We start from the raw sequence: 72,089 nt of genomic DNA, 5'->3' as shown, positions 1-72,089 counted from the left end.
AAAATGTCCTTCCATTTATTTAGGTCTTTGATTTATTTTAGCATGTTTTGTAGTTTTCTGTGTACCTTTACATCTCCTTAATTTATTCCTATATATTTCATTCTTTTATTTGCAGTTACAAGTGGAAATTTTTTCTTGATTTCCCCAGATTGCTCGTCACTAGTGTATAGATAGAAACACTACTGATTTTTACATGTTGATTTTGTATCCTGCCACTTTGCTGAACTTGTTTATTAGCTCAATTAACTTTGTTGTCAATTTTGGGATACTTTATATATAGGATCATGTCGTGCAAATAGTGAGTTTTACTTCTTCCTCTCCGATTTGAATGCCTTTTCTTTCTTTTTCTTACCTAATCACTGGCTAGGACTTCTAGCACAATGTTGTATAGCAGTGGCAACAGTAGGCATCCTTATCTTGTTTCAAATCTTGGAAAGCTTTCAGTTTTTCATCTTTTGACTACAATGTTAGTTGTGGGTTTTTCATATGTGCCCTTTATCATGTTGAGGAAGTTTTCTTCTATTCCTGTCTTTTGAAGTGTTTTATCAGTAAAGGATGCTGGATTTTGTCAAATGCCTTTTCTACATCAATCAAAATGATCATGTGGATTTTCCCCATCAGTTTGTTGATGTGTGGTGTATTACCTTAATTGGTTTTCTTGTATTGACCCACCCTTGCATACCTGGGATAAAACCCACTTGATCTTGGTATATAATTCTTTTAATGTGTTGTTGGATTTATTTGCAAGTATTTTGTTGAGGATTTTTGCATCTATATTCATTAGATTGGTCTGAAGTTTTCTTGTATCTTTTTCCAGTTTTAGTATTAGGGTACTGTTGGCCTCATATAATACATTTAGGTAGTATTCCCTCTTCAGTTTTTGGAAGAGTTTGAGCAGGATTGATAATTATTTGAATGATTGGTAGAATTCATCTGTGAAACCATCTGATTCTGGGTTTTTCTTTATTGGAAGGTTATTGATGACTGATTCTATCCCTTGTAATTGGTTTGTTCTGGTCTTCTGTTTATTCTAGAGTCAGTGTAGGTTGTTCATGTCTTTCTAAAAATCTGTCCATCTCATCTAAGTTGTCTGATTTTTGTCTTAGAGTTTCTTTTTATTTGTGGTTGGTAGTAATGTTTCCCCTCTCATTTCTGATTTTATTTAATTTCATCTTTTTTTTCTTTGTCTCTAACAAAGGACTTGTCGATTTTTTTATCTCAAAGAATCAACTTTTGGTTCTGCTCTATTTTGTTTTTTATTCTAAATTTCATTTATTTCTGCTCTAATCTTTGTTGTCTTTCCTTCTGCTTGCTTTGGGATTACTTTGCTGTTCTTTTTCTAGTTCCTCCAGATGTGCAGTTAGGTCTTTGATTTTAGCTCTTTCTTTTTTTCTTTAATGTAAGTCTTTAGGGCTATAAGTTTCACTCTCAGCACTGGCTTTCTGCATCCCGTAAGTTTTGATGTTGTGTTCTTGTTTTCATTTGTAACAAGGCATTTACTGATAACCCTTGTAATTTCTTCTTTGACCCACTGATAGTTTGGGTTTGTTAACTTTCATATTTTTGTGAATTTTCCAGTTTTCTGTCTGCTGTTGATTTCCAGCTTCAGTCCACTGTGGTCAGAGAAAATACTTTGCATAATTTCAATGTTTAGAAATTTATTGAGACTTGTTTTGTGACCTAACATGTGGTCTATCCTGGAGAATGGCTCATGCACACTTGAGAAGAATGCAAATCCTGCTGTTTTGGGGGTGCAATGTTCTATATATGTCTGTTAGGTCTAGTTGAAATATTATTCAATTTTGCTATTTCCTTATTGATCCTGTGTAGATATTCTGTCTATTAATGAGAATGGTGTTATTGTAGAGACGTCTTTTTCTCCCTTCAGTTTCATTGCAGTTGCCTCATATGTTTTGTATCATCCTGGTTAGGTGCATAAATATTTATGATTGTTATTTCTTGGTATGATTGTTATTTCTTGGTGGATTCCCCCTCTTATTATATAATGTCCTTCTTTGCCTCTTATGTAACAGTTTTGCCTTTAAAGTCTATTTTGTCTGATATTAGTATAGCTAGTCCAGTTCCTTTTTCTTTACGGTTTGTGTGGTATATCTTTTCCAACCTTTCATGTTGAACCTATTTGTGTCCTTGGGTCTAACTTGTGTCTCTCATAGACGGCATATGGATGGATCATACTTTTTATCCATTCTGCCAATCTTTGTCTTTTGATTGAGGAATGTTTTGGTTTGCTAAAGCTGACAAAATACAGTGGACCGGCTTTTAACAAAGGGGATTTACTAGCTTACAAATTTACAGTTCTAAGTCCATAAAAATGTCCCAATTAAGACATTGACATGGCAATACCTTCTCTGAAGTCTGGTTACCAACAAGCTTGCACTCTGTCAGTAAGGCACATAGTGATGTCTGCCAGTCCTTCTCTCCCAGATTTCGTTGCTTCAGCTTCTGGCTTCTGTGGCTTCCTCTCTCAGCTTCTTTGGGTATGCCCTTGTCGCTTAGCTTCTCTGGGGGCTTTTTTCCATGAGCTTCTCTCAATTTCATCCCTTTGTGTTTTACCCTCTTATAAAGGATGCCAGAGAATTAAGACCCACCCTGGGGCAGGCCTCAGCTGAACCTAATAAAAAAGTCCCACCCACAATAGGTCCAACCCCTGTGGGAATGGATTTTAAACACATGAACTTTTCTGGTGTTCACACAGCTTCTAACTACCACAAGGAGTTTAACCCACCAGCATTCAATGTTATTACTGTAAAGGCAGTTCTTACTTCAACCATAAAAACCTTCGGTTTTTATATATCCTATCTTATTTTTGTCTCTCTTCTTACCCTTTTAGTTACCCTTGCTGATATTCATTTCTGCAGTCTTGTACAGGACTTTCTCTCCTGTCTTTCAGCCTGTAGAACTCCCTTTAGTATTTCTTTTAGGGCAGGTCTCTTGATGAACTCAGTTTCTGAGAATATTTTTCTGTGAATATTTTAAACTCACCCTCATTTTTGAAAAATGATATATTTAAGAAGCACAATGTACTCCAAAATGAAAAAACTTAATAGACCTACTCCAAGATACATACTAATAAGAATGTCAAAACACCAAAGTCAGAGAGAGAATCCTGAAAGCAGCAAGAGACAAGTGATTTGTCAGCATACAGGGGAGCCACAGTAAGGTTAAGTGCTTGTATCATCGGAAACCATAGAGGTGAGAAGGCTGTCATTCAAATCCATGAGACTCTGCTCAAATTTTTCCATTATTTTCTCTTTTTGTTCTTCTGTTTGTAAGGTTTTGATTGTTATGTCTTCTTGTTTGCTGATTCTTTTTTCTCCCTGTTCAAATCTATTGTATTTCTCTAGTATATTTTCAATATCTTCTATTGTGACTTTCGTCTCCATAATTTGCTTTGTTTCTTTTTATACTTTCAAATTCTTACTTATGTTCTCAGATTGTCTTCTTAATATCCTTTATCTCTTTAGCCATATTTTCCTGCGTCTCCTTGAAGAAATTTAGGAGCTTTGTTTGAACATCTTTGATTAGTTCAAATCTTGTGTCTTCTCTGAAGTTTTTATTTTTCACATGACTGGGCCATATCTTCCTGTTTCTTAATATGGCTTGTAATTTTTGCTGATTACAAAAATCGCATCTGATTATCTTGATGAATTTATTCTGAAGATCAGTTTCTCTTACCTAGAGTTTCATCGCTTATTGAATTTGTGTTACGGCTCTTCTTTGATACTTTGTTCAACTTATTCTAGACATTTAGAATAGTCTATTGGATCTTTACAGCTCTTCTTCATCTGCTTTTTTGTTCTGGATATACAGTACAGTTTATCCCTTCCACATTGCAGCGTCCCCCATCATGGTTTTGGGATATGATGTGTTGGCATAAGAAATTAAATGGGAAGTTGGGGGAGTTTTATGGAAGCCACAGACAGCATGGAAAGGCCAGTAGACAACACACAAAGGATAAAAGTGTGAGGATTGTTATAAAAAAAAAAGGCATCCCAATACACTGGCATCATATAAGAAAAGGCTATCTCCTTATACGAGTTCTTAAAAGAAAATGAAGGTGAAGGGTCTACCCCTATGGAATTTCAGGCCAGCAAAGACTGGTATGAAAAATTTTGTAAAAGGTTTAGCCTGTGCGATGTAATAGAAACAGGAGGAGCAGTGTCTACTGATCGAGGCAGTTATGGAGTTTCCTGAAACACTGAAAAAATATATATTATTATGCAGTTCCAGATTGCACAGTGCTGTGCCCCTAATCCCCATGATATGGAAAGGATAAATGCAGTTTATAAACTTGAACTTTTTGTGCAAAATTTCACCTCTAGGAGAAAACTTCCTTTGCTGTCTTCTCCAAGAATCTTGGTCTGTTCTTTTTATTTTTGTTTTAGCTCTATAATTCTTTATACTCATTTCATTGTCTCTAACTGCTTTTGCCTAAAGGGTAAATTCTGGGAAGAGTGTCACCCTGGAGAGAACTTTACTAAGCCAGTATTTTCCAGCCAAAACAGGGCCACGGACCCATGAAAGGGCACAGACCAACTCCAAAGTACCCTGGGGAGGGGATCAGAAGGAACACCAAATGCCCCTTTGGTGGCTTCCCAAAGCTGTGCTTTCCTTGCCTGCCCGGAAAATGCAGCCCTTCAGCTAGCTATCAGGGAAGTTCTGTGTCTTTAAATCTCCACCATCTCAGCCCCTGTCTGGGGTAGAGTTGAAATAATGGCTGCCTGCAACTATCAGGCAGGTTTAGTCTGAGCAATCCAACTTTGTTCATCAAAAGCCATGATCAGTTATCTGCCATGACCACCCATTTTCTTGGGAAAGAAGATTTTTATGTCCATTTCTGTCTCCAGCAAGCTAGCCAGGGACGGACCCCAAGGCAGCCCTCCGCGAAAGTGGGGGATGAGTGCCAGCAGCCGCCTTGAAGCCAGCAAGTCACCGTTCTCCACATTAGTTCATCATCCTCTTCCTCCAGCTATTCCCTGGAGGAAGTACAGTGTTGTTTTGGCCTCCAGAATCTGAGAAAAGTTGTCTCAGTTCCTGCCTGTTCAACAGCCACTTTGTTGGTGGAAGGACTGAGTCCTGGAGCTCCCTGTTCTGGCATCTCCCCCAGAAGTCCTAGCTGTATAAGACCTTTGGGTGAGGTAAATTAGTTAAAGTGTAGCCCAACTCAATCAGAATGGGACTTAATCCTATTACTGGAGTCTTTTATAAGTGAATGAAATTAGTCAAATAGAAAGTCACAGAGGCAGCAGCTAGAGGCTGAACGTCAACAGAACCCAGAAGAGAAGGAAGAGGCAGTCATGTGTATTTCAGGAGCACTGGACAAGGGATCACCAGCAGCCAGCCCCAGAGTGCCAGTCTTTGGGAAGAAAGCATCGTTTTGACGAAGGCTTGATTTGGACTTCTTACTTCAAAACCATGAGCCAGTAAATTCCCATTGCTTAAGCCAACCATTGTATGATATTTGCTTTGGCATCCAGGAAATGGAAACAGGTTCTGAATCAAGGGAATAAACACCAAAATAAGTGTTTAATCATTCAACAACTACTGTCTACTCATCTTAGGGCTGAAGGGATGCAATTGTGAACGAAACAAAAATGCCTGCTTCCACAACCTAAATTCTAGTGGGAGGAAGCTGATGAAGCAGATAATTCCCACCACTTAAGGCATATGAAGGAGAAGGTAAAACATCTTAGGAATTGTTGACATCAGAGAACTCTCTTTTAGCCTGGCCCAAATTGATTGTTCTGAGATAAAAGTTAATGTCAGAAACAGATCAAAATGGATCTCTACAAGCCTCCTTGTATTTGCTATCATGAAATATTTCAGACATTCACAACAGCACCTAAGCTCCTGAAATGAACATTCATCCATCCACCCAGATTTAACAAATATTTAACTTTTGCCTTATTTGCTTCAAGTGAGTGGTTGGAGTTTGGGTTTGTTTTTTTTTTTCCCTTTAATAAATGATAATTTGAAGCCCTCTTTATGCATCTTGCATTTTCATTCCCTTTTTACCCACTGTCTGAAGTTTGTGATTATCTTTTTCATTCATGTTTTATTCTTTTACAGCCAATCTGCCAGTAATTCATAAACCTGTAAAAATAGGAATAAGGGACTCAGTCCCTTCTTTGAGAGAACAGTGAAATATATTTAGTATTTGTTCAATATTTATATAAATGGCATTACACATATACATATTCTGTAACTTTTCCTATTTATAGTGTTTTATATATATATATATATGGTGTTATGGTTATTTGTACCTGATATGTATTATATTGCATTATAAGAATATACTAAAAGTATCCCTGTTTTTGATTGACTTTTAGGGTATTTCCTGGGTTGTTGTTCGTGTGTTTTTGGCAGTTTTTAACAATGCTGAAATCAACTCCTTGAGATATTTTTTTTCTTTTACAAACAGAAACATTTACATATAAAAGACAAACCCTCAGAATTATATAACACTAATAATGCAAATTCGCAAGGTTACTTGGTAAAAACAATGACCAGGAACTGTTGGTCAACAACAGAAAATTTCTTGGAAGAATGAGGATTTCTATTTACAATAAAAATTTCTAGAAATGAAAGCACAAAGAAGCTATGGTTCTCTTGTTTAGTGAAAAAGATACGGTAACAGTAGGATATCCAGAATAATACTCAGGGTAAAAGCGACATTTCAAATCAGTGAGGGAGATATGATTCTTTCATAAGTAGTACTGGGGTAATGGGTACACACAGAAAAACAACAGCCACCTTGTATGCCTTACCCCAGAAGAATGAGATTTAAATTGGAAAAGAAAAAATGAAAATGTAAGTGCTAAAAAACAGACTTTTTAGGTAATTGGAGTGAGGAAGGCTTTTCTATGTGTTACACCAAGCTCAAACTTTTAAGAGAAACATTTGATAAATTTGGGGACTTTTTTAAAAAAAGATTCTGTAAGTAAAAATCTTAAAGGCTAGGTTGAAAGAAAAATGGCAGTTTGGGGGTGTGAGGAAGGCAGTGAGCGCAGAAGCTGGGAACTCATCACAGTCAAAAGGTTAATTTTTCTAATATCTAGAAATTAGAGAAGTTTTTACAAATGAATGAAAGATATGAACAGTTACCTAATGGTTCTTAAATATGAAAAGATCTTAATTTAGGAAATGCAGATTAAAAACTATGGAGACTTCTTTTTAATGTATCACATTAAAGATAAAAAACAAAACAACTGTTGGCAAAAGTTTGAGGAAACCTGTATCTGATGGCAAAAGGTGTGTACATCAGTATCTCTTGAGATTAATATGACATTCTAATCAAAATTATAAATATCCTTTGATTCACAATTCCACGTTGAAAAATCTAACACATGTTCATGTGCAAAATGACTTTCAGAAGACTTCATTTTGCAACATTGCTTGGAATAAGGGATGGGTTAAATGATACATCCATGTAAAAGAATCCTATGCAGCCATAACAAGTATGAAATAATTATGATATGGAAAGATCTCCAATGTTCTGGAAAGATCTTCAAGGTATATCATTAAGTGAAAAGGAAAGTACAGAACAATATGTTGTAGTGATATATAACTTCTTCCTGATTAGAAAGATAAAAAATTCCTTGATTATACATATACATAGGAAAGATAATCGTGAAGCATTGGCTGCCTTCATGGGGATGAGAGGAGAACAGTCTTTGCACTACATACTTTGTGACATTTGAATGTTGGACCATGTGAATATTTTGCCTATGCAAAAGTTTTAATTTTTTTAAAAAAAGCAAGTGGACAATTTCTGGACCAAGGGACACCTTCCTTTTCTTTGTTGCAAATTAGCTCTGGAGATGGCTTGCAACCTCATGCAGTTCAGCGTTGTTGGGTCAAGAGTGACAATTAGATTTTCATTTCTTCCTAGAAGGAAGACTTGCCACGTGACTAAAAACCCCACTGCTGAAGGCAGAATTACATCAGGTTCACCTGAAAGAATTACGGGATTCTGACCGGTGGAAAGTAGCTTTTGGCTTCCATTAACAGTTTATTTTTTTTTAAATGACATTTTAAAACCACGACTTCATTCCCCTCCCCCATCCACCCTAGAAAAGGACAGTCCTTTAATTCATTTTATGAAGAAGTCTCTATGTCGTCCTTAACTTTTCTCATTTCCCCTGGCCATGGGTGAAAAGCTTGTTTGAAATAAGCCTTGATGCTATAAAGTGGTAACTTTTCTCATTTCCCCTGGCCATGGGTGAAAAGCTTGTTTGAAATAAGCCTTGATGCTATAAAGTGGTAACGCCTTTGCCCTTCGAACAAAGCAACTAGCTTTCTGCTGGTGGGAGATTTTTTTAACTTCTGACATTGACCTGTATACTCGCGTTCGTATGCCTTCGTTAGAAATACTGCTCAAGTTTCTGTGATGTCTGGGATTCACAAAATTTCTTATTTTATGTCGTGACCCAAACAACATGGGTTTCTGGGTTTTTAAATGAAAACTTTGATTTGCAGTACCCCACAAGTGGTAACTGTCTCAATAACTTAAGATCCCTTTTACTTTACTAGTAACCACAGTCTTGCGCAAGTTCATAACCTCTGTCAGTTGCTTCCTAATTGAAAAATGAAGAAAAAATTGTAATAGTTCCCACCTCACAGGGTGTCGTGAGGACTGAGTTAATACATAGATAATGCTGAGGAGATGTTAGCGATTATTATTTTTCCTGCTTGTGTAATGTCAGGTTCCATAAATGGAACCAAAATGGTACTGAGAAGAAATCTTAAATCTTCCGATGTTCTGGTCGACATTAAACGGGCTATATTGGAGCCTTTTGTTGCAATTTGATGCCTATTAATATCAAACTACTAGGGCACGGTGAGTAGAGAAGCAATCTTTTTTGAGACTTGATTTTCACAAGGAAGCTAGCAAAATTTGGAGGGAATTAATGCCCTAAAATAAAATTAAATTTGTCAAGAAAGTTAGTTGTGAGTGAACTATGGAAAAATTGAAGTCACTACATTAGTATTATGGCTCTTCAAATGAATAATTTTAACATGGCCAAGTGATGTTCAGAAGCACAGCATTTAGGAACTGCTCAGCAACTGCTGCGTTTCCCCCACCTCACCACAAGATGGCAGATAATCCATGGCTTAGGTGTCCCTATTATTTGTGCATTTTATCCTGTAGTCACTTGGTGGCCCATTTAACCAGCAAAGCAACAAATGTTAATAATTTTGAATGTAATATAGGATTTCAATGTATTTTAATTAAAATATAATTTGGCATACTGATTTCTATTTTTCTGGAAGTAGAACAATTATAACACTAATTCCTGAGCTTTATATCCCCAAAACAGAGTAGAGTATACCTCATAGTAATAGGTTACATGTGACTGTTCTAGTCAAAAGTAGAAAGAAAAAGAATATTCGGAAGGGTCAGAAAATTTTTCTAGTTTGGCTGGGGGTGGATTAATATGCACAATGGAAAAGGAGAAATTTTCTTCCAGGAAATGTAGGGTAGTAGAGTGGAGTTAATATCCAGGGGCTTTGGATTCTTATTCCACAATTTCTGGAACTGAACTAAGTACCTAACTAACCCTTTGAGCTCTGAACTTATACCACCTTACAGAGTTGTGATTAGAATTATTTGTAAGAATTCTTTTTCTGGTAGAGTAAGTTATAAGGGAGAGCAGATTCCTTTGTTAGATTCTATTTGTTTGTTTGTTTTAAATTTAACAATTTATTAATGTTTTTACAGGTAATAGGCCAAGGTCTTGTTCTCTTGCTGTTAAATACCCTCTTGAAATCTGCTAAGAACCCTTTAAAAGTAATTTATTTGGAAACCAAATGAATGCTTGAATATATGTTTAATTAAATGGTAAAGTATTGGGCCTTATCTTTTTTCATTTTGGCTTATCTTTTTTTAATGCAATTTTATGGACATTATATATTTGATATCATATAATCATCTAAATTGTACAATCAGTGTTTCACAGAATCATCATATAGCTGTGCATTCTTCATCACAGTAGATTTTTGAACATTTTTGTTACTCCAAAAAAATAAAAATAAGAATGAAAATAAAAGCAAAAAAGAAAACCCAAAACATCCTATACCCTCACCCGCCCGCTTTTATTTATTTATTGTCTTTATTTTCTTACTCACTGTCCATATTCCGGATAAAGGGAGTGTCAGTCACAAGGTTTTCACAATCACACGGTCACACCTTAAAAGTTCTTCAAGTTATTCAATCATCTTCAAGAATCAAGTCTATTGGAGCTTTCGCAATGTGACTGTGTGATTGTGAAAACCTTGTGTCTGATGCTCCTTTTATCACCTTTCGACAGACAAGTTAAACATACGGATTAAAATAAATAATAGGGGGAACAAATGTTACAATAAATTTAGTAGATTGAAATGCTAGTGATCAATGAAAGGGAGGGGTAAGGGGTATGGTATGTATGAATTTTTTTCTGTTTTCTTTTTATTTCTTTTTCTGAATTGATGCAAATGTTCTAAGAAATGATCATGATGATGAATATACAACTGTGTGATGATATTGTGAGTTACTTGATCATACATGAAGAATGGAATGATCATATGGTAAGAACGTTTGTGTTTGTTGCTATGTTTAAAATTTTTTTTTAATTAATAAAATAAAAAAAAGAATCAAGGCTATTGGAATACCATTTAACAGTTTCAGGTATTTCCCTCCAGCTACTTCAGTACACCAAAAACTCAAGGGGAGACAATATAATGCATAAAAATAACCTCCAGAATGACCTCTCGGCTCTATTTGAAATCTCTCAGCCACTGAATCTTTATTTTGTCTCATTTCTCTCTTCCCCCTTTTGGTCAAGAAGGCTTTCTCAACCCCACAATGCAGAAATAACAATTACAACTCCAGAACAGAGAACCTTTACAATAGGCCTTCACCTGATAACCCATGTTCTTGAATTCAGCTCTCAGAGTTTTCCTATTACAGTTAGTCCATATTACTGAGGCATAATAGTATTTATCTTTTCATTTCTGGCTTCTTTCATTCAACATTCTGTCCTCAAGATTCATTCCCTAATTGAGTGCCTTATGACTTCATTCCTTCTTTTAGTCGCGCAATAGTCCATTGCATGTTTATACCACAATTCCCCCCTTTTCCTCAGTTGATTACTCTTAGGTCACCTCTATCCATTGCAAATCAGAAATACTGCCACCATAAACACCAGACTGCAAATGTCCATTCGTTTCCCTGCTCTCAGTTCCTCCAAGTGTATACCTAGAAATAGAAATGGCATAACAGGATCATAAGGCAACCTCCCCACACTGCCCTTCATAGGGGCTGCTCCACTCTAGTTCCCTAAAAACAGTGAATAGAAACAGCTCTCTCTATACATTTTGTCCAGCACTTATATCTCTCTGTTCATTTTTAAAGTGTTTTGTTCACATATCATACAATCCAACCTAAGTAAAAAATCAAAGGTTCCCGATATAATCATATAGCCATACCTTCACCACCACAATCTATATGAGGACATTTGTATTGGGCTTTCTTAATTTGACTTTTCAAAAATCCTAATTCTAGAGTTAAGCAGAAAATTCTGTAAGTACATTTTATTTCACATCCACTTGTGGCTATGGTGGACATTAAATCTGATTTCCCAGATATGCATACCGGGATCCCAATAGTTAGGTTAGGTAAAAAGCCTCATCAAACTTGTTTGTGCCATCTTCTTATCCAGTCTCCTCAAAATGCCATCCTCTCAATATGTAAAGGAAAGTGGCTAGAAATTATAAATATGGATCTAGCCTCAACTTTCACATTCTATAGCTTGCTTTGCTTTGGGGAAGTCATTTAGATCTCTGTGTCTCAGTGTACTAATCTGTGAAAGTGGTTAAGTAACAGCTGGTACCCATGCTTTTTCCACACTTCCCTCTCTCTTACCTGTGGAAGACATCAGAAATTAATCATTGCTATCTGACCTTAAATCCTTCTCAATACAAATAGCCACTGCAATTCATAAGAGTTGGCTTATAGACTAAATGCCTTTGCCATCCCTGAACTGCAAAGTCAAAGAAATCTAAAAGCAATAGTGTACCTTTATGCCTACCCACAACAGGTGTGCAGTTTATTCCTTGGTTATTGAATATGATACACAGATCTTTCCTAATGTCAATCTTTTCCCCATATCAAAATGCTTACCCATAGAGATTCATAAACTTGTAAATCAGTTCATCATTCCAGAACTGCTACTGGAAAAATATTATAAATGTCATAGAGACCGGAGTTGCTCTGTATCAAGGTCCAATCAAAAGACATAACCATGAAAATTACACCAGGAAAAGTTTAATCTTTTATTAATTATAACAGGGAACTGGGGCAATAGTGAGGAATAATATAAGAATAGCAGATATAAGGAGCAGCCACTATCCCTAGATCTGAGATAGAGCAACCAAGAAAGAGGCCCATGTCTCACCAGGACTGACATGCCTCACTGGAGAGCAGAGAAATCACTGAGATGTCTTACAAGTGGAACCTGCTAGAAATCTGCCTTCTAAAGTGCCAGGGAACAACCAAATCAATCTTGGGGTTTGTTTATATGAAACTTATCCCCACAAAGGATAGGCTAAGCCTACTTAAAATTAGGCCTAAGAGTCACCCCCAAGAGAACCTCTTTCGTTGCTCAGATGTGGCCTATCTTTCTCTCAATCAAAACAGCAACAAACTCACCGCCCTGCCCCTCTCTACATGGGACATGAATTCCAGGGGGTGTAAACCTCCCTAGCAACATGGGACAGAAATCCTAGAATGAGCTGGGACTCAGCATCAAGGGATTGAAAAAACCTTCTCGACCAAAAAGGGGAAGAGAGAAATGAGACAAAATAAAGTGTCAATGGCTGAGAGATTTCAAACAGAGTCGGCAGGTTATCCTGGAGTTTATTCTTGCACATTATATAGATAACCCCTTTTTAGTTTAGGGTATATTAGAGAGGCTAGAGGGAAATGCTTGAAACTGTAGAGCTGTATTCCAGTAGCCATGTTTCTTAGAGATGAATGTATAATGATACAACTTTCACAATGTGACTATGTGATTGTGAAAATCTTGTGTCTGATGCTCCTGTTATCTGTGGTATAGACAGATGAGTAAAAAATATGAATTAAAAATAAATAAATAATAGGGGGAACAAATGTTAAAACAAATTTAGAAAAAATAGGGAGAAAAAAGTTTAAAACATAGTGGGTAGATGGAAATACTAGTGGTCAATGAGAAGGAGGGGTAAGGGATATGGTATGTGTGTTAGTTAGATTCAGTTGTCAACTTGGCCAGGTGAGCATACCTAGTCTTGTTGCTGCGGACATAAGCCAATGGTAGTGAACCTCATCTGTTGCTAATTACATCTGCAGTTGGCTAGGAGGTATGTCTGCTGCAATGAGTGACGTTTGACTTAATTGGTTGGTGCTTAAATGAGAGATCGCAACGTAGCACAGCTAAGCAGCTTGGCATTCCTCATCTCAGCACTTGCAGCTCAGCCCAGGCCTTTGGAGATGCAGAAAGAAGTCACCCCGGGGGAAAGTTGTTGGAACCCAGGGGTCTGGAAAGAAGACCAGCAGAGACCATCCTGTGCCTTCCACGTAAGAAAGAACCTCAGTGGAAAGTTAGCTGCCTTTCCTCTGAAGAACCAACAAAATAAATCCCCTTTTATTAAAAGCCAATCCGTCTCTGGTGTGTTGCATTCCAGCAGCTAGCAAACTAGAACAGTATGTATGAGTTTTTTTCTTTTTTCTTTTTGTTTCTCTTTCTAGAGTAATGCAAATGTTCTAAAAAATGATCATGGTGATGAATGTACTACCATGTGATGATATTGTGAGCCATTGATGGTACACCATATATGGAATGTTTGTATGTTAAGAATGTTTTTGTTGCATGTTGTTTATCAGTAAAAATACTAATAAATAAAGTGCCATGAAAAGCTGTTCATGGGAGGTGTCTCACTGGAGGCACTCTGCCATTAAACTGTCTGAGCAGGAGATGAGGGAAGCTGTTGGCCTCCAGGTTCCCCTGGCCATAATGCACTGCAGGGGCCAGGTATTATAGTCCAGTTCGTGATGCGGGACCCAGGCACTGGAGAAGCTACCTGTGCTTCTTTGAATGCGGTTCGATTCTGTTGTGTACCCCAAAAAGCCAAGTTCTTCAATCCTCATTCAATAATCCTGGGTGAGATATTTTTATTGTTTCCATGGAGATGTGACCCACCCAAATGTGGGTGATAATTTTGATTGGTGGGTTTCCATGGAGATATGTCTCCACCCCTTCAAGGTAGGGTTGCTTAGTGGTGCTCTTTTAAGAGGGAACCATTTTTTGAAAAAGCTTAAGAGCCCCCAGAACCTACAGAGCCTCCATAGCCAGAGATCTTTGGAGGTATAAAAAGAAAATGCCCCTAAGGAAGCGATTGAAGAAGCCTGGAGAGAAAGCTAGCAGATGTCACCATGTGCCTTTCCAGGTGAGAGAGAATGCCATTGACCTCCTTGAGCCAACTTATCTTTCCTGGATGCCTTAGTTTGGACATTTTTATAGGACTGCTTAATTTGAACACTTTCATGGTTTCAGAGCTGTAAACTTGCAACTGAATAAATTTCCCTTTTTAAAAGCCTTTCCATTTTCCACCAGCTTTTACAAACTAAAACACTATTTATGTTACAGGAGCCAGGTGCTAAAGAAGCCATGCATTCTACAAGGGTCTGCTGAGAAAAGAAGAATCAAGAAAAGAGAAGCCCCTTCTTCCTACAATGTCACTCTAACACTCCCTATCCACAAAGCTTATCATCATGCCATGTGTCAAAATAGAAATAGTTGAAGGGATCATCTTTATTTTAGATGCCTGCAAGACAGGCAATGAGGAATACATTTGGAGCTGCAGGAAATACACTGTTATCTGACTTATTCCTCTTTCCAAAGGGCTCTTCAGTGTTAAATGCTGTGTGCAATGGAGTCGTAAATTGTCAACAAGTCTCTCTATGGGATCAGTCTGAGTCACTCTTGCCACATCTTCCCTTCCATGGAAATAAATACACCCTTCCCACCTGCATAACCATTCAACATCTCTCTCAGCCACCATCACCTCTGTGGTAGTTTGGAGATTGTATGTATCCTAGAAAAGGCCATGATCTTTTAATCCATTCCTATGGGTGTAGACCTCTTGTGGATAGAACATTTTGATTAAGTTATTTCAGTTGAGATGTGACCTACCTTATTCAGAGCAGGTCTTGATCTTCTTGCTGGAGTCCTTTATAAGAGGGTAAAATATACACAGAAGCTAATAATTAAAATTTAGAGAACAAATAATAAACAAAATTAAGAGAAGCTCACAGAGAAGAGCACCAGAGAAGCTAAAAGAGGGAGCCAGTGAAGTCAGAAGCTGGAAGCAATGAAACCCAGGAGAGAAGGACAAGCAGACGTTGCCACATACCTTGCTATCTGACAGAGGAACCCAAGTCTGCTGGCAATGAGTCTTCAGAGAAGGTATCATCCTTTTGATGCCATAACTGGGACATTTTCAAGGTCTTAGAACTTAACTTGTAAGCAAATAAATCCCCATTGTAAAAGCCAACCCATTTCTGGTATGTTGTATTCCATGAGTTTTGGCAAACCAAAACAGCCACCATTTGGTTCCCTCTTTCGTTACCCTTTTGAATCTTTTCTGGCAATCACCTAACAGATTCTTGGGCCTCCAGGAGGATTGAGTTCAGGTGAGATGCAAACAAATAAACACTGTCTAGACCTCAGTATGAACACTAAGGAGTTGAACTTGTTGATTTTTACTATAGGGAACAGAGAGAACTCTAAAACAAAATTAACTTGCTTCAGGATGCTTCTTGATGCCAGATGACATAGGAGCAAATTGTATTTCCATAGCTTGGTGAAGTTTTGAAGTGGTATAAAGTCCATTGAAACCAGACTCCATCACCTAGTATCTTTATGACCTTGCACAAGTTTCTTAACTTCTCTGAGCTTCCAGTTTCCTTATTCATAAAATGGGGTAATATCAACTTCAGATATATATAAAGATAAAATGGGAGATATGAGTTTATCTCTGGTCCTTCCCAAACTCCATTAATATATATAATAGAATGCAAATGTTCTAAAAAATGATCATGGTAATGAATGCACAACTATGTGATGATATTGTGAGCCCTTGATTGTGCACCATGTATAGAAGGATTGTATATCAAGAATGTTTGTGCTTGTTGTGTACAATAGAAATATTTTTAAAAATCTTTTATGAACAGAGAGTGGTTAAAAAAAAGTGAATACCGAAAAAGAATGGAAGAAGAGGACACAACAGAATAAAATCATCATTTTGGAAAGTTGTTGTACACGTGGTAACTGAAACCTAGTCCTGCAAGGGTAAAAGCCAGGAAGGGAATCAGCTCCCACAGCAGAACTGCAGAAGGACCAAGGAATGGGAGGTTCCACTCAAAGCTGACATGCAGAGTGGAGTATAATGTGGGAAGATTGGTTAAAGTCTTGAAGAGGAGCAATTAGACCATTGTGTACTCTCCCCAGCTCTAAGAAGTCTAACAGCCACTCCTCCCCTAACCCAATAGAAAAGATTTGCACCCTGGACAAGTTAAGCCAGACTGGTTCTGGGCTCAGAAACATGGCAGGGGTGGGGGTGGGGTGGGGAGGGAGGCAGTGAGGTGACATCCTGAGAAAATGAAACTTTTGCTCTGAACTGTGAGATTCCAGCTCCCATTCGCTGCTTGGCTCACACAACATTATCATCCAGGTTTATCCTTCCCAGGCAAGAAACTGAAAGATGGTTTGAGCCCTTACACTGAGGCACTGAGGTCTACCAATTGACAAGTTTCCAATTAGCTTGTTAGTATCTCATTCTTAAATGTGAATGGAAAACCTAGTATCAATAGACTTTTGAGGAAATCATTTAAAATGAAAGAGCTCAAAACAGTGCAAGGAACAAATAAACACACACACACAAGAAAGGATTGCATCCATGTTAGAAGAACAGACATCTATAAAAAGGGAACGTTCAGAATAAAAAAGAGTTCATAGAAATTAAAAATGTGATAGCAAAAATTTTAAATAATTAACGGAAGGACTGGAAGATAAAACTGAGGAAATCTTCTAGAATATAGACAAAGAGATTGAGAGTGAAAAGATAAGAAAATGGGGAGATCCAATACAGAAAGGACAACTATTTCCAGAAAGTGCAAAAAGAGAATAAAAAATACATTTTTTAATCAACAAAAGAAAATAAGAGTTTGTCACAGAACTTGAAGGATATGAATTGTCAGAGGAAGAAAAACCTATTTACCAAGTGCCCAAAACAATCACAAAGACTTACAACACATCTTCTAGAATTTCAGAACATTGTGGATGCAGATAAGATTCCAATGCTTACAGAGGGAAAAATAACCTGTCATATGTAAGGACCGGGAACCAGGATGGTATCAGATGAGCAAAACTATACCCAATCAAGATATCGCTTTAATACAAGATAGGGTAAAGATGTTTTTAGACATGCAAACCATCACATTTTTTTCCTGCCAATGCACCCTTTCTACTGGATGATGAGCTGCCTCACTGAGCAAAGGAGTAAGCCAATAAAAGGAAGATGGAGGAATAGCAGACAGGGACTTCAGCACAGGAGATGGGCAAGGGCAATTCCCAGGATGACAGCTGTGCAGCTAACCCAGAAATAGCTACTCAAGAATGAAGCAGAAAGACAGAACTGCAAAAGGGAAGGTTCTGTGAAGAAAGTAAAATCGAGAGCTCTTCCAAGCTGAATTTATTCAGAGGAGAATATCAGTTCTATCAGAGACTTGGAAATAAGCGATTGCTACCAGGAAAATAAAGCGAAGCAAAATGAAGTAGGAATTACAACTCCAAGGATAAGAAAAGAATTGTTTAAACAAGGAAATACGATGAAAGTCTGACACATGGCTCAATTCTGAATAACTTATACTGGTCAAAGTAATATAAAGACTAAATATTGACATCTCAAAAATTATACTGTAACTGTGCTGAAAGAATAGAAGGTAGGAAAGTATCTATGTGTGTGTGTTCAAATAGTAAAAATAAATATATAGCAAAATAATCCTTTTACTTAGAACTGTGAAGGTAAATGCTAGGAAAAAAAAACAATGAAAAGAGTTGATAATGATAATATTTTATATCCAGGGGTTGAAGGAGTTAGGAGAGGGAAGGGTATAGCAAGGGACTGCTGCTTTCACCATAAGCCTAGTAGCAATGAAAATGAGTTTAAAATTGTGCATATTTTTACTTGGATGAAAAATGGGGTATGTATGTATGCATGGGTATGTATAAATTTGCTTGCAGCCTGATTGTGGCTGGGTCTGGAGTCATCTTGAAGCTCCTCACTCATATATGTGGTGGTTGATGTTGGCTGATGGCTGTTGGCTGGAACACTTTAAATATGTCCACTCCATGGGCTTTCTCAAAGCTTGGTGGCAGAGTTCCAAGAGCAAGCATCCTAAGAGAGAGATATAAGAGGAAGCCGCATGGTCTTTTGCAACCTAGCATTGAAAGTCATACAGCTTTTACTCCCATCATTCTATTGGTGGAAGCAGTTACTAAAGCCTACTCAGATGCTGAGGGAGAGGACCTGGATCCCACCTCTTAATGGGAGGAATATAAAAAAATTTGTGGAGTTATTTGAAAACCACAAACAGTAAGTAATATGAAAGCATATAATTAAGTCTTCATCAGTACCTTGCTTTGTTTCCTTCATGGCATTTTTTAATTTTAAAAATTACTCTATTTCTTTATTTTGATGTTGTCTGGTTTCTTTGATTGGTCTGAGAGGTCCATGAGGGCCACGACTTTGTCTTATCCTCCACTTCATCCCCAGTGTCTAGAACAATGTCTAGCTTGTAACAGGTCTCAATTATTATTTGTGGAATGCAATGGAATGGAACTATCCCAGGACTAGGAGCCAGGATAACTGAGTCTCATCCTAGCTCTGCCATTAACAAGTCCTTTTGGAAAGTCATTAATTCTCTGGACCTCAGTTTTATTAGTACTAAAATATGTGTTGTCACAATTTTTAATGTCCCTTATACTAAGGAGTTTCCATAAGGCAAGAGTAGTTTGCACAGGTTTGGGGGCTGCAGAGACTATAATATTTATTTTGTTTTATTTTATATGTGTCCATTTATTGATTGCTGGAAATACAGCCTATTAAGAATACATGACATGCATTTTTGAGGGGAAATTAATGAAATCTGAAAAGAAACATTCAATAAGCCTGCTGTGAGTTAATAAGGTAGCAAAGATTAGATCTCAGGGCAGGGTGAGGACAACCCAAACAGCCACTTACAGTTGTTATTAAGAATCCAGCTACAAATTCTTTTAGAACTCGTTTATTCTTAATTACTTAGGAAGATCAGTCTGTGTCTTTAGCATAAATCATGACTAGGAGAGATGTGAATCATTTAACTACTAAAAAAGGATCGTGCTCTTACTTTAAATTCTTCAAGACAATGCCATTTTTACAAATTCTTCAGTGCCACTTATATGCCTCGGAATTATAAGCAGCTATATAGGTTTAGAAAAGATGAATAACAGATGCAAAAGACTATTAATTTGATCTGAGGATCTACTGCCAAATTATGCCCAGTTCTAAAATTAGCAAATTTTCATGCCCATGTTGTCAATTTTCCCCCAAGATTTCTAACTCATTGGTAGAATAAAATGATATAAATTAAATTCCAATTACACTTAAAAGGACAGAAAGATTAAGTTACTAGGATGCCTCAGAACATCATTAAAAACTATTTAATCAAATACATGGTATATCTGTATACCAAGGTGCTGAAATGAACCCACATCCACAGGGTTATATACCAAAACTTCGTAATGTATTTTGTTTTCTTAAAATGACATCAGTGTTACTTGATGTTCAAGTACTTTGGACTATTTTTTACGGTAGTAGGGATAGAAAACAGAAAATTGTACCCTAATGAACAAAAAAAGGAAGATTTTGACTTTTTTTTTTTAAAGAGGTAGTCTGCTCCTTTCATGAACCTTGTTCTTTCCTAATGCTTCAGCAGGAGTCAGTTATGGCTCACAGTGCTGGGCAAATTGAGGGTAAAAGCATATAGCTTGGATGTGATACCTATTCAGAATCCAAGTTAAGGATCATTCCAAGCCCATCCTCCCTGAAGACATGTTTCATATCTTCTCTGATCTGTATACCAGTAATAGGGTGTAGAGTCAATCCCTTCTCTTTTATAGTCGGCTGGCATTTCTTTACTATCCCAGATACGCACTGAGCCTCCCACAATTTCACCAGCGTTAGGCATCAACACTTCAACAGGCTCGGTGAGACATCAGTCCTCAGGCCATCACTGCCTATAGAAGGGTTTGATCTCTACAGCAAATTGACACCATAAGATTGGTTCATTAATGGTGTCTGTCATCAATCTCTCAGGAGCTTCTGGGATATTGTCTCCAAATTCATAAAAAGTTCCATCTTCTTTCTTTATATTGTGTTCTTTTAGCACACAATGGTATCTGAATGGTTCACACATTTGAAAGGTCATTTGGGAGGCTTGAAGTTCGGGTTGAGCTCATATACTATGCGTGCTGCAGGTGATTTCAAGGCTCTATCACTTCACAAACCAAGTCCTCCAGTCCGTTCAGAAGTTCCTCAAAGGTCAGGAAAGGGCACTCTGCTTCAACATGAGTGTATTCTGCCAGGCGCCTGCATGTCCTAGATTATTCTGCCCTGTAGGACTGCACAATGCAGAACACATCACTCAGAGCTGGGATGCAGGTCTCCAGGTACAGCTAAGAGAACTGAGTCAAAAACGCCTCCTCCCTGAAATAGTCAAGCTTGAAGAGTGCAGCACCACCTTCCACTTGTGTGTGTACTAATTTCAGAGTCACTTCATAGTATCCCCTATCAAAGAAATGATCTCTAAAACACCTGGTGACCACAGACTGTACTTTTAAGATTTTGGACATGTTTTCTCCTCTGATCATCATGCATCTGTTGTTAAGCTGGACGTCAACATCAGCTCCTCCAGCAGGGACCAGCCCATTTAGTTCCCAGAAGTCACATTCAGCTCATGGCCCCCTGGAGCCTGTTTGCCCTTTGGCATGAGATTTAGAGTTTCATACTTGGCGACACTGCTCTGGGGAGATAGAACGACCCCGTTGTAACACTGACATAGCCCATCTGACAAGACACACTGCAGATAATCCGTACCATCCCACAATACCAAAAACATTAAATTCTTTCTTGCTCACCCAGCCAGTGGACACAGCCAAACACCTTTACTCTTTGACCTCTATGGGCTTCTAATGCATGAGTCTTCACATATTTTGGCTCTGGGAGACTTGGATCATTTTTAATGGTAATCTTCTTCACTTCTTTGACTTGGGAGCTGCATCATGTTGCGACTAGAATATTTTTAGGCACTGTTTGAAACAATCTCAAATTTATGCAAAGACTGCAAGTAAAGTACAAAGAACTTTATTCCCTGAACCATTTGAAAGTAAGTTGTCAATCTGATGGCCCATCTTCCCCAGAATTCCCTGAAGACTTTAGTATGTATTTCCTACAAACAAGGAAATTCTCCTACATAACCATAAAATAACCATCAAAATTAGGAAATTAACATTGGAACCCTCCAATCTTCAGACTCCAATCAACGCTTACTAGATGCTGTAATTATAGCAAAAGGATCCAGTTGAGAATCATATTTCACCTTCAGTTGTCATGTCTCTTTAGTCTCATTAACTCTGGAATGGTTCTTCAGCCTTTCTATTTTTTTTTTTTTTAGATGTTTTCTTTTGAAATAATTTTAAACTGGCAGGACAGTTGCAAAATTATACAAAACCAATACAGAAGATCCCAAAATATGCCCAACCCAGAATTTAAAAACTTTTAACATCTGGCCACATTAGGTGTATCATTCTCCTCTCCTCTAATCAATCCATCTATCTATTATCTATTGTTCTAGTTTGCTAGCTGCCAGAATGCAATATACCAGAAACAGAATGGTTTTTAAAAAGGGAAATTTAATAAGTTGCTAGTTTACAGTTCTAAGGCCAAGAAAATGTCCCAGTTAAAATAAGACTATAGAAATGTCCAATCTAAGGCATCCAGGCAAAGATACCTTGGTTCAAGAAGGCTGATAAAGTTCAGAGTTTCTCTCTCAAGTGGAAGGGCACATGGCGAACATAGTCAGAGTTTCTCTCTCATCTGGAAAGGCACACGGTGAACACGGTCAGGGTTCCTCTCTCATCTGGAAGGGCAAATGGCAGACACTGTGTCATCTGCTAGCCTCTTCTTCTGGCTTCCTGTTTCATGAGGTTCCCCAGGAAGCATTTTCCTTCTTCATCTCCAAAGGATGCTGGCTGGTGGACTCTGCTTCTTGTGGCAATGTCGTTCTGCTCTGCTCTCTCTGAATCTCCTGTCTCTAATCTCCTTCATACTCCAAAATGTTTCCTCTTTTATAGGACTTCAGAAACTAATCAAGACTCACCCAAATGGGTGGAGACATGCCTCTATCTAATCCAGTTTAACAACCACTCTTGACTAAATCACATCTCCAGGGAGATGATCTAATTACAGTTTCAAGCACACAATACTGAATAGGGATTAGAAGAAATGGCTGCCTTTCAAAATGGGATTAGGATTAAAACATGGCTTTTCTAGGGTACATACATCATTTCAAACCAGCACATCTATCTTTATTTTCTAAGATTTGAGAGTAGGTTACATATAACATGCCTCTTGAACACTTAAAACATCCATGAACTTTTCCTAAGATCAAAGAAAATCCTTTAATAATAATATTCTTTAATAATGAGAGTATTAAAGAAATTTAATATCATTATAAAGTTTGCAGTCTATATTCAAATCTTTTCATATGTCCCAATAGTGTCCTTGTGGGCATTTTATCCTCCATTATAGGTCCAGTCCAGGATCATGTGCTGCATTTAAATGTCATTGTCTTTTTAGTCTCTTTCCCTCTCTTTTTTTATGACTGTGGAAATACACACCACATACAGTTGTCCATATAAACCACTCTCAAGTGCACAATTCAGTGGGATCAAAACATCCACCTTATAGTGCCACCACCAATACCATCCATCACCAGAAATTTTCTATCACCCCAAACAAAAACCCTACATCCATTATACATTAACTTTCCATCTTCCCCGCCTTCACCACATACCTGGTAGCCTGTATTCTGTTTTTGATCTTTATGAATTTGCATAGTAAATACATATAGTATTTCATATAAGTGGAATCATGTAGTGTCTGTCCTTTGTGTCTGACTAATTTCACTCAACATGATAGTTTCATGGCTCATTCACTTTACAACATGTATCAGAGCTTCATTCCCTTTTACAACCAAGATATTCTATTGTATAGTGTTTTAGTTTGCTAATACTGCTGGAAAGCAATATACCAGAAATGGAATGGCTTTAAAAGGGAATTTATGGGCCACGGTGGCTCAGCAGGCAAGAATGCTCACCTGCCATGCCAGAGGACCCGGGTTCAATTCCCGGTTCCTGCCCACGTGAAAAAAAAAACGGGGGGGGGGGATGTATTAAGTTACAAGTCTACAGTTCTAAGGCCTTAAAAATGTCCAAACTAAGGCATCCAGATAAAGATACCTTGACTCTGAAGAAATGCCAAATGCATCTGGATTTCTCTGTCAGCCGGGAAGTCATGTGCCTGGCATCTGATGTCCTTGCTCCTGGTTTGTTGCTTTCAGCTCCTGGTTCCAGTGGCCTCCTCTCTGAGCTTCTGTCTGTCTCCAAGCATCTCCAAACATCCCTGTCTATGTCAACTCTGGGCACTTTCTTTCTCCATGAACTTTCTTAAAGATTGCAGTAAATTAATTAAGACCCACCTTGAATGGGTGGAGTCACATCTCCATCTAATCAGAAGGTAAAACCCACAGTTGGGTGTGTTGCATCTCCACAGAAACAACCTAAGCAAAAAGCCTTTGCCTTTTCAAATCATTTGCCTATTTTTAAATTGGATTGTTTGTGTTTTTGTTGTTGAATGTATGAGTTATTTATATATTCTGGATTCTAAGACTTTATCAGGTAGGGGTAGCTGGGGACTGTGGGAAGATGGCTGTGTTAGTTAGATTCAGTTGTTAACTTGACCAGGTGAGCATACCTAGTCTTGTTGCTGTGGACATAAGCCAATGGTACGTGAAACTCATCTGTTGCTGATTACATCTGCAGTTGGCTAAGAGGCATGTCTGCTGCCATGAGTGACATTTGACTTAATTGGCTGGTGCTTAAATGAGAGATAGCAACATAGCACAGCTAAGCAGCTCGGCATTCCTCATTTCAGCACTTGCAGCTCAGCCCAGGCCTTTGGAGATGCAGAAAGATGTCACCCCAGGGAAAGTTGTTGGAACCCAGGGGTCTAGAGAGAAGACCAACAGAGACCATCCTGTGCCTTCCACATAAGAAAGAACTTCAGTGGAAAGTTAGCTGCCTTTCCTCTGAAGAACTAACAAAATAAATCCCCTTTTATTAAAAGCCAATCCGCCTCTGGTGTGTTGCATTCTGGCAGCTAGCAAACTAGAACAATGGCAGAGCAGGAAGTTCCAGGAATCAGTACTTCTACCAGAACAACTATTCAACTAGCAGGAGCTGTGTGAATCAACTATATAGAAACTCCAGAGTAAAGTAGGAGACTGTGTAGCATACATGGAAAGGCCCAAGGAAGAGGCCAGTAAATAGAAGTAAATTCCCAGTGAATTTCACCCTCTGTGTGTCAGCTACCATTTCTCATCCTCTGGTCTTGAGGCAGGGGTCCACAGCTCCAGCTCCTGGTGCAGCTTGCTGGTGTCAGGGTGGGATATAAGATCCCCAAGATATAGGAGGGTGTGATCAGATCGCCGATCACTGGTTTTGATCAGGTACTTCAGATTTTGGGGGGCCCTGACTCAGAGAATGGCTATTGTTCCAAACCTCCTCTGGCAAAACTGGCTGAGGAGTCTTTAAAAGAGTACCTTTCTCCAAAACTATGGAAAACAGTTCAAGGACTGCATTGATTTGGCAAATGCCATGTCAAGAAAACACACCTTTAAAGGCCACAAATGAAGACCTGGTACCATGGGGCCCCTCCCCTAACCCTTAATCAGCCTGTGGATTTAGACTGCACTCCCATTGTGGGTCACTGGCCTTGTTCTGGCTGGGAAAGACTGACTTAAGAAAAATCCTTTTAAGTTCATCCCCATCTCAAAATTTGCCCTCCAAGAAAAAGAAACTTGGGACAGAGAAAGCAGTGTAAGAAACAAGTCAAACAGTGCTGCCAAAGGCTTACCTGCTTTAAGTCCTACAATAGAGCACCCAGGATTAGAGAGCAAGTCTTTATCTACGGAAGTAGAGGGGCATTCAAATTCCTGTAAACAGGGGCCCCTTAAGGATACTAACAAACAAAAGCCCAGTACAAGAAACAGGCAGAAACATGGGACAGAAACCCTAGAACGAGCTGAGACCCAGAATCAAGGGTTTGAGAAAACCTTCTCGACCAAAAGGGGGAAGAGTGAAATGAGACAAAATAAAGTGTCAATGGCTGAGAGATTCCAAACAGAGTCTAGAGGTTATTCTGGAGGTTATTCTTACCCATTAAATAGATATCAGCTTGTTAATCCAGATGTAATGGAGAGGCTGGAAGGAACTGCCTGAAAATGTAGAGCTGTGTTCCAGTAGCCATGTTTCTTGAAGATGATTGTATAATGATACAGCTTTTGCCACGTAACTATGTGATTGTGAAAACCTTGTGTCTGATGCTCCTTTTATCTACTTTATCAACAGGAAACGTATTCCATACATTTTACTATATGGAATAAAGATGAATAATAAGGGGAACAAATGTTACAATAAATTTAGATTGAAATGCTAGTGATCAATGAAAGGGAGGGGTAAGGGGCATGGTATGTATGAATTTTTTTCTGTTTTCTTTTTATTTCTTTTTCTGAATAGATGCAAATGTTCCAAGAAATTATTATGATGATGAATATGCAACTATGTGATGATATTGTGAATTACTGATTATATATGTAGAATGGAATGATCAAAAGTTAAGAATGTTTGCATTTGTTTGGTGTTATATTTTTTTAAAAAATAAATTAAAACAAAAGCGAAAAACACTGCTCTATATTTAACCACAGGTTCATGCCCATTTTCATTTCTCTAAATTCTTAGATCTAAAAGGAAAGTGTTTACACTGGAGCTTACACATATTTTGGTAACATATTTGTACTGATTTAGTTATTATCAAAATAATTTTATGTATCATCTGGATTTTTAAAAAACAAATTAATACTTCTATACTCAAATGAAAAAAAAAAGAAACAGGCAGAGAAAAGACAGGGAAGAGTCTACACTTTGTAGTTCCTTGGGTTGATTTTCTTTATAGGAGTGCTGAACTCTGAAAAATAGCACTAGCCATTGCAAAGCCAATTTGCAATGACTATGAAAGTTGATTTTTGCATTGGTTTCCTTGGTTTTGTTACCTCTTAGAACTCATGGAAATCTCTATCATAATACAAACTAGATATAAACTCAAAAATAAACAGCTCAGGTTAAATTCCAGAGTTAACATTAAGATTTTAAAATATTAAAATGTGCAAAAAAGATTACATGACAATGAAACAAGAAAAGATGTCCCTTCCAAAAGAAGTAGATACAAATCCAAAAAAACATAAATGAAGAAGACCAGGCTGTGGACATCCTGGAAAAAAATTTTAAGAGTCACCTTCAATATGCTCAAGAAGATTAAGGAAAATACAGAAAGGTCTAAAGGATATCAAGAAAAACAATGAATGAACAACATGAGAATCTCAATAAAGAGAAAATTCACTAGAGAGTTTCAATGGCATATTGGAAATGGCAGAAGAAATAATCAGCAAACTTGAACACAAAACAATTGAAATGAGTCAGGCTGAGGAGCAGATAGAAAAAGAATTAGAAAAAGTGATAGTAGCCTAAGAGACCTGTAGGACAGCATCGAGTGTACCAATATATGTAGTATGGAAATCCTAGAAAGAGAAGAAAGACAGAAAGGGGCAGAAAGAATATTCCAAGAACTAATGGCAGAAAGCTTCCAAATCTTAGCAAAAAAAGTGAATATACACATCCAAGAATCCCAACAAACCCCAAGAAGGATAAATTTGAAGAGATATACACCAAGACACATAATATTCAGGGTGCTGATTGCAAACAACAAGGAGAGAATTTTGAAATGGAAGGAAAAAGCAACATATACCAGGGAGGACCAATAAAATTAAGTTCCAATTTCTCACCAGAAACCATGGATACAAGAAGGCAATAGTATGAAATACTTAAAATGCTGAGAAAAAAAGTTTCCAATGAAGAACTTTATATTCAGAAAACCTGACTTTCAAAAATGAGGAAGAGATTAAGACTTTCACAGATAAATAAAAGCTGGGGGACAATAACACCAATAGGCATGCCCTAAAGCAATGGGGAAGGGAATTCTTCAAAGAGTACTACGTAGTGGGTTGAAGGAGAGAAAGAAGCAGAGAACTCCAGTAACAATAACCATATAGGTAGGTATAACTGCCAGGACTATTATATTGTATCATTTGATATGTAACTCCGCTTTTACTTATAATAGTTTTAAAAATGCAAAAATAGTAATGATTATTGTATGGTTTGGGAAGTACAATGTATAAAGATCTAATTTATAACTAGTATAACAAAAAGGTGGGGAAGGATAGATGCTTCATGCTATTGAAGTTAAGTTGATATCAACACAAACATGACTGTTATAGAGTTAGGATGTTAAATTTTAACCCATGATAACCACATAGAAAATATATGAAGATATATATACAGAAAGAAATGAAAAGAGACTCAAAGAATCACATAAATATGAAATTAGACATTAATGAAAGAATTTCAGGACAAAAAAAAAAGGTATGACTTACAAAGACTATGTAGCAAAATGACAGAAGAAAAGCCTAAATTAGCAGTAGTTATTTTAAATGCAAAAGGAATGAACTCTCCAGTCAAAAGGCAGAGTTTGGCAGAATGGTTTTAAAAAAGCATGATCAACTAAGTGCTGCTTACAAGAGACTCATCATAACTTTGAAGACACAGGTAGGCTGAGTAAAAGTAAAAGGATGAAGAAATATACCATGCAAATACTAAACAAAAGATATCTGGGGCATAATAATATTAGATAATATAAGTCTATAAGTAAAACCTATTATGAGAGACAAATACATTCACTATATACTGAAAAAGGGTCAATTCAGGAAGAAGATACAATAATTATAACTATATTTACAACAAATTGGAGAGGCCCAAAATATATATAAACCAAATAGTGACAGATTTGAAGGGAGAAATAGATGGCTCTACATTAATAGTAGGAGACTTCAATATACCACTTTCAATAATGAATAGAACATCTAGACAAAAGATCAATAGACTTGAATGATAAACCAACTGGACCTCATTGCTAAAGCAGATACCACGCAATGGGTTAGATTAATGGGACTTCATTGGTTTATGGTTTTGAGGCTAGGAGAAGTCTAAATCAAGGCATCATAAGGTAATGCTTTCTTCTAAAGACTAGTATTCTGAGGCTGGCTGTTGGTAATGCTTGGTTCTTGGCACCTTTGTCACACAATGAACTTGGTGGTCTCTCCTGGTCTCATCCTTCTCTCTGGCTGTTCCCTCTTGTCTTTTCCCTCCCTGACTTTCACTCTGTTTTAAAGGACTCCAGTAATCTGGATTAAAGCCTAACTTTATTCATTTGGGCCGTGCCTTAACTGAAGCAGCATCTTGAAGAGATCTTATTTACAACGGGTCCACACCACAGGATTGGATTAAGTTTAGAAAACATGGTTTTTCTGGCATAAATCTCTCCAAGCCATCATCCAGACATGTAGAGAACACTTCACCCAACAATAGAATACACATTCTCCCTTAGTGCACATGGATCATTCTCCTTGATAGGCCACATATTAAGTAATAAAACAAGTCTCAATAAACTTAAAACTATCAAATTATACAATGTATCTTCTCCAAACACAATGAAATGAAGCTGATAATAAATAACAGAGGGAGAACTGGAAAATTAACACGTATGTGGAATTTATAAAACACATTCTTAAACAACAAATGCATCAAAGAAATCACAATGGAAATGGATCAAAGAAGAAATCACGATGGAAATTAGATATCTTGAGATGAATGAAAATGAAAACACAATAAACTAAAATTTATGGGATGCAGCAAAAGTAGTGCTAAGAGTAAAATTTATAGCTTCAAATGCTTACATTAAAAAGAAGAAAGATCTTAAATCACAGACCTAACTTCAGAACTGGGGTATATAGAAAAAGAAGAGCAAACTAAACCCAAAATGAGCATATGAAAGGAAATAGCAAAAATTACTGTGCAGGTAACTGAGATAGAGAATAAAAACAATAGACAGAATCAACAAAACCAAAAGTTGGTTCTTCAAAAAGATGAATAAAATTCACAAACCCTTTTAGCTAGACTGACAAAGAAAAAAAGAGGGAGGACATAAATAACTAAAATCAGAAATGAAAAGGAGAGCATTACTACTAATCTTGCAGAAATAGAAATTATTATAAGGGGATATTATGAACAACTGTATACCAAAAGATTATATAATCCAGGCAAAATGGGAAAATTCCTAGAAACATGCAAACTATGTACACTGACTCAAGAAGAAATAGAGGTCTTAACACATCAATAACAAATAAAGAGATTTAATCAGTTATAAACACCCCCAAAAAGAAAAGCCCAGTCCTGGATGGCTTCACAGGAGGCTTCAGTCCTCACTATAGCATTACTCTTTTTCTCCACATTTAATAAGTGTTTTGTGGGGAATTACCTTGAACCTCCTGCTCCTCACCAAATTTCTATTTATTATTATATCAATATGAACTCATGAATTCCTATTTTATTCAACAGGTTATAATCCATTACTGTCATTTACCCTGATGTTTAAATGATCAGTGGGAGCCTCTTCATTCTGGCTTCTGTGTCCTTTTGACATGCTCCATTTTTCTTGCTTTCTGACACAATGTATTCCCTACTCCATATCTCCAGAAAGCCTCAGTTCCTCTTAGTTAAGATGGTATTTAGAGGCTAAGATTTGGGTGTGGGCTCATTGTTATTGGGGTTTCATTGGTCCTAAGCCTCCTTGGTGGGCATAAATTGGGAGTACACACACTCACACTTAAGTTTATATTTATTTTTTATTCATGTATATTGAAATATGACTCCACGCAGATACTTCCAATTCCAATTTAATACCACAGGGTTCATTCTAGTTTTTCCATATTTCCAACTTCCTTCTCCATGAGTACAGAATCAGGCTCCACAGAGTCTTAAGACTTCCCAGCCCTGCATAGATGCTCTACCCAGCATGCCAAGTCTCCACCACCATGCAAAGGCATGCCTCTATCATTTGGATGCCATCCTCATCCTGCTTGGGTGGAGAAAACGCATACCATATCTCCCCTCCATTTCTTCCTCTTTCTACTTGGGCTCTAATGCCTAATGCCAAATAATCTAGTCCTGCACCCACTTCCCATCAGACTCTGACTTTGCATACCAGGTTACCTGCACCCCTATCCAACCTCCATGGATTCTTCCTTCATCCTGCTCTGATTTTGATAACCTACTTTGAGACTTCTCTAGGTGAGGGCACCTACTTTGGCCTACCGTACCTAATGGTATTTTGAATCACATTTTTCAGAAAGAGAAGGCAAAGGAAGTAAAGAGTTTCTCTGCCACCATTAATGTAAGACTTAAGACAAGGTATTTAACCCCATTATTCCTTGGTTACCTAATCTGTAAAATGGAGATGATAACATGATGGTGATCTTATAGATTTGTGTGAGAAGTTCATATGATAATGCATACCAATTGTTTAGCAAGTGCCTGGCATATTTTAAGTGCTGATTTTTTGTTAGTTATTATTATTATTATTATTATTATTATTATTTTTACATGGGCAGGCACCAGGAATTGAACCCGGGTCCTTGGGCATGGCAGGCAAGCACTCCTACCTGCTGAGCCACTGTGGCCTGCCCTTGTTAGTTATTATTAAAAACTAAACTTGATTCTAGAGAGTAGAACAAAATTTGGCACTTTGAGTTAATCTGTGATTTCTAAGTTGGCCTAATGTGTTTTATTTAATTGTTTTTTTTTTTTTGCTTGGGCAGGCACCAGAAATTGAACCCGGGTCTTCGGCATGGCAGGCAAGCACTCTACAGTTGAGCCACCATGGCCCGCCCCCTAATTTTTTTTAATATTGGACCCAATGAAAAGTTTCCTTGTAGCTAGAACATTTAAAAATTAACTATATCATGATTTCGAAATTTGCACGTCTTGTCATAAGTTTAAATAACCTTGTTTTCAAACATTTTCCATGTACAAAAGTGATCAACTAGAACTTTATATGAGAGTGAAAGACAGAGCTCGTGAATGAGAATATGGGCATCCTTTGAAAGCAAGCTACAGGCCTTAATGATGCTTCAGCAGTTATGTATCATCTTCTCCAATATAGTACAGTGAATGTACTAGAAAATGCACAGCATAGGAAAAGGAAAACACTCAAACCTTTTCCCTCTTTGACAGCATGTGTGAAGACCAACATCTGTTTCTAATGTCTCATACTCTCTGAGAGAAAAGAAAGCAATGTTTGTAAATATAGTGTATGGAAATGTAGATTTTATAAACTTTTTAAAGTGTAAGCTTAACAAAAAAATTTTCGGTGCATGCACAAACATAGCTTCAAGTTGTTCATTAAATAGCTCTGTTTACAGTAATATTTAGCTATTCAACTCTAGGAAATTTCTTTAAGGAGTTATGGTTTATTAGGCCAATGCAATACTACTTATTACATACAATGATGATATAAATCTATATTCTTGACTTGAAATACATTTAGAATATTATTGATGGGGAAGGAGGTTATATAACAAATATGTGAGCACATTTTTGTTAGGGTGGTGAATATAGATTGTGGAAGATTAAAGCATCAACATATTAACAGAATCTTTCTGGATGATGAGATTAATGTGGTTATTGATTTCTCCTCTTTCTTTGTCTCCATTTTCAACTCGTCTTCAATGAAAATATATATTAGATAAAATAGTTAATCTCCTGACTGTAAAATCTGATTAATTTAATTTTCTATTATTGAAAGATTAACTTTTACTAGCTTCCAGGTAATGGAGGAAAAGCTTGGATATCCTGCCATCACCTTAAATTCAATACATTCAATACTAAAATCATCAGCTTTTACTCCAAACCGACTTCCATTTCCAGCTACATGTATGTGTTCCAGTGGGCTAGATACTTTCTCATTTTGGATATCTTTCTCTTTCATTTCCTGTATTAAATCCATTGGCATTTATTTCGTCTCTCCTAATGTCTTCCAAATGTGTCCATTTTAAATTATATTTTAACATCGAGCATCCATTATATACTTGGCATTTAAAGAACTTTATAATTTAATCTTTACAACAATTACATGTGCTAGTTTCATATTATTTTATAAGTAGAGAAACTGAGGTTTGGAGTGGTTTGGAAGCTTGCTGGGAGTCACAGTGCTCATATAAGTGACTGAGCACAGAGTCAAACCCGGCTCTTTCTGACCCCAAAACCCATGCTTTTCCCAGAGACAAATGCCATTTTCTTCCAATTCTACTGTAATGACCTCATTTTCTCCTTGGGCGACTGTAACATAATAGCCTCTTAGTTTGTCTTTCTGCCCTCCAGTCTCCCTCTGCTCCAATCCACCCTGCTCTACTGTATCCATGCTGCTGCGTTCACTTCCTGTAAACACATATATCCCAAAGATTGAGACCCCGAACTTTTAATTGAATTTGGCAGAGGAGAGAGAGCCACGAAGTTCCAGTGACTTCACAGAATTTGGCTTCTGGGAAAAATTCTGCTTTCATTAAGATAAAAAAAAAAACAAAACGGTTGTAAATTATCAGAAGAGGGAGGGACAGTTAAAACATTCAAGAGGCTTGAAATGAGCCCTCAAGCCAGGTGAAATCCAGAGGGGAATGTGGAGTGGGGAGGAGAAGAGATGAGCCAATGGCCCTGGGGATTGCCTCCTTTCCCCTCTGTCCCTTCCTATACACCAAGAGGAGGTAGGTCCCTCTCCACAGCACAGGAGGCCAAGCTGGGAAACCTACCAACAATCCATGATGGAAACTAGAAAAGTAAACTGATGTTTTGATTAAGCAAATATTTGAGATTATTTCATTCCAAAGAAAAATATCCCAATTAAAGTGCCAAGCATTCAATATTCACAAACAGAAAACAGATGCAAGGCAGCATGTGTTCAGCTTGAAACTGACTTGGGAATAACTCGCTCGAAACTGAGTATGGACATATTTAAACAATATAATTCATAACAGAGCTTTAGAGAGGTTTCTAAGAGGAGACAGAGGGGTACTATACACATATTTAGCTATCCCCAGAGTATGTGTCTGTACCAAATATAATAAATACATGCCTGCTATTTAGCTCTACAATTTCCACATGCTTTTAAAGTGACTGCATTATTAATTACATAAGGCATTAAAATATTTTTACAAGTATATATGGTGGTAATATTTTAGAACCTAATTATAAAAATAATTAACCAGTGGAAAATATTTTTTCCCTGCTTCCCAAGTTCAATGCTTTCCTGAGAAATGTTTCTGCTTCCTGATATGGAAAACTAATTTGGAGCCAAGATTTACTTTCTCTTAGAAAGGAAACTTCAACAGTTTTCTCACCTTTTGATCCTCTTGGAAAAATGAGGCTTATCACAGTTCAGAAAACAAAATTCTCTCTGACAATTTCTTGCATTCCTCTTACATAAACACAAAAGTGGTTTTGGAGAGCACAGTGCGGTTTAAACAATAATCTGTTACAAGGATAGCTAAATTTCAGCCAGTCTCCCATCCAAATGGATCAAAAAGTTTCAACAGACCCATAAAATATTTCCACATGCTTCCATCCAGAAGGATGATGGTGAGACCAGATTGTGACATGTTACAATTAATATTGTCATCAATTTGTTGTATGTATTTTTTTTTTGGTTCCTTGTTTTGAGCTTGTGGTCCGGGAATCGAACCCGGGTCTCTCTGCCTGAAAGGCAGGCATTCTAACCACTGAACCACCTGTGCACCCTATATGTATATTGTAATTGTTCTTTGTTTTAACACACAAAATATCTCACATTTTGTTTTAAGCAACAACTCAAAATAAATTTATATAGAAGCTATTTGATAAATACATACTGAATGCCTCTCTCTCCTTCCCCTATATTCACACTCTGCCATGTCACTTGCAATGCTCTCCACAGTAACATGGCATGATTCTCCACCTTGGGCTTAATGGTACAAATTGCTTTGGCCAATAAAACGAGGCAGAAGTGACAACATGCCTGCTCCAAGAATAGACACCTCAAGTGGTTTCCAATTTCTCTGTGGTGTTCCTGCCATCTATGAAAAGGATATACCCAGGGCCAGCTCAAAAGTGCCCAAAGGAAGTATTTAAATATGGAGCTAAGCTGACCCAGCCAATTATAACCAGAGCAGAATCCCCAGCTGACCTATAGCTATATAATATCAGCTCAGCTGATATTAGCTGAGCTCAGCTCAGATGAGACAGTCCTCAGGTGAGTCATAGACATGTTCACTACCAACTTTTGGACTGTTTTGCTACACAGCATTAGCTAACTAATACAGACAACATGAAAAACAGATTTAAATAATGATGGAGTGGTGAGATTTTGAGTAATATTTTTTTCTCTATTTTTTAACATGGGCAGACACCGGAAATTGAACCTGGGTCTCTGGCATGGCAGGCAAGAACTCTGCCACTGAGTCACCATTGCACCACCCGATTTTGAGTAATTTTTAAATATTTTTTTTAAGGTTATTGCTACATATTATTATTAAGTACCTATAATATCTTTTCTGAATATAAAGGAATACTTTCTTATTACCATAAAAACAAAAATATAGTAATATATAAAAATACAAAAACAAAAATCCCTTATAATCTGCTCCCCACCTCATTTATGGAAAACCAGTGTTAAATACCTTCCAGTGATTTTCCTATTTACAAACACACATACCCCGTACATGTTTTTACAAAAACATATGACATTATACATACTTTAACATGCTTTTATTTTTTAATAAATTTTTCCCAAGGACATTTTTCTATGTTAATGCACAGAGAACTACATTATATTTTTAATGACCACATACTATGCCATTGAGCTGATTATCCCAATTTATTTATTAACTTTTTATTGACTGTCATTAAGATTGTATTCATTTTCATAACTATTTTTTCTTTTCCTTTAAAAAAAAAAGGTGCCATAGTATTTTTTTTTGTAAAATGCTTTGAGATTTGGGGTTGAAAGGAGTAAATATATGTGAAGACTATTATTAAAATCTAATTTACTATAAGATTTCATTTTCTGCCAACTTTACACATATGGCTTTAACAAATGTACAGATGATAATGTATTTGTACTTGGCGTAAAGGCCAGTGGATTGGAATAAGGATGATAACAGCAGTGCCTATAGTTTCATTTGATTAAACATTATTTCAATTAATATTTACTAAGCACTTACAAAGTGTGTGAGACCATGCCACCTATTGCAAGATGATGCATGCAGACATACACATGGCTTCAAATACTTTATGCCCAGCAGGGAGGACCAGACCAAGTTGCACACAGGAGGGCACTCCACCTTAAGTCCTCAATGCATATAAAATGATGAAAAAAGTTCAAGGCAAATGCTGAAAAGAAATGTGTTTGCTTTTCAAAGTATTCTGAGGGTATGATTGAATAGTTATACCTTTCTTACTCATTGAAAGAGTAAGAAAGAGGTACTCATTGAAAGAGGTACTCTTACCTCAATGTTCTTCTTTGCTTTTCTTTGTAAGAGAAAAAAAATAACATTTTCATTTTTTTAACAGGATACATTTAACACTGAATATCTTGAATATCTTTCCAAAGAAAGGCCTCTAAGCAAGTATTTTCTGAGAAGTTTTTGAGGACGTTACTTTCTCCCTTGAGCTTTGGCCCACTGTCTATTAATTGCATGTCCGGTTTCCTTCCTGTCTTCTGCCACTCCATCTCAGTCTGCCTGGTAACAACAGGAAGTCATCCCTGAGCACGTGAGGACTACTGTTCAACTCCACTAAAGCTGACTGCACTGCTTGGGCCATTTGTTCTATAGTTATGGGGCCCTACCTTCTTTGGAACCTGGTGCCAGAAGTTTTACTCCTGGAGAACGTGGTGGAACTTTTTTGTATAATTTGCCCTCTATAATGCAAGGCCACTTATTATGTCAAGTAATGTACTAAACAGAAGGTATTTTTCTCTGCAAAACTGGAAACCTCATGGGAGGAAACAATATTTTTATCTGAACACACTCTTTGAATTCAGATTAGTGTGATCCAGAAATTTTGTAAACCCCACGCCAACCCACTTTCTTCACTTCCATCAATAAATTTAGAAAGCACAGATTAGTGAGCTATATTGAGTCTTTATTTTATTTAATGCTTTTAGCAATATTATGTATTTTCAGTGTTAGGTTTCTAGGAAACAAATGCTCATGCTGTAGGGTGATGTAAATGACAAGTGTATTTGCCATGTACTTACTTATCTCTAAATATACAGTTAGTCAAAAGTCTGAGATACAAAAGCCTGAGGCCAGACTCCAACAGGTATACGTATTTTCAATTAAGGTGACAAGATCTGGGCCAGGAAGGAGGATCAGATTTTATATTGAAACATTTGCTAACAGACTAAGTATAGGAAGTAAAGGTAAACATAGACATATAATAATAATATTAGCAACAGCAATAGAAAAAATATTAGCACAGCAAAAACAACTAGATTTTGTTGAAAGCTTCCTTTTGCCTGGCATCATACTGAGCATGTTATATACATTATATGAATTTATATAAATGAGGCAATATGGAGGCAAATACTATGATTATTATTTCTATTTTTCAGATGAGAAAATTGAGGCACAAAAAATCAAGTGACTTGTCCATCATCATATGAGGAGAAAGTGATGGATGGGAGATTTTTTATCAGCACTTGTGCTGTTAATTACTGCAACATGGTATCTATGGGCATTTTATCTTTCAGTGTTCTCTTCGGTATTATGCAACTTACTGTTTTTATAATAAGGTAATATTATAAGCACTTATTTAAAGGAGGATGGAAGTGGGTGAAGCTTTTTCTTTGAAGAAGACTGCCATCGAGAAGACTGCCATCGAGAAGACTGCCATCGAGAAGACTGCCAAGCCTAGGCCTGCCTATGGTGCCCATTATTTGCGTTCGAGCTGTCAGCTCATTTCCATTTTTGGATATTTCTAAACTCATAAGACAGGATTTTGAAGGAAGTGCTTTGGAACTTTTGCATGGAACTTCCTGTTGACAAAATGCATTGTACATGCAGAAGCTTACCCCTACAATGTAGGGCCCTGAGTTGCCCTGGGTGATGTGCTTACCATATGTAAGCAGAGATCTACCTTCACTATTCCTGTATAAATAGCCCCCTACTATCAATACTTCATACATAAATAATCCCCCACCCCTTGTGAGTCCACTCTAAAAGATCCATTTCTTCCTTCTCTCATCTCCCCGACTCTGTCTAAAGATGTCGTTGCTGCTGCCTGTAGCGCATCCACTTGCACATCAGGTCTCCAGGAGAATGGTGCCCCCTTCAGTTCCAGGGTGACACGTGGTCATACAGGCAGTCAGGGAGCCAGAAGCAGAGGATATAAGACATCTCACCACCTACCTTACCTGTTCTTTCAATTTAGCAGAAACTGCCTTCTTGGGAACATGGCCAGGGGTCCTCTAATGTGGGCACAATTTGCTAATTTTATAGTCATGGCAGGGAGAGAGTAGTGTGGTTCCCATTACAGTTTTAATGACCCTTCTGAGTGATGAATAGCTTTGGCATTTCTTATTGATGTCTATCCTGTATCCTCACTGTATCTAAACTGTAAAAAGTGCTTATAGTTCAATAAGAAGACAAAACAACACAATAAGAATTGAGCAAAACACAGGCATTTCACCAAAGAAGATATGTGGATGGCAAATAAGCACATGAAAAAAAAATTAGCATCACTAGTCATTAAGGAAATGCAAATTAAAGTTACAATGAGCTATCACTACATACTCACTAGTATAGCTAAGATAAAAAAGATTGACAATATCAAGTGTTGACATTGATGTGGAACAATTGAAATTCTCATACATTGCTGGTGGAAAACAGTTTGGCATTTTCTTGTAATATTAGACATACCTTTACCAAATAACTATCATCTCACTTCTAGGTATTTACCAAAGAGAAATAAAAGCATATGTCTACACATGTGTTGTATACAGGGGTATGCAAATGTTCATAGCACTATTATTCAATAAAAGCCAAAAATGGGAGCAAACCAAATGTCTATCCACTGGTAAATCAGTAAATTGTGGTATATCAAAAAAATAAAAAAATAAGGACACAAACTGCTGAGACACGCAACAACATTGATGAATCTCAAGAATGCTAATTGACTTGAAACTGTTGAGCTGTGTCCCGGTAGCCATGTTTCTTGAAGATGATTGTAAAATGATATGGCTTTTGCAATGTGACTGGGTGATTGTGAAAACCTTTGTCTGATGCTCCTTTTATCTACGGTATGGACAGATGAGTAAAAACTATGGATAAAAAATGAACAGATAATAGAGGAAACAAAGGTTAAAATGAATTGAGTAGATTGAAATACTAGTGGTTAATGAGAGGGAGGGGCAATGGGCATGGCATGTATGAGTTTTTTCTTTTTTCTTTCTTTTGCTGGAGAGATGCAAATGTTCAAAAAATGATCATGGAAATGAATACACAACTATGTTATGATATTGTGAGCCATTGATTGTAACCATGTTAAGAATGTTTGTTATGTCAAGAATGTTTGTATGGAGGAGAGGGAGCCAAGAAGGCAGCTTAGTGAGGTGTGGGATTTAGTTCCTCCTCCACAGCAGCTAGTAAATAGCCAGGAATAGTACAGAACCACTGCTGGGGCCACTTCAGTGACCGGACACACAGCATACCCCAGTCTGGACAAGCTGGACCAGCGCGAGCCCACCATTACAGAACCATGAGATTCCCAAGCCATGGCAGCTGGCGCCCCTCTGCCTCAGGCTGCTTCTAAGGCAGGAAAGGAAAGAGACTTTACTAGGAGCAGGAGCTGAGTGCAACCAAGCTCCAATTGTGGAATTAATTAACAAATTCTGACTACTAAAGATAGGCCTCCAGCTCAACTGAACCTCAAGTAAAAGCTGAGGTTGCTGGTTTTTGCCCTGGTGCAGGGGGGCAGAGCTGAGAGAAAAAGAAAAAAAAAAAACAGGTTTTTTTTATCAGACAGCACAAAATACCTGAAAGGGTCAGGGTCCTGCAGGAAAGGAGGGGGCACATAAGACCTGGAGAAACACAAAGCAATGTACCAACTTAAGCTCTTGATTGGTAAACCCAGGGAATGAGGGTCCTGAATTCCTGAAAGGATTTTTTTCCCTTTTCTTTGTTGCGGCTGTGTTTCTACACCTGTGTTCTTTGGATATAGCTGTAGGGCTTCTCAGGCTCCAACTGCCCCAGGCATGGGCAGAATTAAGCTTGTCTGAGAGTTTGTCTGGAGGCTGTGCATCCTCCAGGAGAGGGGTGGGGCCCAGCTCAGGTGAAATCCCTTCCTCAAGGAAGGAATTCCCCAGGGTCTCGAAAACTGAAGCAATTAAAGCCAGCCTACAACCTCTCCTCTGTCTCAACCACACCCCCAGCAGAAGTTAAAGATACCACATCATCTTATGCTGGTGGGCCCACAGGCAGACAAGTGCCACGTACTGGGCAGGATAGGAAAAACACAGAGTCTAGAGGATTCATAAGAAAGTCTTTCAGCCTGCTGGGTCTCATCCTCAGGGAAAACTGACACAGGTAACTCTTTTCTCCATAGAGGAGGCCAGTCTGGTCTGGGAAAATCTGACTGGGGTCTATAATACCTAAATAGACCCTCCTAAGGAAAAAAAGCCATCATACAGGCAGGGTAAGAAACAAGAAAACAAGAACTGAAAAATTCTGATCTGTAAAACAAAACCTAAGCTAGAGGTCTAGAATAAGCTGAACTGAATGTCAAAGAACAGATAGAAAACAAAGTCATCCAGCAAGAAAACCCTAGATAAAAGAAGTGAAAATCTCCAGAATAAACTAATTAAGGAAAATAAATACTTAGATGCCAGCAAAATATAATGACTCATACTAGGAAAATTGAAGATATGGCCCAGTCCTATGAACAAACCAACAATTCAAATGAGATACAGGAGTTGAAACAATTAATTCAGACATGGAAAACCTCATCAAAAATCAAATCAATGAATTCAGGGAGGATATAAAGAAGGCAAGGAATGAACAAAAAAAAGAAGTCAAAAGTCTGAAAAAACAAATCACAGAACTTATGGGAATGAAAGATAGTAGAAGAGATGTAAAAACAAAACAAAACAATGGAAACCTACAATGTTAGATTTCAAGAGGCAGAAGATAGGACTGTGTGCACTGGAGGACGGGACATCTGAAATCTGACAAGCAAAAGAAAATATAGAGAAAAGAATGAAAAAATATGAGCAGGGACTCAGGGAATTGAATGACAACATGAAACACATGAATATACGTGTTGTGGGTGTCCAAGAAGGAGGACAGGAGGGAAAAGGAAGAGAAAAACTAATGGAGAAAATGATCACCAAAAATTTCCCAACTCTTATGAAAGACTTAAAATTACAGATCCAAGAAGTGCAGTGTACACCAAACAGAACAGATCCAAATAGACATACTCCAAGACACTTACTAATCAGAATGTCAGATGTCAAAGAGAAAAAGAGAAATTTGAAAGCAGCAAGAGAAAAGCAATCCATCACAAACAAGGGAAGCCCAATAAGACTATGCATAGATTTCTCAGAAGAAACCATGGAGGTGAGAAGACAGTGGGATGATATATTTAAGATACTGAAAGAGAAAAATTGCCAACCAAGAATTCTATATCCAGCAAAATCATGCTTCAAAAATGAGAGAGAAATCAAAACATTTTCAGACAAAAAAAAACAACTGAGAGAATTTGTGACCAAGAGACTGGCTCTGCAAGAAATACTAAAGGGAGCACTAGAGACAGATACTAAAAGACAGAAGAGAGAGATGTGGAGAAGAGAGTAGAAATGAAGACTATCAGTAAAGGTAAAAAGAAGAAAAATTAGATATGACATATAAAATCAAAAGGCAAAACAGTAGAAGAAAGTACTACCCTTATAGTAATAGCACTAAATGTTAATAGAATAAACTCCTCAATCAAAAGACATAGACTGGCAGACTGGATTAAAACACAGGACCCATCTTTATGCTGTCTACCAGAAATGCATCTTAGACCTAAGGATAAATATAGTTGAAAGTGAAAGGTTGGAAAAAGATATTTCAGGCAAACAACAATCAGAAAAGAGCAGGAGTAGCTATGCTAATATGCAACAAATTAGACTTCAAATGTAAAACAATTAAAAGAGACAAAGAAAGGCCCTATGTATTAATAAAAGGAGCAATCCAACAAAAAGACATAACAATTATAAATATTTATACACTGAGCCAGAGTGCCCCAAAATACATGAGGCAAACAATGAAAACACCGAAAAAAGAAATAGACACATCTACCATAGTAGTTGGAGACATCAATTCCCCAGTCTCATCAATGGACAGGACATCTAGACAGAGGATCAATAAAGAAACAGAGAATTTGAATAATACAATCAATAAACTAGACTTAACAGACATTTATAGAACATTACACCCCACAACAGCAGGATGCACCTTTTTCTCAAGTGCTCATTCTCAAGGATAGACCACATGCTGGGTCACAAAACAAGTCTCAATAAATTTAAAAAGATTGAAATAATACAAAACACTTTCTCAGATCATAAAGGAATGAAGCTGAAATCAATAATAGGAAGAGGCCAGAAAATACACAAATATATAGAGGCTCAACAACACACTCTTAAACAACCAGTGAATCAAGGAAGAAATTACAAGAGAAATCATAACTATCTCGAGACAAATGAAAATGAAAACATGACATATCAAAATTTATGAGATGCAAAAAAGGCAGGGCTAAGAGGGAAATTTATTGCCCTAAATGCCTATATCAAAGAACAGAAAGAGCAATAACCAAGGAATTAACTGTCCACTTGGAAGAACTGGGGAAAGAACAGAAAACTAACCCCAAAGCAACAAAAAGGAAAGAAATAACAAAGATTAGAACAGAAATAAATGAAATTGAGACCATGAAAACAATGGAGAAAATCAACAAAACCTGAAATTGGTTCTATGAGAAAATCAATAAGATTGATAGACCCTTAGCAAGGTTCACAAAAAGAAGAAGAGAGAGGATGCAAATAAATGAAATCAGAATGCAAGAGGAGACATAATCAGTGACCTCACAGAAATAAAGGAGACAATGACAGGATACTATGAACAACTTTATGCTAATAAAAAGTTAATAAAAAGTTTATGTTAATAAAAGCAGATGAAATGGACAATTTCCTAGAAAAGAAAAAACTATGAACACTGACTCGAGAAGAAACAGACAACCTCAACAAACCAATCACAAGTAAAGAAATTGAATTAATCTTTAAGAACCTCCCCAAAAAGAAAATTCCAGGACCAGGTGGCTTCACATGTGAATTCTACCAAACTTCAAAAAAGAATTAGTACCAATCCTCCTCAAACTCTTCAAAAAAAAAATTGAAGAGGATGGAAGGTTACCTAACTCATTCTATGATGCCAAAATCACCCTCATACCAAAGCCAAACAAAGATACTACAAGAAAAGAAAATTACAGACCGATTTCTCTAATGAATATAGATGCAAAAATCCTCAACAAAATTCTTGTAAATTGAATCCAGCAGCACATTAAAAGAATTATACACCATGACCAAGTAGGATTCATCCCAGATATGCAAGGATGGTTCAACACAAGAAAATCAATTAATGTAATGCACCATATCAACAAATCAAAGCAGAAAAACCATACGATCATCTCAATTGATACAGAGAAGGCATCTGACAAAATTCAACATCCTTTCTTGTTGAAAACACTTCAAAGAATAGGAATAGAAGGGAACTTCCTCAACTTGATAAAGGGAATATATGAAAAACCCACAGCTAGCATCATCCTTAATGGGGAAAAACTGAAAATTTTCCCCATAAGATCAGGAACAAGACAAGGATGTCCACTATCACCTTGTTATTGAACATTGTGTTGGAAGTTCTAGCCAGAGCAATTAGACAAGAAAAAGAAATTAAAGGACCAAAATTGGTAAGGAAGAAGTAAACTCTCACTGTTTGCAGATGATATGATACTATGTCAAAAACCCTGAAAAATCCACAGCAAAACTACTAGAGCTAATAAATGAGTGCAGCAAAGTGGCAGGTTACAAGATCAACACTCAAAAATCTGTAGTGCTTCTATACACTATTAATGAACAATCTGAGGGGAAAATCAAGAAAAAATTCCATTTACAATTGCAACCAAAAGAATAAAATATTTAGGAATAAATTCAACTAAAGACACAAAAGACCCACACAGAGAAAACTATAAGAAATTGTTAAAACAAATCACAGAAGACCTAAAGAAATGGAAGGGCATACTATGTTCATGGATTGGAAGACTAAATATAGTTAAGATGTCTATTCTACCTAAATTAATTTACAGATTCAATGCAATACCAATTAAAATTCCAAAAACTTACTTTTCAGAAATAGAAAAACCAATAACCAATTTATCTGGAAGGGCAGAATGCCCCAAATAGCTAAAAGTATTCTGATAGAGAAAAATGAAGTCAGAGGTCTCATGCTACCTGACTTTAAGAGGATTACGAAGCTATAATGGTCAAAACAGCATGGCACTGGCACAAAGGTAGATATGCTGACCAATGGAATTGAATAGAGTGTTCAAATATAGACCCTCTCATCTATGGACAATTGATCTTTGATAAGAGACTTGAGCCAACTCATATGGGATAGAACAGTCTCTTCAATAAATGGTGCCCAGAGAATTGTATATTCACATGCAAAAAAATGAAAAAGGATCCAGTTCTTACCTATTCAAAAATTAACTCAAAATGGATCAAAGACCTAAATACTAGCTCTAAGACTATAAAACTTTTAGAAGAAAATGTAGAGAAATATCTTATAAATCTTATAATAGGAGGTGGTTTCCTAGACCTTACACCCAAACCACAAGCATTGAAGAAAGAAAAAAAGAAATGGGAACTCCTCAAAATTAAACACTTTTGTGCATCAAAGAACTTTTTCAAGAAAGTAGAAAGACAGCCTACACAATGGGAGACAATATTTGGAAACGATATATCAGATAAAGATCTAGTATCCAGAATATATAAAGAGATTGTTCAATTCAACAACAAAAAAGACAGACAACCCAGTTACAAAATGGGCAAAGGACTTGAACAGACACTTCTCAGAAGAGAAAATACAAATGGCCAAAAGGTATGTGAAAAGATGCTCAACTTCCCCTGGTTATTAGGGAAATGCAAATCAAAACTACAATGAGATATCATCTCACACCCGCAAGAATGGCCATTATCAACAAAAGAGAAAACGACAAGTGTTAGAGAGGATGTGGAGAAAGAGGCACACTTATCCACCATTGGTGGGATGTCAAATGATACAACTGCCATGGAAGGCAGTTTGGTGGTTCCTCAGGAAGCTAAGTACAGAAATGCCATATAACCCAGCATACCATTGCTAGGTATCTACTCAGAGGACATGAAGGCAAAGACACAAATGGGCATTTGCACACCATTATTTATAGCAGCAGTATTTACAATTGCCAAGAGATGGAAACAGCCCAAATGTCCATCAACAGATGCATGGCTAAACAAGCTGTAGTATATACATATGATGGAAAATTATTTAGCCGTATGACAGAATAAAGTTATGAAGTATGTAACAACATGGATGGACCTTAAGGATATTATGCTGAGTGAGATTAACCAGAAACAAAAGGACAAATACTGTATGGTCTCACTGATATGAACTAACATTAATGTATGAATTTGGAGAATTTCAGTTAAGAACAGAGGTCATCAGGAGATAGAAATAGGGTAGATATTGGGAAATTGGAACTGAAGGGATACAGATTGTGCAACAGGACTGATTGCAAAAATTGAGAAATGGATAGGACAATACTACCTAACTGTAATACAATAATGTTAGAACCCTGAATGAAGCTGAATGTGAGAATGAGAGAGGGAGGAGGCCTGGGGGCACAAATGAAATCAGAAGGAAAGATAGACAATAAAGACTGAGATGATATAATCTAGGAATGCCTAGAGTGTATGATGATAGTGACTAAATGTACAAATTTAAAAATGTTTTTGCATGAAGAAGAACAAAGGAATGTCAATAATGCAGGGTGTTGAAAATAGATGGTCATTAATATTTTAAAACTAACTTATGTGTGAGACTAAAGCAAAAAATATTTATTTGGTACGAAATTTATATTTTGACTAGTGCATTTCCTGTTATAACTTATGTGGACAGCTTAATTGAACACCTTAAGTACATGGAACTTTGAGTAGTGCATGAGATTTTGTAGGTTTGTCCAGAGTGATGCCTCAATTTACCCAGAAGGATTTAAACAGTGAATAAAAAAGTATTTGCAAAATCCCCTTGGGGGAATGGTGAGAAAGTGTGAAAATTCATCTTCCCCAAGTGGAGAATTCTTGATATTCTCACAAGCAGTGGGGACAACCAAAGTAATAAACTCGGCCCCCAGTCTTGGAGTTTGTTCATATGAAACTGTTCCGCAAAGGATAGGCTACACCTACTTCAAATTAGGCCTAAGAATCACCCCCAAGAGAATCTCTTTTGTTGCTCAGATGTGGCCTCTCTCTCTCAGCCAACACAGCAAGCAAACTCACTGCCCTCCCCCTCTCTACATGGGACATGACTCCCAGAGATGTGTACCTTCCTGACAACATAGGACAGAAATCCTAGAATAAGTTGGGACTCAGCATCAAAGGATTGAGAAAACCTTCTAGACTGAAAGGGGGAAGAAAGAAATGAGACGAAATAAAATGTCAATGGCTGAGAGATTCCAAACAGAGTTGAGAGGTTATCCTGGAAGTTATTCTTATGCATTAAATAGATATCACCTTTTTAGTTAAGGTGTAACAGAGAGGGTGGAGGAAACTGCCTGAAAATGTAGAGCTGTATTCCAGTAGCCATGTTTCTTGAAGATGATTGTATAATGATATAGCTTTCACAGTGTGACTGTGTAATTGTGAAAACCTTGTGTCTGATGCTTCTTTTATCTACCTTATGGAAAGATGAGTAAAACATATAAATTAAAAATAAATAAATAATAGAAGGAACAAATGTTAAAATAAATTTAGTAGATTGAAATGCTAGTGATCAATGAAAGGGATGGGTAAAGGGTATGGTATGTATGATTTTTTTTCCTGTTTTCTTTTTATTTCTTTTTCTGAATTGATGCAAATGTTCTAAGAAATGATCATGATGATGAATATACAACTATGTAATGAAAAAAAGAGTGTTCATATTGTATGTTGATTGGTTTTATTAATAAAAAACTTTAAAAAGACTTTTCTCAGATATTAAATTTAGAATTTATGTTTGTTAAAAGACTACAAAGGCAAGAAATAAAAAGGAGAAAATATAACATATATAACCAAAACAAAGACAAATATCCAAAATATAAATGCCACTACAAATTAATAAGCAAAATGAGCAAAAAGCCTGAATAGGCACTTGGAAAAGAAGAAATCAAATGGCTGATAAATATATTAAAAGTAGTTTAGCTAGGGAATTGCAAATTACAACCACATCATTAAAAACTTATCGTACTGGCCCAAAATGTTAAAGTCCATACATGATAACTTTTTTTTTCTGATTTGAGAAAAAAGAGAGAAAAAAATCTTATTTCTTGATACTTTTGTATTCTATAAAGCTAGTGTCTCAGTTTCACCCAGATTCTGTGATGACAATGTGTTGAAATGATTAAGATAGCTTATGTAAAAATGTCTAGAGAATAGGGTTTCTTACTAACAAGTTGTCACCTTTTTAAATTAGAAGTGAACAATTTCAGCGTTGGATAACATAGTATGCAGTTAATTTTATTAATTTTATCAATATTGTTAGTAATTATCAAACTAGATTGTCAAAAGGAACATCCTTATTCTGGATATTTAAGTTTAAAATTTAAACTAAAAAAAACTGTTGGAGAAATGCTTTGTATTTTTACAGCTAATTAATTTCATGAGAAGAAAGGAGATTGTGGTTTCACTTTTGGTTTGCATCTTACCCACAATAACTTATGTTTAGAAGGGAGGAATCAAAGAAAAAATCATTTTCTTTAGGATAAGAACCACATATTCATTTCTCTGTCTCTTCTTCTACTCAAGACAGTGCTTGGAGATAGAAACTTGTTCATAGATGTTTGTTGGTCAGATGATCTTAATAACCTCTGGAAAAGGTAGGACTAAATTCCTACTAGAAGGTTAGATTCCCTGCCCTTTTTCTTATATCATTTGGTCTATTTATCAACACCGATTAAACTATATAATTAGAGGATTTCCTTCGACATTCAAAGAAATGAACCTGTGGTTCATAGCCATCATTTAACTTGAAACTTACTTCAGAAATCCCTCCCTAATCAAATAGGGTCAACTCTGTTTAGGAAACCAGAAAATATAATGCTCAAATGTATAAGGTTGATAGCTGTCAGGGGATCCACCCATGAAACATCAACTAGGAAGACAAGAAGTGGCCAAATTCTTCTCTACAATGTTTCAAAGAATATGTGAATGTAGGCCCAATGAAACAAGACTCAGGTTCAAATCCAGCAACGATTTATTGAGCATCTATGATGTGATAAGTACTGTGTGAGATTACCTACATAATATCTGGTTTGATCCTACAACAGCAACAACGTTCACCTGTCCTAAATTGGAAGCAATGAATTAGAACATTGTATAGCATAATAAGCTAAGTGTAACGGATTGAATAGTGTCCCCTCTGCTTGCCCCCTTTCATGTCCACCCAGAACCTTATTTGGAAATAGGGTATTTACAAATATGATTAGTTAAGATAAAGTCATACTGGATGACTTTACTAAACCCAATGACTGGTGTCCTTATCAGAAGAGGAGAGGACACACAAACACAGAGAGGAAAAGGCCAGAGAGAGGACAGTTGTAGATTGCCCCCAAGCCAAGGAACACCAAGGATTGCTGGGAGCCACCAGAAATTGGAAGAGACAAGGAAAGACTCAGAGGGAGTACAGCACTGTGAACACCTTCATTTCAGTCTTCTAGGCTTCAGAACTATGAGATAAAAAAAATTCCATTGTTTTAAGCCACCAAGTTTATGGTCATTTGTTAGGGCAGCCTCAGGAAGCTGATACACTAAGTTAAGGAGGGTTCATGTTAACAAAGAATGGAGCAGACAAGCAGGGACATTTATAATTCTCTACTGATTGTCCCATTAACTTTTAGAGACTTGCCAGCTATTTTAACAGCAGCATGTACGGAACACTCAACCATCTGCATATAGATTCTAGTTTTGTGTTCTCCAAATTTAGCTCAATGGTCCTCACATTTCAGAGTTTATATCATTCACAGTCCTGGGTTCTCTATAGAAAATGATGTTTGATATAATTTATGGATAATTTAAGGAATTGTCAAAGAGCAATACCGGCTACACATAATTTTTCACTTTTCTGCTAAGGGTCTTTTCTGGCTGTAAGATGCAATTCCACTGACCAATAATGCCAGGATAGATCCCAGGAATGGATTTTAGGGTCTGGATCTAAAGCTAGACAGTAAAGCCAGCTGTTATTGTCATCATCACTGGCTACTAAATACCTTCTGGTGCTTACATTGTGGATCAAAATAAAATAGTCTGACCATTTTCAGCTTCAAATACAGTGGCATTTTTAGAGCTGGGCTCATAATTACTTAAGCTGACTTCAACTAGTCCTGTGGTCAGCCTTGTTCAGGGTTGTCATTTCCCTGACAAATAAGGTAGCATTAACACCAGATAGTGCCACACTCTCCAAGATCCCACTTTGTCTTTGAGGAAGAATACTTCCTTAACTTCTCTGAGCATCAGTTAGGACATCTGGAAAATGGGGATATTAATATTTCACCTCCCTCAAATAGCCAGCCTGAACCATTACTCTGTTGTGACTCTGGGCCTTTGCACATACTGTCCCTTTTCTCGCTTGGCCAACTCTTCATCATCCTTCAAAGACGAATTTAGGATGTCAAGACTATATGTTTGCATGTCAAGTTTTTACAATTAAAATATTTTTTTAAAAAAGAATGAATTTAAGGCCACCTCCTTTGAGAAGGCCAGTCTACCCCATTGCCTCCTCTGGAGTTGGGGTGAAGAGCTGCTTCCAGTTGCCCCCCCAGCATCCACCTGCCCAGGGAGCATCACTCCTCTGTTTACTTGTCTCTTTCTCCTCTAGGCTCTAAGCACTTTAAGGGCAGAGGTAGTGTCTATGTCATTTTTTGTATCTTATTATGACTTGAAAGAGTTGGATAAACTTTTGTTGACTAGAAGATAAATAGAGCAACATCTCTCTAAGAGCTTGAAACAAGATAGAAGATGTAAAGTATGAAGTGAAACATCCAACACGGTAATGCTAATTATTAATCTTTCTTTTCACTCCCCATTCCCTGCTACCACCCTTCCCCAATGGCCTTGACCTGACCCTATCTTCCAGTGTGAGAGATGACTTCAGTGAAATCTCTGAGGGGGACCCGTCCCTGCAAGGCTGGATGCTTTATTAGGATGGAAAATGTAAATTATTGAAATAGTTCCAACTTGAATTAGTTTTAAGAGGACATTGGTTCATCAACTAGGACATTTTATAGAGTGATAAATGATGATCTCACTTCCCTTGAAAATTTTATAGTAAATTAGTTTACACATTAACTAGGTGATAATTGCATTTTGGTGTGGTCTGAAATTAGATAAACCCATTATTGAAACTGATAATTGCAAGCTATAACAATAGAGATTGAGGTTCACTGTGAATATTGTGGAGCCTATTTGGTGCCAAGTAAAGAAAAAATTTTAAAGTGCAAATTCAACTCCAAGAGGATTGAAACTTTACTTATTAAAATGGTTTAAATTTAAAGTAATTCAAACAACCCAAACACATGGAGCCCAGAATGGGAACGAAGCTTGTAATGCTGTAGAACTTAATGTAATACCTGGATACATCCCAGAGTCAGTTGGGCAGATAATTTAAAAATGCTGGCAAAGTCCCTTGAAACATGGGAGAAAAAATATGGAACTTTCGAACTTTCCCACCAGGGAAATTTCTCATATGGTCTCAAATATTAGGAACTCCCAAGTCAATACACCAAGCCCTTGATCTCAAGGCTTACTCTTATGAAACTTATTTCAATAGTGGAGAAGCTATGCCTATCTATAGTTATACCTAAGAGTCACTTTCAGAAAATCTCTTTAGTTGCTCAGATGTGGCCTCTCTCTCTCTCTAAGCCCAACTCTGCAAGTAAAATCAGTACCCTCCTCTCTACATGGGACATGACATCCCTGGCAACGTGAGACATGATTTCCATGGATGAGTCTGGCCTTGGCACCGTGGGAACTAACAACACCTTCCTGACCAAAAGAGGGAAAAGAACTGTAACAAAATAAGGTATTACTGGCTAATAGTTCAAATAGAGTTGATAGACTACTCTGTGGGCTACTCTTACTCAGGATTCAGCTAGCTATTGAAAATTACCAAAGCTTGCCAAACCTCAACCAACACGATTCCTGTTAACCCTAAAGAACACTTAGGGCTTTCTCTGATATTCTACAAAAGTTTCACACTCTAGGATTACTTTCCAGAAACCTACAACCTCCAGATGGTTTCTAGGCTGCATAAGCACATATTGTCCCTTTACCTTGGCCAGTATACCCTGAAACCCAACTAGTTCTATCCCCCTATCCCATATTGTCGATACCCCTTTCCAATACTAAAAAGCTTGATTGGGCATAGCCCAAATACCCCTAAAGATTGGGAGAAAGACCAAGGGAGAAGGAAGAGTTAGAGAAGAAAGGATTTAACAAATGAGTATACAGCTGAATCATTATATTGATATTTCTTTTAGTCTCCAGTGTCTTGGAACAGCTAGAAAGAAGAACCTGAAATTGTGGCTCTGTAGCACATACCAAACTTTGTGACAGTGTACTTCGAAATGTATTGCTTTTTTGTACATATGTTATATTTCACAGTAAAAAAGTTAAATGAAAAAAATATATATATATATTGGTGCAGATCTGATCAAGATGTAAAGAGTATTTTGGCCACAAGAGGGAGTGCATACTTTTAACAAACGTTTAGGGGAAAAAACCATTGACTCAACAACTGCCTCTGTTTTTTTGTTTTTTTAAGTAGGCAATGACGTTGTCCTGAATCTTTTTGGAGGCTTCTTACACTACTAACGTTCCAGAGGGATGAGTAGGTGATGAATATTGTTAATCAATGTGAATGTATTGGAACTGGCTGTAAATATTTAAAAGGATAATCTCTGATCACACAAATTCAAGGTGTACAGATTTAATTCACTTTTTTCCCCTACAGAACACAAATATTTTTAAAAAATACTTTCTTTTACAAGGTACATTTTCTCCAAAAGTGAAAGCTGCAGAATCATTTATTTTGTCTTCATTTCTTTAAGGAATAGGAGAATTGGTTGTCATAATTTTATTAGGATGTTGTAGGTGAAAATAAGTAAAGTCTGAGTGTTGTATCTATCTCTGGTAAGTCTCTTCAGTCTACTGCTTTTATTCTTTTCCTTCTGCCATAGCCTTGACTCAAGGGTTCACTGCCCTTCCCCTGAACAGCCACCATAGTTTTTTGGTCTCCCCATCTTCACTGCTCACGGCCAGTCCAGTGCCTCCCAAATGCAATTGACTTTATATATCATTTTCAGACTAATATTCATGAATCGTAATTTTTATCACATCAACTTTCTGCTAAAAAACCTTTAGTCACTCTCTGTTTCTACAAAATATATCCCCATGGGATAGTTAATAGTACTATATTTATATATATTAATATATTTATATATTTTATTAATATATAATCATAATATTCTTTCATTAACGGTAGCAAAGGTGCCACAGCAATGCAAAGCGAAAAAAACTGTGTGTGAGGAGGGATGAGTCTATGGGGACTTGTGTTTTCTGATGACTTCTCTGCAAACGTACCACTGCTCTAATAAAAATAAATCAAGAATGAAATCTATCCCTATCTCTCTGTCTCTGTGTCACGTCCTCAAGCCGCCAGTTGGCACTGAAGGTCCCCACTTCCTCGTGCAATGAGCCGAGGAGCCCAGGTCGGGTCCAGCCTCAGCGAGGGCGGCGCGCAGCCGTGTGCGGGGCCGGGGGCTGCCGGGGTCCGGGAATTCTCTCTGCCATTGATTTATCGTCAGGTAGGAGAGTTCTGGGCCTACCTGCTCTGAAGAGATGTTTAAATTCTCAGACAGAGGACCTGCTGGCCCTTTGAAGATGAGCTTGAAAGCTGGGGTTGGGGCTTGGGCTGGGCATAAAGCGGTGTGAGCAGGACCCCCGTGCGGATCCCCTCGGCTCACTCACTTTTTCACTCCAGTTTTGGGCCAAGTGCTCAGTGCCCTGGTTCCTTCCGTTGGCTTCGACTTGGGAGACTGTGTATTTTTCTTTTTCTCTTTCTTTCCCCGCCCCCCCACCCTCCGCTTTTTTCTTTTTCTTTTTTATTCTTCCCCCCACTCCCCGCCTTTTTTTTTTTTTTTTAAGGCCCCCTTAAAGGTTAAAACCTTGAGATGGACACTATATCTGCGAAAAGCCTGGGAGGAAACGGTGCCGGCGTGGTCTGGGGGCGCCGCGCCTGCAGAGCTGCGCGCTGACGCTGCTGTGTCCCCTCGCCCCTGCCTCCCTCAACTGCTGTCGGACTGGCTTAGGGGAAACCACATCCACTGACCCTATTCCAAGAAAACCAGGTACGACATCCAGTTGTCTTTGAAAGACCTGGGGAGACAGAGAAAAAGAGTGAGAGCCATCGGTCACTCTTGCAGAATCCACAGTGGGGTTTTTGGTGCCGCAGATAAACAAAGACGCTGGCAGGAAGGGAGGCTGCAAACCAGCCAGCAGCAGCCAAAGCAAAGAGCGGTCGAGAGGGAAAGCCTCTGGGCCTCGCCGGCGACAACTCCCGGGTCAGTCTGTCGACAAGAAGCCTCAGGGCCTGCGGGCCTCGGTGGACCTGAAGCCTCCCGGGAGGCCAGGCAGGCAGACGGCTTCCGAGACCTCCTCGCCAAAGCCACCCCGGGCTCCCGGGCTCTCTAGGAACGAGAGGCAGTGCCCTTGCCAGCTTCCTGTAATTCAGTCCCTGCTCGATGGAGAAGAGAAAACAAACACACAAGAGAAAAGGACCAGGAGGAGGAAACACTGGCTTTGCGACGCTGAAAAGGGATCAGCGGCTGAGCTCCCGAGCAGACTGCTTCGGTGCAGGAAGCAAGTGCGGCATAAACAGGATCTGAGCGGGGTCGTTTGTTTTGGAGAAGGGAGAGGGAGGACACCCGCGTGAATGTGCCATTATGTCAGTGCACCCCAAGCTCCCCCGCCCTCCAGCCCTCTCTGAATTTATGTCAGTGTAATTACAAAATTCATACCCCTCTACCCACAAGATCAACATCAAGAGGCTTTTCTGGGGAGCTGCGTGGAGGGAGCATGGTTTCCTGAGAGGACTTTAGGGAGAGTATTAGTGCTTGTTCTTTACTGTGATCATGGGGCTCCCCTTTTTATAAAACTGCCGTTCTCGAACAGATTAGGGTCTGATTTGTTGTGGGAACTCCTTCAATATGCTTCTATTTCATGAACTTCAATAGCAAACCTTCTGCATGATGTTATTTTGGCAGATCCCTGGAGAGGCAGAACTATTTCATGGGCTGTTTTGCTCATTGATTGACTCTTCTAGGGATAATTTTAGTGGCTTTTGGGTGTTAATAAAACCTCTGCATGACACTGTTGCACAGTATCCTGTCAGTACCGGAAGGTGACTGACTTTAGGTATCAGAAGAAAAAAATAGTGTGGATCAAGAATTCAGAAAAAGATATATATATAGCTCACAGTCATACAAGGAATGGGGATCCCTTTGCTCTTGGGTAACGCTTGTCACTGTTCCACAAAGATGACACCTTCTTTTTAATCTTCACTTATTTTGTTCATATTTTCCAGAGCCCCAATGTAAGCAATGTATAGACTTAACTAAAAAGTACAAAAATAAATAAAAGACTGAATTCGCTGATTAAAAGACAGAGAGAGAGAGAAAGAGAGAAAAGCCTCACCCTAGAGCTTCTCTCACCCAATAGCTCTGCTCCAAGGGCCTTGAAAAATCACACCGGCCTATTTCAGCTAAAGCCTGCTTTCTGGCCCTAGAAGGGGCCTGGGGGAAGACCTCTAAATAACAATAGAGCTGGGGTAGGGGGTGGAGAGAATGGGCAGCAGGCCAAGTTCAACACAGGCCATTTGGTATCCCAGGGAATTTAAGAGCTGCTTCCGGGTCTGAAAAAGATGGAACACAATGATTTCTCCGCAGGCTCTCGGCCACCCCGTTCCACGGAGAGGGCCCCAACATGGGCCGGTCTTGACATTTTCCTTTGCACTGCCCCCCCACCCACCCCGCCCTGGTTGATACACTCACTTGAATCTCTTTTCTGGAAACAATCATCTAGCAAGAATCAATCCTGGATATCACTGGGGAGTCACTAGAAGCAGCTGGATTCTTACATTGGTTGAAATGTATTTTTTAGGTGGAGTGTCAGAAATGATTCATGGGGAATTCAGTGAACTATTTGTTGCATAGTATCAGCACAGCACTTCTTCAAAGTGGTAGAAATTATAACAGAAATGTAAAAATAATTTAAGATCTATCATTTATAAAATGGAAAAATCTATGTACACATGTCTGTTTAAGAGACAAAAACAGTTTTTTTTTACATGGGCAGGCACCGGGAATCGAACCCAGGTCCTCGGGCATGGCAGGCAAGCATTCTTACCTATGTACACATGTCTGTTTAAGAGACATAAACAGTTTTTTTTACATGGGCAGGCACCGGGAATCGAACCCAGGTCCTCGGGCATGGCAGGCAAGCATTCTTACCTGTTGAGCCACCGTGGCCTGCCCACATAAACAGTTTTAATGTGTCACATGTGACTGCGTTTTCCCCTTCTAAAGGCCCACATTTAACTTCAATGGGATCTGATAATATGTGCCTTTATGTTTCCCAAATTCAACCATTAAGACGAGAGCTGACAACTGCCTTCTGTCCACTCAAAGGCAAATGATTTGGGCTGAGCGTTGAACGGGAGACTGACTCATCATCTGGTGCTCAACCAACGTGACATGTCCTAATTTGGAGGGAAAAATAGCTGCAGTTGACTTAGTGAGAGATGGTATGTCGGTCTCTGTTCTAGTTTGCAAGCTGCTGGAATGTGATATACTAGAAACGGAACAGCTTTTAAAAAGGGGAATTTATTAAGTTGCGAGTTTACATGTTCTAAGGCTGTGAAGATGTCCAAATTAAAGCAAGGCTATAGAAATCTTGATTCAAGAAAAGCCAGTGATGTTCAGGGTTTCTCTCTAGACTGGAAAGGCACATGACCAACATGGATCTGCTAGCTTTCTCTCCAGGCTTCTTGTTTCATGAAGGTCCCTTGGGGGAGTTTTCCTTCTTCATTTCCAGAGGTCTCTGGCTGTGTAGGCTCTGTGGCTCTCCTGTCTCTCAAACTTTTTCCAAAATGGTTTCCTCTTAAAGGGCTCCAGTAAGCAACCCTGCCTTGAATGGGTGAAGACACAGCTCCATGGAAGCCATCTAATCAAAAGTTACCACCCAAAATTGGCTGGGTCACATCTCCATGGAAATAATGAAAAAGCTCCCACCTAGCAATACTGAATGAGGATTAAATAACTTGGCTTTTCTGGGGCTCACAACATTCAAACCAGCACAGTCTGTATCACGGTGCCTTCTCAGTTTTGATGCTGCATGATGTCTATTATACATGAATAGGACAGGATTGCATAGGCACTTGGTGTTGTTTCAGACCTGCTTTGAGCAGCACTCGTAACAGGAGCTTAATTCCATCAGCGTATTCGATGTACTTTGAGAAAGTCCAGTGCTATGAGGAGTGTTTGGGGAGAAATAATTGTTAACTCATCTCTACATAATTGTTAATTATGTAGAAATAATTGTTAACTCTGAGCCTCATCAGGGGGTAGCATAATTCTACCCTTAAAAATGAGAAACACTGCTTCATTTTTTATGACTACTATTCATTGGAGCACTGTTTGTTTATTAGAAGCAATTCAGATGTGCATCAATAGGAGATCACCAACTTTGGCACATCTACTCAATGAAATCCTATGCAGTGCTAAAAAAGAATGAAGGATAATATTTCTATACACCCCACTGGAACACCTTCAGTATATATTGTTAATAAATTAACTTTTAAAACATGATCATTAAAACTCAAAACAAAATGAAAAATTGAGCCTGTGTATTGTGTTGGTAGATTATCCCTCCCGGAGGAACTATATCAAATGACTTCCAAACATAGGAATTTGACTATCGATCCTGAGTGGCATATACCCTTAACATGAAAGGAACTGAAAAAGAAAAAGAAAAAATCTTCAGATGTTTTCAGTAAGCATTTTGTTGGTAGAAGTTTTGTACTTGCTATTCTGAGACTATCATATGTGGTTTGTACACCAAAAAAAAAAAAAGAGTAAAAAAGGTATATAAGATATAGGACAGATAATGTCTAATAAATGTCATGAAGACCTGAATTAGAATTAAAATTGGAAGTTTTAGTATAAACTCATGACTATCATCCCTCTCTCTCTCTCTCTCTCTCTCTCGTCCCGCCCCCCCCCCCCACCCCGCTTCCCTCCCTTTCTCCCTGTCTACTTATCCAAATCTCTTGTTTTTTTTCACTGAAGAAGCCTAGAAACAGTGAACAACCCATTACCAATGAACATTCCTAACATACAGATTATGGTCTTCTAAAAAGCAGTGATCCTTAGGAAAGTACCTGGCTCCATGTCTGGGTTGAGAAATGCACCAGGTGAGCCTTTGACATTTGCTTGTACCTGAAAACAAGAACACAATTGAAGACTACTATGATTGTGTCAAAAAGAAGTCAGGAGCCAATTTGCAGGTACTCCCATTTGAAATCAATAAAAATTATAACTGCAATAAATTGATACACAACTATATTTAAATGTGTGTGTTTATATGAGTTTATAACTACAAAAGGAAAAAAAAATGTCATTCCTTTGGAGGATACTAGGGAGTCGACTCATTATTCTGATAACTCATAAGTGAAGGGAGAGAGAAAAAGCAATAATCTGGCCTTACTGTAGGAACTGCACTTAAGGGTAATCGAGCAGTTGACAAGGGAGGTTTGTCTTATACAATGATTCAGCTGATACAGAAGAAATGACAGAATTAGAATTCCACTATCTTGCAATCTTAATAAATTAATAGAAGTAAGTAATGATCACCAATGACTGCTAACATCACAAAAAGAGAGATAGCCAATATTACGTGCCTTCTAATAGAAGGCCCAACACCATCTATGATATAATCTTGCAAAAAAAAAAAACTCAAAATAAATCAAGCTTGAATCTGATTAGAGCTCTAAATCTAACCACGAATAGACTGAAAATTCAGGCACAGAGAATCACATTAAGCATCCCATGGCAATGCATTCTGCAAAATCAGGACTATCGCAGCTATTCCACAAATGATGCGGCTTCTTCAACAAATAAATAATGAGGAAAAGAAAAAGGAGGCAACCTATAAACAAGAGATTTAAGAGATACACCAAGAGATGAACATTATCTGGGACCTAATGTTTTAAAAACTGTAAGAAGGAAAAAAAAATGAGACAATTGTTGATTTTTTAGGTGTGATAATGATAGTTCATACTAAGCGATAATTAATACTAAAATATTTTTGGATGAAATGTCTTTATGTCGGGGATTTATTTCAGTGTGGTAAGTGGGGAGGAGGGGGTGGGAGTACAGATGAAACAAGATTGGCCAGGAGTTGATAAATTGTTCAAATTGATTGATAGGTACAGAGGAGTTCATTTTACTATTCGACTGGCATTTGTATGTTTGAAATGATCATTATAAAAAGTTAAAGAGTTGAGGGAGGGAGGGGAAAGGAGAGGGGGTGCAGAGGAAGGAGGAAGGGAAGGACAGGCACTTTTGCTGTGGGTCTCCTGCCTCTTCCTCCCCTGGGGCTGCAAGGAAAAGAGTGTCAAGACTGCTGAGTGTCCCAGGTCTCTCTTTTTTGGAGGCTCCTTCTCTCTTTCCCTATGTGGCACCTGGCACCAGGAGGTAGCCACTCTGCTTTAAGGAGGCCCAAGTTGGGTGGCTTCAAGGTACCAGGACACACATGCCACCTGGGTGGTAAGACTTGAGACTTTGTCCTGGGCCTTTCAGTATGCCTTCTGAGCTCCAGCTCAGCTCACCGGAAGTCGAAGCTCCAACTAACAGCTGAGTTTTATTGGCCTTCCTTCATATTCTGTGACTACATCTTCCTTGGAGACCTCATAAAGAGTGATCATTAGAGTGAGATGTGGGTACTCCTAAACTGCCTCACCAAATGTCACATTAATGCTACCCTCAATACCACCCCTTCTGTCATCCCTCAGAACAGTGACCAGACAGATGGGCTGCAAAGGAGCTGAGACTTTGAGCAAGTGTGGCTACAAAGGCCAAATCCACACTGGGCAAGGAGAGAATTCATCATGAGCCAGGCAAGAGTGAACCACCAGGGAGGGATACTGTTTTGGGGAATACTTTTACTGTCACAGGGGCAGGCAGATATCTATGGCCCTTGCATCGTCTTCCTCAAGATCCTGTGTGGCACATCTCGTGGCAAGATGAGACCTATTAGAAAATAATGGAACAAGACAAGTGATTAGGTTGTAATACAGGAATAGTAAGAACCCAAGTGGCCAGGCACTCCCACTTTGGGGTCTAATAAAATAACTCATTGGTGAGATGTAGATCTTTCCCCCATAAGGGGAAGCAGACCCTGTGTGGGATGGGTGGGTGGGAAGGGGGGTAAAGGAATGATGTCAGTGTGGGATGGTAGGTGGCAATGGTCAGGTCAACAAGGAAAACACCTGGTCCACAGGTGGTAGGGCAAGGGTCAGGGATTAGTACTGGTGCAGCCTCAGGAATCTGGAGGCTTCAAGAAGAATGGGTGGCCCATACTGGGGTCTGGCCAGTGGACAGGAAGACCGGAGGGTGCTGGTGGGGCTGGGCCCCATGACGGCTTATGGGGGCAAGTATCCACGAGTAGCTCTCACCTCTACATTCACTCCTGATGTCATGACGGAAATCACACTTGTAAGTGTTAACATGGAGGAAATTGCAGTTTGTTACCCTGAAAAAGCTGCACATTACTGTAGAAAATTCTATGCAGGAGATTTTATTGTTAAAATCAATCAATTTTATTAGAAGTCAAAATGTTTTTCTGCTCTTTTATTTCAAGTAGAAAATGTGTCCGCAAAACTAAGATCCTTCTGCAGTCATCTCACTGGAATTCATATCTGAGAAGAGGTTTTCTCTTTCAATTTAAACTCTCCACAGTCCACTAATAATTCCTCTTCACTCCTACTCTTCAAGAGCTGAGTTAGTGACTCAGCTCAGTTTGGCTTTAAATTGTCTGTAGATCCTATCAGGTCCTTTCGTGGGGGGTATGTCTGGGCAGCGACTGAGGCTAGGCTTTCTTGGCTTATGAGGTCTGATGTTTTTCCTTCCTGAGGTGCTATGGTTGAATTTATATATTTTTATGACTGCAGGCTTATTTCCTGGTTTTTCAGATTTAAAGAAACTATTTGAAATAACAAACTTCCTTTTTCTCTTGTGATTGAATCAGTGGTGGTAATGAAAAAATAAAGAACAGCTGTGCAGGGAGGGAACAATACCTCATAACGTCTAGTTAACTTTGGATAAAAACAAAGGCCTGAAATGCAAGAAAATGAAACCCTTCCTTGGGACAAATATTCTTGGTAACCCTAACCCTAACCTTTGCAGTGATAGAGAGAAGTGATTCACAGTTTTAAGCCTGGGGGTAGTTTGCTAGAATTTCCTTTTAGCTACTTGGCCTCACATTCTGATAAATCTGAAACCCACTATTTTTCCTACTTCTTCCTCTCTCCAGGTATCCTCAGTGAAGATAAACTGATCAACAGTTGACCTCACCTCAAACAAAAGCAAGAGGGAGTTGAATAGCAGGTAATGGTTAAGTTTATATACAGATCCTTTTCTTGCACAGGGATATATAAAGTGCATAAAACCAAACACTTTAATACTTGGCAAAAATACTCAATTTGATCTGCATCTACTGTGTGCTTTATTGTTCTACAGACACCTGTCATTATGGCCTGCACGTTTAATTCTGTGGAAGGTGTTCAGGGACTGAAATTCTGGCTCATTTCTCCACTAAACTTGTACTGGTTAAACGTGCTCTTCCAAAACTGAGTAGGGCCAATTTCTGCAAATGGTTTGTATTTATACAAGGGTTCAGGAGATTGTTGCAGTGGCTGTGCCCTATAACAGCTTTCTAAGAAAGATGATTTATGAGAAGCACTTAAAGAAGTAAGACAGACAGGTAGAGAGGAGAGGCCAGAGGAAAGATTGAAGGAAGTAGAGGGCTTGGAATTGCAAAAATAGGTGTCAAGTGAATAGGATTTACTGGTTAGAACAGAGAGCTCTAGGCTCTGGATTATAAGCCAAGAGAAGTGGTGATTTGTAAAAAGCCTTAATCTTATGATTAGGAACTTGAATTTAAAGCTGCCTAAAATTGGCACCTGGAATCTGTTGATTGAGTGGTAGCTGTTGGTAAGTTTCTGAGTAGGAATGATATCATTAAAAAAAAGACATTGATTCTGGAGTGATACAAATATTCTAAAAATGATCCTAGTGATGAATACACAACTATGTGATGATGTTGTGATCCATTGATTATACACCAAGTATGGACTATATGTGTATGACGATGTCAATAAAAATATCTAAAAAAATTTCATCATAATTGTAGCTAGATGCTCTTACAGAAGCAGCAACAACTGAGTACATGAAAATAATCATGTTCCCACTGATGCTTTTTACTACTGACAAGAGGTCATTTTTTTTCTCTATAAAATGTGAACATACTGTTAGCTCTGATACTGATTGCAAAAAAAAAAAATACATTAAGGAAGATAATACTTAGTCTATACAAGAAAATCTTGAAGAAAAGAAGTTTGGAGAAGTTGAAAACTCTAGAATGGTGCCAAAAAGGGTCATGAACTGAGTCAAGGGAAGGAAGCCCTGTGAGAAAACAACTCCACGGTTAGATGTGAGGCAAAAGAAATATTTTGGTTGAAGGCAAACCTGAGTTAACATGTCAAGAAAATGGAAACACCAGTGAAGGCAATGGAGAAAGTGGGAAGATGGAAGGATTGCAGAAGTAAAAAAGAACGATCACTGGGTATGTCCTTACATAGCATGTAACAGCTGTCTGAGAGGTAAAAGTTGGCAGAAGATTGCGCACAAAGCATTTTGTCAATGTATAAGTTTGATGTAGATTATATAAAAGACTTTCAGAAAGTCTTTTTTGGCATTTGCCTTACTGATGGTAGTTTGGCCTGCAAACATGTCTTTTAATAGTGGTGGCTTCTTCCAGAGAATCACCTTCTTAGTCCTGGAGAGACATGTCTGGGCAATTGCAAAGAGCATTGTGTGAGAGAAAAGGGACAAAAACTGGGAAGTGGAATTGGGAAAACAGACAGGTTAAGACAGGTTGAGACAGGCTGAGTATCCTATGTTAAGAGGTTTAGATTTTGCTCAATCAGTGATGAAGAAGTATAAATGCTTTTTCAAACCGAGAATGATACCATCAAATGCACCTGTTAGAAAAACCCAGCTGGCAGCAGTAGGGATGATAGATTCAAGGAGAGGAGATCTAACAAGTGAGACCACCCCCTAGAAAGGAGTTACTTAAAGGGCCAGAAATCCCATTAGCTAGAAAATATTAGTTATGAAGATTCCAAGACTGGGATAAATAAACAACATGGGCAAAATCTCCATGACTTTCTTTTAGGCTTAACAAAGCCACGGTATCTATTGTATGGCTGGGATACAGAGAGTTACAAAACAGCTAGCGGTGAACTTGCTCCAGAAATTGTAAAACAAAAAGCAAAAACAAACAAACAAACTAACGAAAAAACAGTTGAGTGACAGGAACCTTACATGGAGAAGGGAAAAGCAGAACCATTGGGGTATATATGTATTTATAAGGGAATTGGCTTACACAACTTTGAAGGCTGGCTAAGCAAGCCTGAAGTCCACCGGGCAGGGAGTGAAGTGGGGAAAATCATGAATAGGCTGGAACTCCAGCTGAAGCTTGGAGTCTTAGGTAGGCTTCGCTCTGACCAAGTCGGGCCCATCCAAGATGGTGTCCCTTTTTGATTAATTCAAAAGTCAACAGACTTGAGAATTTAATTACATCTGCAATATCCCTTCACAGCAGCACCTAGTTTAGTGTTTTAGAGAAATGGTGTGTGTATGCCACAAAATGGCCACTGCCTTCCCACTGTCCTCCAACTCTCAAGAGAAAATATCCTTGTAGTCTGACTTTCTGGAAACATTCTAGAAAGGGAATTCTGGGCACTGTAGTTCAGCCTAGTCAAGTTGACACATCTCACTGCCCTGTTAAGATCGTTTTTCAGATAAAGAATAGAATTCTTATGACTCTGAAAGCTGAAAAATACAAATTATATTCTCTACAGCTTTCACAGTGAAAAGGTTTAACTTTCTGCATAAAGAATTGCAAGTCTTCACTGTTATTAAATGAGAATTATTTCATAAAATATTAATATTTGTTATTTTTGTTTTAAATAATATATCATTTACTTTACGAACACAGCATAAATATTTGTAATTCAAATAAGGGATATTCATATTATAGGACCAAATTTAAAGTCAGGACATCTAACTTTCCAAGGAAAAATTAATATATGTTATGATGAAAAAGACTCTGAGGTCAAAAGACCTCTATTTTCATTCATACTTGGCTTCACATTAGCTTAGTCACCTTGGCCAAGTCAGTTTACCACATATTTAAATTATTTCATGGGTAATATGAGGTGGTTCACTATATACTCTCCAAGGCCTTTCAAGATCTAGAAGCTTCTTGGTAATATTCATAAAACAAACAAATTATTTCTTAAAAACCATCCATTTAGCTATTGACTGAAATATTTATTTAGATTACATTTATATAGATCACTCAAATATCTCCACCTAAATAAGTAATCCTTCAACAGTCATTTATTTCCATGACTTTGTAGAAATCTGTATTTTACCATGCGCCATCAACCGCCTACAATCTAATTTTCTTAGGAAGTTTCCATTAGAGAACACTTCAGACTTCACAGAATGGGAAATTTGAACTGCAGTGGGTTTCCCATTTGAACATAGAGCTGACTACCACCATACACCATATAAAACCTGTAGCAGAAGAAAAATACCTTGTGGTTCTTCCAAAGTTCTAAACTACTGCATAGCCCAATTCAAATCTTTGCTTCACAGCCACACTTTAAGAATATTTTCTATTTCCTATAATCGCATTCTGTGCTGACCTTTTCCTGATTTGCTTTGTGTTCTAAGCAATAATAAGAATCAATGCAAATTAGTCAACACTGTTCTCCTACAGAGTAAGAAGGTGCATAAAAGGAAGCTTCACAGCTGATAGACTTTTTTCCATACATAACATACCCTTTACCCCCTCTCTTTTTTTTAAATTTATTTATTTTTTATTTATGATACATTACCACATACAAACACAAACATTCTTATCATATGATCATTCCATCCTTGTTATGTAATCAGTCACTCACACTATCATCATATGGTTGTATATTCATCATCATGATCATTCCTTAGAACATCTACATCAATTCAGAAGAAGAAATGAAAGAAAACAGAAAAAAATTCATACATACCATACCCCTTACCCCTCCCCTTCACTGATCACCAGCATTTCAATCTATTAAATTTATTTTAACATTTGTTCCCCCATTATTTATTTATTTTTAATCCATATGTTTTACTTGTCTGTTGATAAGGTAGACAGAAGGAGCATCAGACACAAGGCTGTCACAACCACACAGTCACACTGCGACAGCCATATCATCATACAATTATCTTCAAGAAACATGGCCACCAGAGCACAGCTCCACATTTTCAGGCAGTTCCCTTCAGCCTCTCCATTACATCTTGACTAACAAGGCGATATCTATTTAATGCGTAAGAATAACCAGGGTAACCTGTCGACCCCGTTTGGAATCTCTCAGTCAATTGACACTTTATTTTGTCTCATTTCACTCTTCCCCCTCAATCCCTTGATGCTGAGTCTCAGCTCATTCTAGGATTTCTGTCCCATGTTGCCAGGAAGGTCCACACCCCTGGGAGTCATGTCCCACGTAGAGAGGGGGAGGACTGTGAGTTTGCTTGCTGTGTCGGACGAGAGAGAGAGGCCACATCTGAGCAACAGAAGAGGTTCTCTTGGGGGTGACTCTTAGGCCTAATTTTAAGTAGGCTTAGCCTATCCTTTACAGGATTAAGTTTCGTATAAACAAACCCCCAAATTGGAGGCTCAGCCTATTGCTTTGGCTCTTTCCACTGCCTGTGAGAATATCAAGAATTCTCCACTTGGGGAAGTTGAATTTTCCCCCTTTCTCACCATTCCCCCTAGGGGACTCTGCAAATACTTCCCTATTCACTGCTCAAATCACTCTGGGATTTATCTGGGCATCACTCTGGACAAACCTACAAAATCTCATGACCTACTCAGGGTTCCAACTACTATGGTATTCGATTAAGCTGTCCACAAAAGTTATATCAGGAAATGCACTAGTCAAAATATAAATTTTGTACCAAATAGCATTTTTTGCTTGTCTCACACATACGTTAAAGTTTTAAAATATTAATGACCATCTATTTTCAACGCCCTGCATTATTGACATTCCTTGGTTCTTCCTCATGCAGAAACATTTTTAAATTTGCACATTTAGTCACTTTCATCAGACACTCTAGGCATTCCTTGATTATGCCATCTCAGTCTTTATTGTCTATTTTTCCTTCTGGTTTCATTTGTACCCCCAGGCCTCCTCCCTCTATCATTCTCACATTCAGCTTCATTCATTCAGTGTACTTACATTATTGTATTACAGTTAGGTAGTATTGTCCCATCCATTTCTGAATTTTTACAATCAGTCCTGTTGCACAATCTGTATCACTTCGGTTCCAATTACCCAATAACTGCCCTATTTCTATCTCCTCATGGTCTCTGTCCTTAACTGAAATTCTCCAAGTTCATTTATTCATGTCAGTTCACATCAGTGAGACCATACAGTATTTGTCCTTTTGTTTCTGGCTAATCTCACTCAGCATAATGTCCTCAAGGTCCATCCATGTTGTTACATGTTTCATGACTTTATTCTGTCTCACAGCTGCGTAATATTCCATTGTATGTATATACCACAGCTTGCTTAGCCACTCGTCTGTGGATGGACATTTGGGCTGTTTCCATCTCTTGGCAATTGTAAATACTGCTGCTATAAACACTGGTGTCACAGCTGATATTTTGATAACCACCAGATTCAGGGGTTCCAGCTGAAAGAATTCACACATACCAGTAAGGGGTTTTTGTCCATGGAGGCCATCCTTTAGGGGTTGTGATCATCACCGAAAAGCCCCAGGACAGGGGCTTTCAGATTGATAAAAACAATCTGAAGATCTAAGTATTCTGAGAGAAGATTCTGTCAAACTGTTGCCTCTACTTTTGATAAGAAGAGACATTTTGAATGAGACCATCTACCTTTTTTTTTTTTTTTAAGAAAGTGAATGTGGAATACCAGGTTAGGCCACAAATTAAAAATCTCAAAAGGCTATGAAAAATGTGATGAAGATATAGAAAGAGAGAGATTGCTGAAATAAAAGAGCAGAGAGGTGAAAGAGAAAGTACAGATCTAGCTATGAGGTCATCCTCCATTTGATTGAGGTTCTTATAGAAACATTGGAAATAAATATAAGCAGACTTTAATTTACTTTTCTAAGGTTTTATTCATTCAACAATATTTATTGAGTTTCCATCATGTGCCAAAAACTGTCCCAGGACTGGTGAAACAGCAGTGAACCAATGAAGACCTATGTAGATCGATTCTGCTGTTGTATCTTTTCTCAAATGTATGCATAGGAGAAGTAAAAATAGATATTTGGAGTGTGAGGTTCATAAAAGGAATTTATGCCTATTACTCCTTTTTGAACATCTCCAGCCAGACATTATATAGCTTGTCCAAAATTAGGCTTCTCCAAAAGAAGAAAAACGAATGTTAATATAGATAATGTGGCTGATGTGATGAGGGAACCCACTGCCCTCCCTTCCTGCACAGGACATGCCTCCTGGGAGTGTGAGTCTCCCTGGCAGCGTGGCCAGTGGGGGATGCCTGGGGCTGTGGAGATGTGCTCCAGTGGCCTTGTTTCTTGCAGATGATTGTATGAGGTTGTAGTGTTTGCAGTAACTGTGTGATTGACCTTGTCTCTGGTGTTCCCTTTGTCTGGGGCGTGGGCGAATGAGTGGGGAATATGGATAGAGAAGAGTGGGCGGGTGATGGGGGCACAGGAGTTAAAGTGTATTAGGTGGATGGAAGAACTGGTGGTTGGTGGGGTAGGCTGGAGGGTGGGATGTGTGTGAGTGTTTTATTTTTCCTTTTTATTTCTTTTTCGGGAGTGGTGCAGGCAATATGAGGGGTGGCCATGGCAATGAATGTACAGCTGTGTGGTGGTGTGTAGGCCGCTGGTTGTGCACCACGTGTGGAGTGTTTGTTAGGAGTGTTTATGTCTTTGTGTTGCTTTGTCAATAAAAATATCAAAGAAAAAATACATAGATAAAAACAAAAATTCAGCAATGCTATGATTTTCCCTATGTCAAAATTTGGCCATTAATAATTTCCCTTTGGCCTTCAGGAACTGAGTTTGTTTAAAAGTTAGTAACTACTTTTAGAAGAGGTCTTCTGTTTTAAATTCATAGGCTGAAATAGTTACAGATAAAGTACTGTTACGGCTGGAATTTTCTTCAAAATAATTTGGAGGAGAGAAAGTGTGTGAGGGTACAGATGAAACAGGAGTAACCAGAATTTGATAATTATTAAAGATAGGTCATGGGTATATAGGGGTTCCTTATAATATCCCATTTAACTTTATTAATTTTTGAAATTTTTCACAGTGAGACATTTTGCAATTATTGCATATTATATGATAGATGGTTGCATTACTTTCTATAGCTCTTAGAATCAGAATGTGAATGACAGATAAATTCAGTTTACAGAATAAGAAAACTCCCTGCCCTTAAGGTCCCTAAAGGTATTTTTTTTTTTTACCAGCTGAATACTTAAGCCAAGGCAATTTAAAAATCAAATCAATGGTTTCTATAACAATATATTAGATGTAATATCCTTGAGGGTGAGAGCTTAAAAATAATTGAATAGCTAAAAAAATAAAGAAAAAAAAACCCCTGCAACATCTCACTGTTTAACTGGTTGAGGAAGCAAATAAACAAAAATCTTTCCAGAGCCAAATTGAAAATTTGGTGTCCATGAAGAAATGAAAATACTCTGTGAATTGCGATCATGGGTACAAGACACACGATATTACTTACCAAATGGAAAGTTGGGATGTGGGTTGTCACCCTGCATGTTTCGTGTGTGCTCTCACTTGGTGCACTCACAAGCCATAGGTTTAATAAAAGTATTTATGTCAAGCAATAATACAAGCATGGTATATGAAGAGCTGTGGTTAATGAGATAGTGTCTATACAATAACGGTGATTGGAAAGTCTAAATTACCATCAATTGGATATTTTAGAACAGTTGGATTTCTGGTACTTTGCATTCACTCAACAAATATTTATTGGATGTTTACTGTGTTCCAGGCACTGTTTAGGGAGCTGGAGATACAGCAACAAACAAAAATAGGTAAAAATCTTGTTCTTGTGAAGCTTATGTTTTAGTGCAAAAAGTCAGGCAATAAACATAATAGGTAAGGTCAAGAAATAAATGCTGAGGGAAAAGTAAAGCAGAACTAGGCAGCAGGGAGTCTGGGAGTTGGGGGACTGCACTGTAATTTTTTTTAAAGGGAGGTTAGCACTCAGTGGAAAGGTGACATTTGAGGGAAGCTTGAAAACAGAATGAGCTCACAAGCCACACAGATATTGGGGGGAAGCATTCTAGGCAAAGAAGAGCAAGTAAAAGGCCTGGAGATAGAAGCATGCCTTTTTTTCCCCTAAGGGTGCCGTAATAATGGGCCACAAACTGAGTGACTTAAAACAACAGAGATTTATTGTCTCATGATTCTGGAGGCTAGCAGTCCAAAATCAAGTTGTGGGTAGGGCCACGCTTTAGCTGAAGGAGAGAAGTTGCTCCATACTCCTCTTCTGGCTCTCAGTGGGTGGCCAACAATCCATGGCCTTCCTTGGCTTGTGGCAACATAGCTCAATCTCGGATTCCATTATATGGTTGCCATTCTCTCTCTCTCTCTCTCTCCATGAGCTCTTTTAGGGATTTCAGTAAATTAATTAAGATCCACCTTAAATGAGTAGGGTCACATCTCCATGGAAAGAACCTAATCAAAAGATCGCACCCACAACAAGTCTGCACCTACAAGATTAGATTAAAAGAACATGGCTTTTCTGGGGTTCATAACAGTTTCAAAAGAAGCACAGTGTCCCAATATTCTCTGCTTATGCAGGCACCAGTCATACTGGATTAGGACTCACATAACCAGTTGGCCTCATGTTGACTAATATTGTCAAAGACCTTATTTACAAATCCAGGTGCAGTCACAGGACTGGAGGTTAGAATTTGAACATATCTCTTTGGGGGACACATTTCAACCCATAACATCAAGGGTTTTAATGTAAAACCAAGGTGGCCAGCATGGCCAGATCAGGATGAGCACAGTGACAATGAGGGCAGCGAGAGCAGGGAGTCTATCTAGGGCCTGTAGGTCATTTTAGAGAAAGTGCTCAGAGGATGACTGGATCATTATTTTTTATTGCAAAAAATAATATATATACAAAAAAAGCAATACATTTCAAATCACACCACCACAATTAGTTATAGAACAGATTTCAGAGTTTGATATGGGTTACAGTCCACAATTTTAGGTTTTTCCTTCTACCTGCTCCAAGACACTGGAGACCTAAAGAAATATCAATATAATGGTTCAGCACTCATACTCATTCGTTAAATTCTGTCTTCTCTAATATACTCCATCTTCTCCTTTGCTATTTCTCTCAGTCTTTTGGCGTATTGGGGCTATGCTCATTCTAACTTCTTCATGTTGAAATGGACTGTCAATAATATAGGATGGGGGGTGGAAGTAGTTGATGTTCTGGAGAGGCTAGCCCCATTGGGTTTCAAGACTTATGTGGCCTAGGAGCTCATCTGGAGGTTGCAGGTTTTTGTAAAGTAATCATAGTGCATGGAACCTTTGTAGATAAAGCCCTATGTGTTCTTTAGGGTTGGTAGGAATGGTTTTGGTTGGGGTTTGGCAAACCATGTGTGTTAGTTAGATTCAGTTGTCAACTTGGCCAGGTGAGCCTACCTAATCTTGTTGCTGTGGACATAAGCCAATGGTACGTGAACCTCATCTGTTGCCAATTACATCTGCAGTGGGCTAGGAGGCATGTCTGCTGCAATGAGTGACGTTTGACTTAATTGGCTGGTGCTTAAATGAGAGAACGCAATGTAGCACAGCCTAAGCAGCTTGGCATTCCTCATCTCAGCACTTGCAGCTCAACCCAGGCCTTTGGAGATGCAGAAAGAAGTCACCCCAGGCAAAGTTGTTGGAACCCAGGGGCCTGAAGAGAAGACAAGCAGAGACCATCCTGTGCCTTCCACGTAAGAAAGAACCTCAGTGGAAAGTTAGCTGCTTTTCCTCTGAAGAACTAACAAAATAAATCCCCTTTTATTAAAAGCCAATCCATCTCTGGTGTGTTGCATTCCGGCAGCTAGAACACCATGATACATAACATTATCTAGATGAAGCTTGTGAAAGAGTAGCCTCTTGACTCTATTTGAACTCTCTTAGCCACTGATACCTTATTTGTTACAGTTCTTTCCCTCTTTTGGTCAGGAAGGCATTGTTGATCCCATGGTGCCAGAGCCAGGCTCATCCCTGAGAGTCATATCCCACATTGCCAGGAAGACTTTCACCCCGGATGTCATGTCCCATGCAGGTGGGAGGGTAATGATTTTCCTTGCAGAGTTGGGGAGAGAGAGAGAGAGAGAAGCCATATCTGAGAACCGAAAAAGGTCTGCTTGAAGTAACTCTTATGCATCACTATAGGTAGGCTTAGATTTTCCACTACAGAAATAAGCTTCACAAGAGTGAGCCTCAGAATCAAGGGGTTGATCTATTGACTTGCAAATCCTTAATGTTTGAGACAGTATCAGAGGTTTCCTCAATGATCAAGTCTAATAGTTCCATATTTTTTATACCAGCCCTCAAGGGACTTTGCCAATACTTTTTAATTATCTGCTCAATGCACTCTGGGATGTATCTGGGCATGACATTAAACTACACAGGATTACAATCCCTCATTCCCATTCTGGGCTCCATGTGTCTGGGTTGTTTAAGTGTTCTATCCAGATACATTGAGTTAGATTATGTGCCACAGAAAATTAGGTTTTGGCAAAATAAACCTCTCTTCCTTTGGTCTCATAGGGTAGGTGAAGTTTTAAAATACAGACAATGTCCTCCTTACTGTATTCTGATTTACCTTAGTCCAAATCCAATCAGCTTCTTTTTTATCTCTAACTGATCTCTGTTTCAATTTCTTCAGCAGTTGCTATATGTGGCAATGCTGACCTTCCAACTTGCAGAACTCCTACGCTGAGTCTTAGATGTCACATGGTACTCAGAGTTCTAGGGAAATACCAGGTTATACATATATAGCACAGTCTGTCAAAATCTGAAAATAACGATTATAGCTCTGGACTAAATGTGACTACTATAAGAGCTTACAATCTTGGCCCCATTTTCTAATAAGTATTTCCTAAATGAGACCATCCAATATTTGCTCTTCTGTTTCTGGCTTATTTTGCATCACATTATGTCCCACAGGTTCATTCACATCATTGTATGCCTCATGACTTCATTCCTTTCTGTAGCAGCACAATAATCAATCATATGTACACATCAAAGTTAGCCATTTTACTTTTCAGTCAGTGTAGCCTTCAGCCACTTCCCTCTATTGGGCATCATGTATAATGCCCGAGATCAACAGTCTGTGTCTCACACTATCCTTACTTAGTGGTATAATCATCCACATTCTCAATTTTAAACAATTTTCATTGCTCCCAAGAGAAAAATAACTGAATGAGCACACTTTTGCCAAATAGAAAATCCAAACCTCCCCTTAACCCTTTCCTTCCCACTCCCACCCCCCAATTATTTACCCCTGATATTGCTGTGGTACTATTGACATCTTCCTGTTAAACATAGCCCATAGTAGGCAATAGTAGCTCCCCCCTATACCCCAATATTATAAACTTTTTGTACAAAATTCATACCTTTGAAGTACTTCATGCGAGAACTTATTTATATTTGTGGTGCTAACCGGTAGGTGGATTATTAATTTAGAAACTATTTTTTCATTCAGATGCTTTGGTGTCCTGAGGCCATGCTGAGATGTACTCTCAGCAGAAGATTGCTGCCCCCATTTTGCTGAGAAAATCCAAGCAACATGGCCCCATCATCTCCCATGAACAAGAACTATGAACATGGAAC

The 72,089-nt window shown here is 38.1% G+C and overlaps 1 pseudogene; it reads right to left on the bottom strand.

Moving 5' to 3' along the window:
- Positions 1–20,078: 20,078 nt before the first annotated feature.
- Positions 20,079–49,458, bottom strand: LOC143683393 (asparagine--tRNA ligase, cytoplasmic pseudogene; annotated as a pseudogene).
- Positions 49,459–72,089: the final 22,631 nt, after the last annotated feature.

The sequence above is a fragment of the Tamandua tetradactyla genome, chromosome 5 (genome assembly GCF_023851605.1).
Source record: "Tamandua tetradactyla isolate mTamTet1 chromosome 5, mTamTet1.pri, whole genome shotgun sequence".
Lineage (NCBI taxonomy): Eukaryota > Metazoa > Chordata > Mammalia > Pilosa > Myrmecophagidae > Tamandua > Tamandua tetradactyla.
The sequence above is the reverse complement of the archived record's forward strand: the minus strand, read 5'-3'. Positions and strand labels throughout refer to the sequence as shown.